This window comes from Muntiacus reevesi, chromosome 4 (genome assembly GCF_963930625.1).
Source record: "Muntiacus reevesi chromosome 4, mMunRee1.1, whole genome shotgun sequence".
NCBI classification, from domain to species: Eukaryota; Metazoa; Chordata; class Mammalia; order Artiodactyla; family Cervidae; genus Muntiacus; species Muntiacus reevesi.
Window position 1 is genome coordinate 77279808 of NC_089252.1, and position 70699 is coordinate 77350506.

Sequence of the window (70699 nt, forward strand, 5' to 3'; positions counted from 1 at the left end):
CGTGTGTGTGTGTATTCTTTTCCATTTTGGTTTATCACAGGGTGTTGGATATAGTTCCCTGAGCTGTATAGTAGAATCTTGTTTGTTATTCTCTATGGTAGTTTGCATCTGATAATTCCAGATTCCCGCTCCCCACCACCCCGGCCACCTTTCCTCTCCTTTGGCAAACACAGGTCTGTTTTCTATGCTGGTGAGTCTGTTCCTGTTTCATAGATATGTTCATTTGTGTTGTATTTTAAATTCCACAATGTAAGTGATGTCATATGGTATTTGTATTTCTCTTTTTGACTTACTTCACTTAGCATGATCATTTCTAGATCCACACAGGTTGATGCAAATGGCATTATTTCGTTCTTTCTGTGCCTGAGTGATAGTTCATCTTCTTTATCCATTCGTCTGTCTGTGGGTATTCAGGTGGTTTCTATGTCTTGGCTATTATAAATAGCGCTGCTGTAAACATAGGAGCAATGCATCTTTTCAACTTATTGTCTGGGTAGGAGGGAAGATTTCTGAGCAGGAACTGTAAGAGCTTCAGAAATAAATCAGGGTGAAGAAGGGTTCCCCCTTGTTTTGATGGGCATCATACAATAGAATGTCCCTCTGGAGGTTTTTAAAGAAATTTCTGTAAAGGTTAAATCAGTGAATATTCACCTTTTCACAGCAATGCATTATTTTAACACAATCAAATAAAAAACAAAGGGAAGACCTTAATAAATGCATATCTATATCTATATTTATGTATCTATTTTTTTATGAGTAAAAGGAACCATTAAAGTCTATACCAAATAGGTTACTTCAAGGGGTGAACTGGGTTTAGGGGACGGTTGAAGTTTTTGTTTCAACCTCCTATTTGGTTTGACTTTTTACAATACCATGTTCTACTTTTTTCTTCTAGCTGTAGACTTACAGGAGAGTTGCAAAGAGTTCTCATACACCCACCACTCAGCCTCCTATGATGTTAGCATGGTACATTTATCAAAACTAAGAATTAATCCTGCAACAAGGCTACTAAGGAGAACACAGGGACTCAGATTTCCCCCGTTTTCCTGCTAGCATCCTTTTTCTGATCCAGGACCCCATCTGGATCACGCACTGCCTCTGGTTCTCAGGCCTCCTTGGTCCCCGGTTGCTGACTGGTCCTCAGCCTCTACTAGTCTGCTGTGACCTTGACCATGTTGGAAAGTGCTGGTCAGGTCCCTCAATTCAGGTTTGATGTTTCCTCATGTTAGACAGATGGTGGTGATGGATGTGGGGAGAGAATGCCACAGAGCTGATCTGCCCTGCTGGGGTACATGATACGGGTGTGTCTGTTCCCGCTGAAGTTCGCCTCGATACGTGCTATCTGCCACTTCTCCGCTGCAAGGTTGCTGTTTCTCCCTTAATAAATAGTAAATAGTTGGAGGGGGGAATTCTCTGAGGTTACTGAATATCCTGTTTCTCCTTCATCTTACCTCACTAGAGTTAATATTTCAGGACCTCTTGTGTCCTCTTGACATGATATATTATTTTTATAAGTTAAACAGTACAGCAAAGTACAGATAATTAAAATTGTTTTTCAACTGCTTTCTATTATGTTAACCCGGTGTTCTATTTGAATGGGAGAGGATGCTGAGACCAGCCATTAGCAGCTCAGCTTTATTAGAGTTACTCAAGCAAACCTGTAACAGGTCTGGATGGAATTTCTTCTTCTTTTTTTTTTTTATAATAGGGCACAGTTCTCTTCTGCTATTGTGCTAGAATATAGAATCAGGAATTTACCTAGTTTATAAATAACTGAAATAGTTTTTTAAAAATGTAAACAGAGAATGACAAGAACTTAATGTTGTTGAAGAGAATCATGAAAACCATGAATCCTGAGTGTTGCCAGTGTTTCTTAATTTGGAGAAAAAAATTACAAATAAATTCCAGGGTATTGTTTTGTCTAATTTTAATGGTTAAAGGTTGAAAAGAGGACTTCATAGAGGAAATAGCATTCAGGTTAATTCATAACCAGTAAAGGGAAATTGTTCTTGTTGCTTGTTTATGCATGCTGTGCTATGCGTCCTTAGCGCTGGAGACACCCCTTACATTGGCAGTCTCTCTGAAGCATTGCCAGAATTCTTTGAGGTAATGAGCTTATCTAGAAAAAATAAATAAAATTTGGTGTCTGTTAATGCCATTTCAGCAGTGCTAGTTTCAAGATCAGCATTTGGGACAAAAATCCAAGGGAAGTTTGTCTTTTAGGATGTTTAAACACTGCCCAGTATGTGAGTGGAAAATTCTGTGAGGGCAGCTTCAGTCTGGCTGTCCAGGTAGCCAGTTGGTGAAAAAGAGTTTGTTAAAACATCAGGTTATCTCTTACCTTTTTGTGTGAAGATTTGAGCCCTAATCCCAGAACATCAAGATTAATTTTTTGCCAAAAGGATTAACCTCGATGAAATTAATGAAAGTCACAGTCAGCCTATTTTTGGACTACCTAGGGAAAGACTTTTTCAAACTTGAATTTCAGTTTATACATTTGTGACTCAATACCTCCAAGGGGCTCATTCTAGGATCCCTGACCGATACCAAAATGCACAGATGCTCAAGTCCCTTATATAAAATGGCATAATATTTGCATATAACATATGCACATCCTCCTGTAACTCATCTTTTTAATCATCTCTAGCTTAGTTACAGTATCTAATACAATGTAAAAGCTATGAGAAGAGTTGCTAGTGTGTGACAAATTCAAGTTTTGCTTTTTGGAACTTTCTAGAATTGAAATTTTTCTTTTGATCTTTGGTTGGTTGAATCTGTGGATGCAAAACTTGTAGATATGAAGGGCCAACTGAACACATGTTTTCTGATATTGTGGCTGAAGAGCACATTTGAAACTCTGTAAGGAATCCCTTTCTCAGCAGCATTCATTCTTTGTCAGATCTCCCAGAGGTATTACTGGAACTCAACCTCGACTTAGTAGCAAAGACAACATATATCCACCTCAAATGACTTTGGGTGGTAAGATAAATATTCTCTCTCATTTTCTGGAAACAAGTCAGCATTTGTTGTACATTATTTCCCCTTTTTTTGTCAACATAAAAAAGTGGCATGCAACAGCCTTGATGTTGAAATGAATCTTGGTGATGTTTTAGCTGCCACTATTGACCTAAGAGAGGAAAGCTGGGGCAAGCAAGCAGATTGGTAGCATGTGAATAAAATTAAGGTTCAATTTACCTTTTAGGGAAAAATAATTTTGATCTAAACTTGCCATAGCCTTGGTTTATTTTTAGTAATAATATATAATCTGTTTAGAGATTTTAAGTAAAGAAAGCAGGTGTTTGGGGGTTTTGGGGGGAGGTATTTAATGGAAAGGTGTGCATGGGTTCGGAATCTGAGATTCCCATAGAGATCTCTGTGGTCTTGCCCTTTTTCTGACATTCTTTGAGAATAAGATTCTTTTTTTGTTTTTGCTTCTTAGCTAAAATTTGTCTCTAAGTCAAAAGGCTTTCCTTTTAATTGGGGGATGTTGTAGAAGTTGCATTAAACTTCAATTTCAGGCCAAGTCTTGAGGGATGGAAACTGCAGAGTGAAAAGCCTCCTATTTCAATGGACATTGCTAGACATGGTCATATCTAGCTGTTCTGGATCCTTAGGATGGGAGATTGAGAGATGACTGTGGTCTTTATTAGCAGGACATCCTTTCTCTCCACTCCCTCTTGCTTCTCTTGCTCCTCTTCCTGTGTTCCCCCTCTTCCTTCACCTCCTCCTTTCCTTCATCTTCATCATCTTCCCTCCCCTCTAGTACCTTTTTCTCATTCATCTTTCTTCCTCTTCCTTTTTTCCTCTTCCTGTTGTAGCAACTGAAATGCACCCAAACTGAAGTGCTTGCAGTTAGCGTCTCACCCTTTTGACAATAAATGGTCCAGGGCATTGACACAGAAGGATTTTCTCAGTTGAATGTGGAGCAGAAAATCTTTCAGAGAAGGAGTGGGGAGAGGAGACGTGTAGGTGGCAGGGATCTGCATGTGTGGGGCGCTTCTTAGGGGAGGCATTTGTAAAGGTGGATCTGCAGGTGCTAGATGCCAGGGAGAATCCAAATTCAGTGTTTTTATGCTTCACATCCAGAAAAGACCTCTAGGAACTGGAAGATGTCTTTCTTGAGAAATGTTTTGGAGTTGGATGGATGCTGATCTTGATGACCTGTCCAGGTTGTCTACTGAGTGCTTTAATTTGCTTTTCTGTGAGGTGGGAGCATTGACCTTGGCTTTTTCCAGCAGGTTAGAGACATTGTGGGTCAGGGGAGGGCAGCCTGGGTCAGAGGCCACAGCGTAGGGAGGAGCCAGGGTGCTTGGGCAATAACCAGCCTCTGCTGTTTTCTGGGTGTGTCATTGTCACTGTGCAAATTGCTTCTGAAGATCTCAGTTTCCTTATCTGTGAAATGGGAAAGTTTGGTTTCTCAAAATGGGATGCATTAACTCAATTCAAAATTGTGCCCCCTCTTTCCCGCATGCTCTCACCCCTGACACTTAGCACTTCTGGCTCTATGTTTTTTAAAAGCAGGACCAACCATAGCATCTGACAAAAAGCAGTTTCTCAGAAATACTGTTTAATGAATGAATGTATGGATGAATGAATGCTTATAATCAGGGCCGCCAAATATGGCTGGGCTTTACACAACTCCAGGGCAAAGGGACACCTCAGTTCATGAAGACTGTGATGGGAAATCGTGACCCAGGAGTTGTGTGACATGGTGGCCTGCTCTCAAGGGACAAGCATTTCATGACCTGAAATTGCCAAGAACAATGTGCGGCTCTTGGAAGATGTGTTTTCCTTCATGCCTCTGCCTAGTGTCATTTTCTAGAAGCTGCAGAGCACCCACGTGGGCTCCCCATCCCTCTCACCTTGCAGAGTCGCTGGTCTTGAGTACTTTCTGGCTGGCAGCAGCCATGGGGCTCCATGACCTGCTAAGAACCTCCAGCTGGACATCCCGATCAGCAGCAGACACTTAGCATTAACAGAAGCAGAAGAACTTATGATGTAATCTGATTCTTCACTTTCTTCTTTTAGAAGCTGTATTTTGGGAGCTAAAGAACCAAAGAACCTCTCACTTTCTAATCTAAGAAAATATCGATGCTTCAGACAGAAAGCAAATTCTTCCTTTGTCAAGTGTATTTAAAAGAGAGCAAAATTTTCTTAGAAGATGCATAATTATTACATTTTTTAACGAGTTCATCTGTGTGCCTTTTATAGTTACTTCATCTGTCCCAGTGGTACTCACAGGGACCCCATCCTTGGGAAACACTTGTTAAGTTGTGGACATGCCTGTAACTTTGGAGGAAGGCGCTTATCACGGAACAGGTTCATACCGCCCCCTGGCGGACATCCCTGCTCAGATCGACCATGAAATTCTTGGACTTCACTGAATTGGAAATCGCCTTTCCAGCCACACTACTGTGGTTCCTGCTCCACCTGACCTTCTTAATTTTCTCTGCCTTTTATGTTGTTTTCTGTTTATTTCTCACAACTTAACCGATGAAGCTATCAGAGGACAGAGAATGAAGGGAGGGTGGTGGACAGAAGTCTGGACCCAGAGTTAAGAGTTTTGGTTGCCGGCACTTCTCCAGCTCAGCAGGTGGCATTGCCAATCTGCGCGACGTCTGCTGTTCTGTAGGTCAGAAGCGCGGGGAGAGGTGATCCCCAAAGCTCCTTGTAGCAGCATAATGCAGTGTGGTGGTGTCTGGTCAGCCTGGCTTCCCATCTGAGCTTAGAACTGGAGTTCAAGTTGCTTCACCTCCATGAGCTTTAGCTTTGTGATCTGTCACCTGGGGATAATGATGATTTGGCCGTCCTGGGCATTATGGTGAGTGTCAGACAGTGTGCAAAGCCCCAGCTCTGGGCCTGGTTAGCTTGTTAGTATGCTCAGTTTGTGGCAATGGATGTTTTCCTTCATGCCATTATGATCTTCCAATGATTTGGTCCTGAAAGGTTGGCTGCTGAAGAGAGCAAGTCAATTTCCTAATGAGAATAGCAATAGTAGCACAGTGCTTATTTAGCATTTGAAAAGATTCTAACAGGATTTATTCATTTCTGTTTTCCGGTGGGTAGTAATTTGTTTCAAGAAACGGAGCCGGAGCCATCCACCATCCACCACATTGATGTCATCACATCCCATCTATGAATGAAGATGCAGTCAGAGACCAGGGTCAGTGATGTAAGAAGTTATATTCATCTGAGCCCTGATCAGGGGAAGGAGATTGGTGGATAATGGTGTTCTCTGCCTTTCACGTCACAGCTAAGACTCTGCTCCCTGTTCCAGAGCAGAGTCAGGCAGTCTGGCCCCTGTGCCCAGCTTCCTCCTCGGGCTGCATTTCTGTTGTCTTTTCTGTTCCACTAACACACATAGTACTTATTATTTATGTGTTGGCCTGAGTACTTCGTAGGAATAAAGTAATTTCATCCTTCTGACCACCATGTGAACTAGTTCCTGTTATACCCCTTTTATGGATGGGGAAAATGAGGCTCAGAAGAGAATTCTGTGCCTTGCCATAGCCACCAGCTAGTAAGAGGCAGGACTGACCCAGCCTGCTCTCTCCCTTCTCCTTGATCCTGCCTCCCTTTCTCACGCCCATGCATGGCTAAGGGTCCCATGGGCTTGGGGGAACCAGTAAGTTTCTCCTTCACAGTTTCTCTTAGTAATATCACCATGGGTCCTGCTATCTCCTGGAGAGTATCCCTCAAGGAGGGACCACGTCAGGGCTCTGATAGCGCTCGGCCCTGGTGTCTGCCATCCGGAAGGCAGAGTGGCGCCAGGGTCGGGCATATCACAGTCAGGGCATGCCTCTTAGGTTCTGTTGGGGGGTGGTTCTCCTTGGGCCTCTGGTGTTTCCCTGTGGCCGGCGCTTCCCCATCTGTCTTGTTTTCTGGACTGTCTTTACCGGGATGTTTGTAGAGCAGACATCCTCGCTAGAAGAGAGAGTCTTCCTCTGGAACAGAGAGCTTACTGCCCACTGTAAAACATTTGGGTTTCCGTAGCTCAGTGTTGTTCTCCTGTGATGCAACCCACTGTGTGTACAGGTGTTCACACGGTTCTCTTTATGTGGTCCTGTGGGGACTGGGGCTTCCCTGGTGGCTCAGATGGTAAAGAATCTGCTTGCAATGTGGGAGACTCAGGTTCGATCCCTGGATCAGGAAGATCCCCTGGAGGAAGAAATGGCAACCCACTCGAGTATTCTTGCCTGGAGAATCCTCATGGACAGAGGAGCCTGATGAATCAAAGTCCATGGGGTCACAAAGAGTCAGACACGGCTGAAGTGACTTGGCATGGCACGACAGGTGGGGACTGGGGCTTAGGAAACTGGGGCAAAAATGCTGCACTGTTGCTGTGAGTGATGAAGTTCTGTGTCTGATGCGGGAGTCTCCTGTCTTCTGGCAGCATCCATGACAATGTCAGGCTCACTAGTGAGTTGATAAGTAGGCTCATCTCAGACCTTTCACGGGTTTTGAGGTATTCTAGGCTATGACTTAGAGGAGGCAAAGGTTCAGAGTTTTTTCTTTTTTTTCATTTATTTTTATTAGTTGGAGGTTAATTACTTTACAATATTGTAGTGGGTTTTGTCATACATTGACATGAATCAGCCATGGATTTACATGTATTCTCCATCCCGATCCCCCCTCCCACCTCCCTCTCTACCCAATCCCTCTGGGTCTTCCCAGTGCACCAGGCCCAAGCACTTGTCTCATGCATCCAACCTGGGCTGGTGATCTGTTTCACTATAGATAATATACATGTTTTAATGCTGTTCTCTCGAAACATCCCACCCTCGCCTTCAGAGTTTTAAAGACAAATCATTCTCAGCTCCTGCCCTTCAAAGGGGTGGAGGGAAAAAGATCCCTGAGAGTATAACACAAGCATTAAAAAGGTGGATGCTTTCTGAGTAGGAAAAGAAAAGACTTTCAGAGGATACAGCCTGTGGGTGTGGCTTAAAGGAGGCAGAGGATCTTGATGGGCTCAGAAGCTGGGCAAGGGAGTTCCGGCCGAGGTGAGTTCAGGGGACCCAGTGTGGCCATCAGGAATGGCTGGATGGCTGGACTGGACAGCTTTCTCTGCCTTTCTGGAGTCACCTTTCTCCATCCTGCTGTCTGCCTGGGAGACCGGCCGGTTCCTTTACCCTGGCCGAGTTGCTGACGGGAGGTACCAGTGGGAGGTCAGGCAGTGAAAGGAGAGTGAGGTCTAGGGTGTGGATCTTCCTGGCACAAAGTCACTGTTCCTTCCTGAGGCTTCTACCCAACTCTGTGCTCATGGCTTCCTCTAAACCCTGTCTGTCCTCACCCTTTCTAACCTCGTGGGCGGTTCCAGCTCCACAGCAACTAGCCAGGTGACCACACTGACCGTGGTCATCCCCATGGGAACACACACTTCTTCCTAACCTGATTCGAGTGAGCCAGTATCCCTCTTGGGACATGACTGATAGAGCGGCTGATGGGGACAAGGATGTTAGGTCCCGTCACGGAGGGAGTGTCATGAGACCTGACCAAGAATGGTCTCCTAGTTTTACCTAATCAACCTCCATTCTTCCTGTAAAGTCCACTCAGGTGACCCCATCCCTGGAAAGACTCCCAGGACCCCTCTACTCCCCCAGTCCATGGCCTTGATCGGCTGCACTTCATCTGCCACCTCCCCTACCACCCTCAGCTGTAGGTGTTCAGTTCTCTGCCTTCTCCCTGGGAAGACAGCATATGGGCATGTGATATCTCTAACTGTCAAAGACCACCTCTGCAGAGGTGCCTGGCACACACACACAGTGGCTCTGACAGGTGTGAGAGAGGAGATGCTCACCCCGCTCTGGGCTGGGAGAAATCAAGGAAGGCTGCCTGGAGGAGGTGGAGCTGGAGCTGGGCAGGGTAGGATGGTGTCTTAACTCAGGCTGCTAGGACAGAATGCCAGAGACCGGGTGGCTTAAACAACCAGCGTTTATTTCTCTCAGTTCTGGAAGCTGGGAAGTCTAAGATCGAGGCACTGGCCCATCTGGTGCCTAGTGAGGCCCTCTTCCTGGCTGTGTCCTCACTAGAAAGAAGAGGTTCTTTGGTGGTTCCTGTTAGGGGACTGATCCCATCAGGGGGCTCCATCTTCATGACCTAATTGCTTTGCAGTCACTATCACATTGGGGTTTCAGATTTCAGCATGTGAATTTGGGGGAAACATGGAGACTGCAAGGTAGGAGGAGTCAGACTTCCTACAGCCTTGAACTAAGGAATTTGGAATTTATCTCAGAGGCACCAGAAAGCCATTGAAAATGTCCCAGTGCAGTTTCTTACTTAAAGAACACCGATGAAAGTCAGGCTGGAGGAAGGAGTGTCAATTTCAAAGTCAGGCAGACCTGAATCCAGCCTTGCCGATTATTCACTCCATGACCTTGCGACAAGTTCCTTCTCTTCTCCAAGCCTCAGTTTCCTTTTCTAGAAAATGGGACTTGTAATAGTTACCCCCTAGGGCTGCCATGAAAGAATGATAGAATGAAAGCAGCATGACCATCACAGTGCTTTGTCTGTGGAAAGTGCTGGAAGGTGATGAAGGTGATGATTCCCACTGCAACCTCCCTGTGTTTTGCTTTGTTTGGGGAACTAGCTTTGACAATCATACGCATTGTCTGCAGTAGTTTTGGCTGTTACGATTGTGGATAACAGAAGGAGAAATCATGCAGCCATAGAACTCTTTTTTTTTTCTGGCCTGAAAGAATTAGCTAGTGGACTATTATTACCATTATCTGGGGGCTTGACCCTGGGACCTGGCAGGGGCTTGTTTTTACAGCCTGAAATAGTCTGGCATTTGCCTTTCCAGCGGGCAGGCTGCCAGGCCAAAGAGTGTGTAACCACCCAGCCTAGAAAAACAAAACTATTTTTACCTTGGGGGGCCCAAGAATGCATCACGCAGTTCGCAGGCCAGCCCCACCCAGCCCGACAGCATGAGCCAGTCGCCAGCGCAGGCTGGCTGGTCTCCTGCAGGCGTCAGTGGGCCCCTTGGGGACCAGTTTCCCTGGCAGGGAGGCAGGTGTCCTAGAAAGTCCCAGAGTGGCCCACCCCCACCTTTTCTCAGCCGGGAACTAGGAGACCAGGATTCTCACTCAGAGAGATTCTGAAGACATCAGGCAAAAGGCAATAGAAATAGATTAGATATCACCTAATCTGATATGAATCAAAGCAGTACTACTGCAGATAGTAATACCTTCCACTTATCGAAGTTCTGCTGGGTCTCAGGCTTTCCAAGCATCATCTCTTATCTTATAATATCATAGGGGTATACTGTGATATCTCTATGGGGTAGAGCCCCCATTTTTCTGATGTGGAAACCAAAGCTCAGGGAAGTTAAATATCACTTGCCCAGGGTTAACCGGAGAGGAAGCGGTGTGACCCCAGGCTGCTGGCTGGGCGGCATGGTGAGTGCCCCTCTCAGCTCCCTGGTTGCCGGCCCTCGCTGCCGGGGGTGAGAATGGGGAGGAGCTGGGGAGCTAGTCCTCGTCCTGGTCTGCCCCTGACCCAGACCTCACGTCAGTGGCTCCTTCGTGCCTTGAAGTTTTTATGGAGAAAATAATGCTTGTGCTCCTGGGCGTGTAGGGCTGTGAGAACACAGAAGATGGAAAGCTGTTGCAAGTGATAGCAGCATGATGATATCAGCCAAGATTGCCCCACACTGAGGGTGTGCAAGCCACCGTGGCTGAATCTCCAGTGAACTGGGGTTGGGGGACCCGGGTCAGAAGCCGACAGGGCTGAATCTTCAGGTTACCCCAGAGAAGTCTAGAGAAGGCTTGTCTTTCTCCCTCCCTCTTCTCTTATTTGCTTCCTCATAACCCTTTTTTCTCTTCCTCTTTCTTTCCTCATTTTCCTTTCCTTCCTCCCCCACCCTTCCCTTCTTTCTGTATCCACTTCCTGGTAGGATGTAGCAGAATGTTCTGTCGGCAGACAGACACCCGGAGTAGATGTAGCAGCATGGTCTGTGGCGTCTGCCTTTGTTCCCCCTTCCCATCCATCTACTTCTTCTCACCCTTCAGTATACAGCTCCAGCCTCCCCTCTTCCAGGCAGCCTTTTCTGACTTCGTTCGCATGGGTTCCCTTCCATCCGGCCTCCTGTCATATCCGCTCTCTGTAACTATGGGCCACCTCCGCGGGAGTGACTTCTTAGTGGTAAGAGACATTTCAAGTGTCCATGCCGTGTCTCTCCAACTGGTTTGAAGTCTCCTTGAGGGTAGGGGCTGAATCTTACGTTTCTTTATGTCACTTTACATTACTCCTCTGCCCTCAAACCTTCAATGATTTCTTACTGTATCAGGGTCAAGTATTCATCTATTTATCCATCCATCTGTCCATCCATCCTTCCATCTACCCGTGCATTGTTCATCCATTCACTCATCTGTCTATCTAACCACCCATCTATTCATTCATCCATCCCTCTATATACCTATCCATCCATCCATCTACCCATCCATTCTTCCATCTACCGTCCCATCTGTCTCCCTGCTCATCCATTTGTTCATCCATTCACCCATCTGTCCATCTACTCAACTACCCACTGTCCACCCACCTATCCATTCATCTATCCATCCATCTACCCACCCAACCATCCATCTACCTATCCATCCATCCACCCATCCATCTACCCACCCATCCATGTACCCATTCATCCATCTACACACCCATCCAGTCATTGACCCATCTGTCCATCCACTCATCCATTTATCTACTCATCTGTCCATCAACCCATTCACCTATCATTCACCCACTCACCCACCCATCTGTCCATGCACCCTTTCAATGAATACTTACTGAGTCCAGGGTTAGAGATATGGAGATCCATTACCCTGTACCAAGGAGTCTTGATAAGGGAGGGAGGAATCACAGTGTTAATTGTATTGGATGTAAGGATGATAAATTTTATGAATAAGAAGGTTATGAGAGTCAGAGAAACCCATACTCTGCCACTTCTCACCTGTAGGACTTGGCCAAGTCAGTTCCTTCCCTGGGCCTCAGTTTCCTCATCTCTACAATGGGGATAGCGGTAGTTCCCACTTCACTAGGTTGCAGCTAGGACTCACTGTGCTGATGCGTGAGAGGTGCCTGGCCCTCACTCTTTTTTTTTGCCACATTAGTTCCTCACAGGCAGGGGCATGTGGGGGTGTGATCACTGTGGAGAAGCACTGGCTGCCTGTTGCTGGTCCAGGGGAGCTGAGAATTTGGGAATTCAAATGATTCGTCATCAAGCAGGCTTTGTGCACTGTGGTCCCAGAGATGCTCTGAATCAGACTTCAACTTGATCAGTCTTTTTTATTTCTCTCCTGCCTCTGATCTGTAAAATACACTTTTAGGGAGAGAGAGGGACATTTCCCCTTTCCCTGAACGAGCCCCAAGTCTCACCTCACAAGCAGAGAAACTAAAGCCCATAGCAGGATAGCAGAACCTGCTGGGGTCACGTTTAAAGTTCAGATCCAGATTTTGGTTCATCTATTAATACTTGCTTTTGCTCTTGCGAGGAGGCGGAGGATGGCAAAATCACCAGGGGCCGGCTCTTTGCATCCCCCGATTCCCCCCATTTTCCGAAGGACACTCCTTGACACCTTGGTCTGCATGCACCATTCCACAGCTCCCGGAACTGCTTCATTTTCCTTGGAAGCTTTGGAATTGTGTCTTCCCAGTGAATGGGGGGAAAATTGAGCAGCAGCCCAGCTACCTGAACAGAGGAACCCTGGATTCTGGACAGGAATGGTGGCAGTGAGTTCCAAGAGGTTTCCCAGGTGCTGTTGGAATAAACGCTAACATTTGTCCTGGGCCAGACCTTTTGTTCCCTTTCCTGTTAGACTTGTTGATGGGAAGTGAGCCTTTGGAGATGAGAAAGGGGGAGGGTGTGTGTTGCCAGAGATGTGAGTTTCTCAATTCTGAGCCTGAATATGAAAGCCTTTTGAGTTGTGATCAAGTTTTGATATTTGTACTTATTCAGGCTTTCTCTCTCTTAAAATTTTATCCTTTTTACCATTGCTGAAATGGGGCACAAATTATTATTATTAAAAAAAAAAAACAAAACCAACAACCTTGTTTTTTGTAATGGCACAGGTGTATGTTTAGTTAGAAAAACAGCCTTTGAAAATTCAGTTTCCCGTGTTCCATGATAGTACGAGGGGAAGGGAAAAAGTGGAGAAATCTGAAAAATCCCCCACTGTCCTGAACTTGAAAAAAAACAAGAGTGTACTTTCAGAATCTCTGTCTGTGTCTGTTTGCCTCTCCCATCTCCACCGTTAATCAGGGATCCAAGTCTTGTGCTTTAGAAACTCTCAAGCATTAAGTTGAACAAATGCTGGATGGTTATGAGGCTGTATCATCAGGCTGCCCAATTTTCTCTGAACAAAGGAACAGCAGTGTTTTCTCTCTGCACCATCAGCTCCAAATGTCAATCAGAAAACTGGCCTGAGGCATGATTTGGGATTCCACGAAGTTTGTGTGCGTAACCAAGTCCAAGTGAATATTTTCAGTGAAATGAAGTAAAGATAGTTTGAACTCTCGGGGCAGGTATGGGAGGTCAGGGAGGCATACTGTTGGCACTGCCTCTGCCACGCCCTCCCTGTAACCTTGGGGAGACCTCTCACTGTGACCTTGGAGAGGTCACCCACTGAAACACTGAGGTGTTCACGTTTCCGCCCTGAGCCCCAGCACCTCACTTCCCTGTCTGAGAAATGGAATAGTTCTGTTTCTAATCAGTTTACTCTGTGGAAATATGTTAATCCAGGCATATGTACAAGGAGTTTTTAAAAATTACATTTTTTTTTTTGTAATTGGAAAAAATAGGAAAGAATTTTAGAGTCCATGAAGAGAATGGTTGAATACATCACAGTACATTCCTACAGTGGAATGCCGGGAAGTGTTAAAGATGGATGAAGTTGAGATGCCAGGGATAATTCTTACAAATGTAATATTAAATAGAAGAAGCCAGACACAAATGAGGTCCAAATCATGAAAGCCCCAGCCATGCTAATGTGATGATATTTGGAGGTGGGACCTTGAGGAGGTGATTAGTATTCAGTGAGGTCATGAGGCTAGAGCTCCTGATGGGGTTAGTGTCCTGGCAAGACGAGACCAGAGAGCTTGCTCTCTTTCTCTACCATGTAAATATGTCTCTACCATGTGAATATCTCTCTACCGTGTGAATATACAGCAGAAAAGGTGGCCGTCTGCGTGTCATGGAAAGAGTCCTCACCAGAGCCCACCATGCTGGCGCCTGCATCTTAGACTCCCAGGTTCTGGAAATGTGGGAAATAGATTTCTGTTGTGTGAGCCTCCGCTAGTTTTACGGCAGCCTGAGATGACTAATGTACCTTCCTGTTGTATGAATTCAAGTGCGTGAAGTTCAGTAACAAGTACACTCAGCTTTGGTGTTACAAGTCAGGGGAGTGGTTACTGAAAAGAGGCACGAGAGGGCTTTGGGATCTGGTCCTGTTCTGTCCTTCATCTGACTGGTGGTCACATGGGTGCCTTTACTTTGTGAAAATTCACTGAGCCTTGTGTTTTAAATTTTTGCATTATTATGGTGTGTGTTATATTTAAGTAAAATTCACAAAAAGAAAAAAACCCGCCGAAATAAAAATGATTATCAATAAGAGCAAAAGGCTCGTGAACAATATTTCAGTCATTTCTCCATTACTGGTATTGAGTCCAGAGTCTGGACTTAACCAGGGGATGTGGGAGGGTCAGGGGAAAGTGAGAGGGGTACAGCTAGAAAAGTTGTGGGGAGCTAGATTGAAAATGTAGACTCTGTTCCATGGGTGATAGGAAGTCACAGATTTGAAATAAGAAGCTAGTGAAGTGTAGCAGAAAGGAGCTTTCAGTCCTTCCCCGTTTTTCCCTTTCTTCCAGCTTGCCTCCCGGGAAGAGGGACTCTGATCAGTATGAGTAAAAGGCAGAGCCTTGGTAGACCCCACAAGCAGGAGGTTTTGCTGTGGGGCACAGCCACTATTAGTGACACAAAGGTTTGTTGGCCTTGTGGCTGTTTTATTTGGATAAGCCTAGAGCCAGTGGAGAAGGAAATGGCAACCCACTCCAGTGTTCTTGCCTGGAAAATCCCATGGATAGAAGAGCCTGGTGGGCTACAGTCCACAGGGTTGCAAAGAATTGGACACGACTGAGCGACTGCACTTACTTAGAGCCAGTGAAGCCCTTTACATCCCAGATCCAGAAGGTCGCCGAGCCTTTCCCAGAGCACCTGAGACCATGGGGTGTCAGGGAGGTAGCGGTGCAGAGGGCGGGGATCAGGGAGAAGAGGCTGAGGTGGGTGGGTGGGGGGAACTCAACTGAAGAAGGGCAGAGTATTTTGCAGCCTCCTCCAGGGCCTGAGCGGCTCAGGATCGTCTGCTCCCTTGGTTCCCCTTCTAGGATCTGGTGGTGGACTGGTCACCTCACCCCTGGGGTCATCGAAGAGCTTGCACATGGTGTAGACCCACGGCCACTGGCTAGTGCTGCAGAGCAGGGGAGAAGGGCCCCGGTCCCAGGATGGAGGGTAGGGGGGGCGGGACGAGGAAGGTGTCCGGAGATGGGGGGAGGAGAGATGGGCAGGGGATGTTGGGGGTGAGGAGAGGCAAAGTTGAGGCCAACTAGAGGTTTCCAGTTTGTGTGGCTGGGGGCGGGTAGGCGTGGGGATGGTGAAGCCATTGGGCCAGAAGAAGCTGAGGAGGGAAGGGCTGGCCTGGGGAGGAAGGTGATTAGATTGGGGTCATGGCTACACGTCCGTCCTTGCTCAGGGTAGTGTCTCCAGCTGACATAAGATAGGAAGCCCAACATCGAGGTGGAGGAGAAGTCATTTCTGCCACTTTGGCTTTGAGGGAGGCACCTTGGTGTGTCTGCTGTTACTTATGGCTCTGGCACCTGCAGAGGTCTCTGCCAGGGTCAGAGCTTATCACTAATGATGAGTGAAAAGTACCTGATTCCTGTGCCCCACTCTGCTCCCAATTCCCCCAGTTCCTATGCCCCATACTACTCCCAGCTCCCTGCCTGGCCCGAAGAAGCCACTTTATGTCTGGGGACCTCAGGGCAAAATGTGAGGGCGTATCTGTCATGGAAGAGATCCTGGGGGCCAGCTTGCCTCTTCCTGCCACGTGACCCTGGGCAAGACCCTTCCCTAACCTTGGCCTCAGTTTCCCCACATGTATGGTGGGGAGGTAGGACCAGAGGATTTCTGAGATGCCAGCAGGTGTTCACCCCCAGCAATGATGACCCCTACCAGCTGCCCTCCTCCCACTGGGGCTGTGGAAGGAGCGACAGGTTGGACCCCGGAGCCTTGATGATGGAAGCCCCCACTGTGGTCACAGGGGCTAGGGCAGGGCTGTCCCTCAGCCTCACAGAGCAAATTGAATTTGTGTTTGAAAATGTAAGTGATCGAATAGAATTTTAAAATTCCAAATTGGTTGTGGAGACAAATGGATGGCATAGGTGTAAGAGAAGAGGAAGGGAGGAAATGGCTGGCGGCAGCAGCCTTAAGCGTTAGGAGACTAGCCTCTAGGACTTCTGCTGGGAACAGATCGCTCTGTCCTCCTTGTGTGCCAGGAGCTGGGGAGGAAAACCTCCCCCAGGTTTTCACCCAGAGGGGCTGGCAGCCAGGCCACAGAAACCGGTTCTAGCTGCTGGGATGGGAAGCATGCAGGCAGCATATCTGCTTGGACCTACCCAAGAGCCCCGGGAGAAATGTGCTTTGCAGCCGTGGGATGGATCTTGAGCTGTCACCCGTCAGTGTTACGACGCTGTGGGGACAGGGCTTTCCTTTTTCCCAGCTCCTGGGGAAGCATCCTTAGCTGAGCATTTACCCCTTAGGGCACGGTGAATTTCCTCCTGCTGTCCTTGTAAAGAGACATTCTGAGACTGGGTTCCTGTTTTTCAAAGTGTGAAAGTCTACAATCTGATACTTAAAAAATTACTAGTAGTCTCATTTCTTTCTTTTCTTTCTTTTGTTCCATAGATGAAAAAAACTCATCTGAATAATATCAGAAGTCCAGAACAATGGGCTGATGAAATCATGGCACGATAATGTTGACTGTGCATTCATTCATCCATCACATATTTATGGAGCACCTGGCCAGGAGCACCACCTACTTGCCAGGCCCTGTTCAGGGTGCTCAGCATGCATCAGGGAATGAAACAGACAAAAATATGCCCTGAGGGGTCTTGTATCCTGACTATAGGGTGATGAGATATTAAATAAAACAGTAAGATAGTTAAAGTGTTGGGTTGTGATAAGTGCAGTGAAGAAAGACAAGAGCAGGAAGTAGGACTGTATAGCTGGAGAGCTGGTGGAGTTGGTGTGGGGGTGTCCAGTTTTAGGGAGTGGGTCAGGGATGGCCTCATTGGGAAGGTGACATTTGAGCAAAGGTCTAAAAGAGGGGGGGAATGAGTTGTGGGGTCTGGAATTCCAGGCAGAGGGCACAGCCATTGCAAAGGTCCTGAGGTAGGAGTGTGCTTGGTGTGGCTTTGGAGTAATGAGGGTACTGGAATGGGGGATAGCGGGGACCAGGGCAAGAGGATAGGAGGAGTGCAGGGTGCTCCTCACTGGCTGTGCAGAGGCTTGACTTTCAGGACCTGTGAGATGGTAGCCAGGGGGTTGTTGAACAGAGGAGGGCCACTGTGGGACGTGCATTTATAGAAGGATCAGTCTGAGGGTTCTGTGGAACACAGGCTCCTGGGGAGTGAGGGGAGCAGCAGGAAGACCAGGGAGATGGTCCTGTGATGACCCAGGGGAAAGAGGGTGGGGGCTCAGACACAGTGGGAGCAAGGGGTCAGACTGTGACGTGACCCAGACAGTGGATGTGATGTGCTGACCTGCACGCAGATATGGGGACAAGAGGGGAGTCGGAGGTCAGGGGCACAGAAGTCAAGGGGTCAGTTTGAGAGTCTGTTACAGCCGAGTGGAGATCCTGGAGAGGAGCCTGGAGCTCAGAGGAAGAGAGCACTTTTGGAGATGGTTAGTGGTCAAGAAGCGGTGTGAAGTCACCCAGGAGTGAGCATGGATGGACACAAGGTGAATCCAGGCCTCTAGGTTTAGAGTTGGGGGTGAGGAGGCCCCATCCCCACCTCGGCGCCCCCAGTAAGTGAGAGTGAGGAGAGGGGTGCAGCCTGCCATCTCCAGGGACCGCAGGGGCTGGGGGCCCTGATGGGGAGGACGTGGTATGGAGCCTGCTTTGGGCCGGTTTCCTGGGAGGAAGCCTGAGGAGGAATCTACAGGCGGGAAGGCAATGGGGTGGGGGTGTCTTGGACCCCGTTCTGTGAGGGAGCAGAGGTGCAGGCCCGCAGGGAGGGAACTTGAGCTGCGGGGCAGTCACAGCAAAGGCCTCAGCGGATTCCGTGGGGAGCCAGGGGGCCCGTCAGAGTTGACCCAAGTTCAGGCAAGGAGACCTTGCGTGGACCGGTCCCTGGACGTGGGCCTCGGAGGGTGAGGCATGCCCTGGGGCTGGGCAGCTCCCTTCTGCCCAGGGCCTTTCCATAAGGGGCCCCCTCTGGGCCTTGAGCAGGGCTGCTCCCGGGCCAGGAAGTGAGTCCGGAGGGAGCTGAGGATGCAGCCCAGTGCCTGCCCACTGAAGCCCCTGACTGGGGGATGTGGCCAGGCCCTTGTAAGACAGTGGCAGGCCAGGGTCTATCACAGGAGTTGGTGAGTTTGGGGTTCCCTGGAGAGTCAGGACTGAGGGAACCCAGCAGCTGTGATGTGACCTGTTTCCAGGTTAAGTTTTCCATTGTGTTCCATAGTTTTTGCAGCTGAATTTTGTTAAGTGAGATAGCCTGGTTCTCTTAAAGGAGGGGCCTTGATAAAGTCAAGGGGACGGGGAGGGATGGGGAGCCGAGACCCAGAGGAGATTAAAGGGAGGAGCCAAGGGCATCCAGCCAGAGTGCCAAGTGGCTGCACACCCTTCATGGACTAGTGCGATGAGGGTGATCCTTGGGAACTTCCAGAAAGACCTGGGAAGGACATCTGTTGAAGTGTGGCTTTTCTATTGTCAAGGAGATAGAGGTTCGGATTATCATCACTCCGGGAGAATAGGGAAGGTTGAAGAGAGACCTTCTGAAGGCCAGAGAATTGCCAGCATCAGAGTTTCACAACTTTGTTCATGACTTTCCTGTTTGGTTGATTTGGGTAGCCAGGTTTATGAGGATGGAGCCATTTTGTAGCCAGGTCAGAAAATCACATCACTCTCTCTTCCCCCAGATTCTTATAATGACACATAGTAATGCACAGGATTGTTGGTGGTCTACATTAGGACTTTGGTACCAACAGGTCTTGTTCAAATCCTGCCTCTGCTATACTTGAGCTTGTGTGGCTTTGGGTAAGTCACTTACCCTCTCTGAAGCCCCTGCTTCTCCATCTGTAAGGAGAACAATATCTACCTTATGGGGCTGCTGAAGGATTTAGGTGGGAAAGCACCTGTGAAAGCATCTCTCTTCATCCTTGGCATTTAGGAGGCTTTGAAAGACCCTAGTTCTTTTTCTGTCACTGCAGTTAGGAGCCCATGATTTGGGCCTGAAGGGATGTGCTGGTTTCCCTGGCTCCCAGGGAGAGGAAGGTGCTTGGGTGCAGTGTTCCAGGAACCTCCCACTTGGGCCAGTTTCTTATTTGTGTCAAGACCATTCTCTTCCACTCCATCCTCAATTCCTGTCATGGGCACCGCTGGTCTCCATGTACCAGCCTGCTGATAAGCCAGGAACAATGTTATCGCAGCTGCCAGGCCCTGTGGGGTAGAATTCCTTTGTTGGGCAGTCTTGGCTCCTGAGGGGGTTTTGTGGGTGGATCCAGGTTTATTTTTATGGGCTGTTGAGGGGGACTGGGGCAGGGCCTGGCTCCTAGTAGATGCTCAGTGAATGTTCACTGAATGGACAAATGAGTTGAGTGGTGAGAGTTCTGTAGATCGGGGGGCAGAACCTCCATCTGGAAAGAGTAAGGTTGAGTTTAGAACCAGTGCTTATGTGCTGCCATATGGCAAGGGGACAGTATGGCACCAGGAGTTAGGAGGCTCCGGCCTGGCTTCTTACTGTGTGATCCTGGGCAAGTTATTTCACCTCCCTGAGCCTTTAGAAAACATTTGTCACGTGGAGCTAGTAACAATTTGTAAGCTGTAAAGTACTGTGTAAACGGAAAACAAATGCTGGCAAGAATGTGGAGACACTGGAACGCTGTGCACTGCTGGTGGGAATGTGCAGTTGCCGTGGAAAATCATATGGCAGTTCCTTAAAGCATCAAGCATAGAATTACTGTGTGATCCAGCAAGTTCACTGCTGGGTATATACCCCCAAAGAATTGACAGTGGGATCTTGAGGAGGTATTTGTCCACCCATGTTCACCAGAGCATGACTCACTATAGCCAGAAGGTGGGAGCAGCCTGAGTGTCCATGATGTAAACATACAAAGGAATACTGTTCAGTCTTAAAAAGGAAGGTAATTCTACCAGATGCTATAATACAGGTGAACCTTGAAGACCCTACAATATAACTGAAATAAGCCAGTCACAAAATGACAGATACTGTATGATTCTACTTATATGAGATCTCTAGAGTAGTCAGATTCATAGAGACCAAAAACTGAATGGTGGTTGCCAGGTACTGTGGGGGACAGGGATTGGGAAGTTATTGCTTAACAAGTACAAAGTTTCTGCTGAGGATGAAGAAAAAATCCACTGTCATCTGTGGATGATAGTCGTGGTTATACAGTGTGGAATGTAGTTAATGCCGCTCAACTGTGCACTTAAAAATGGTTAGGATGGTACATTTTATGTGCACAATTAAAGTTTTTTTAGGTGCTCTATGACCACCACCATCTTCATGAAAGCAGTTCACTTTGACTAGAATTGAGCTTTTCTGCTTGGCTTTGTGTAGTAATGGCTAAATTCTGAATCATTAAAATTCTGGGTGAATTCTTTAGTTTTTATTTTAAAAGATTAAAATTTTATTTTAAAAAGTTTTATTTATGTATTTTTGGTTGTGCCGGGTCTTCGTTGCTGCACGTGGACTTTCTGTAGTTGTGGTAAGCAGGGTTACTCTTCATTGCAGTGTGCAGGCTTCTGACTGCAGTGGCTTCTCTTGTGAGACACAGGCTCTAGGTGTGTGGGCTTCAGTAGTTGTGGCTTAGTTACTCTGTGGCATGTGGAACCTTCCCAGAGCAGGGACTGAACCTGGGTCCCCTGCACTGGCAGGCGGATTCCCATCAGCTGTGCCACCAGGGAAGTCCCTTAGGTGAATTCTTGATGCCGTCTGCTCATCAGCTGGTTTTAGTGGCTCTTTGGGATCAGAAGGGGCGAGGAGACATGAAAGAGATGACTTCTGTATTTGAATGTCCTAGGATGGCTCAGGTTGGAGCTGCCACCAAATGAGATGACTTCTTAGAAAATGCTCTATGAATCTAAAAAGCTTCCTCAGTTCTTACTGTGGAGATTACTGTTACCCCTACAAGATCTGTGCCCTTGAGAGAGGAAAATGAAAATCTGTGGGTCCATAGAATGATCTTACTAAAGAACTTAATCCAGTATTAATCTTCATCTTGACCCCACAAAAATCCCCTCCATAAAAAGGAAAAAAAAACACCTTAGGTAGGGGGTAACCTCATTTTCTGCTGTGGATTTTACCCTGAAATGACTCTTGAAAGAAAGAAGTTAGAATGCTGAGTTGGGCTGATCCTTAAGTCAGTGTTTTGTTTTTAAAAGTGTAGAACACCTGAGTTTGAATCTCCCAGTTGTTTTGTGAAAAGAGACATGATCCATGGTTCCACCAGAGGCATAATTAATCAGCATTTGGGGAGGTGGAAACTGAGAATTTGTAATATTGGTAAGCCCCTTCATAAGTTGATTGAGAAGCAAGAGCCTGCAACCAGACACATTGGCCTTGTTGAGTGGCCACCATTTTGATGGGAGAAAAACCAGCAACAGTCTCCAGGGGTCTGAGGTGTGGTCACAGGGAGAGGCAAGCAGGGGCTGATGCTTGTCCAGAGCTGCCTTATAAGAACTAAGTAGAAGCTGCCTCCTCTGATACAAAATGATCATCAGCCTGGACTGGCTGAGAGGTCTCCCACAAGGAATTCTGATGTCTAAGGAACCAGGGAGTTCCGCAAGTGCTCATTCAACAGTTCACGTGTCATCAGCCTAGGGAGTGGTGCATTTTCTGCCATGACCACACCAATGCGTATATCCCCCGTAGTGCCTGATTCCCGACATTCCAGAACATCTTGTCTGCTCCTCCACTGCAGCCTCTGGGCCTCTGATTTTTAAGTACTGGGTTATGAACTTGTCTCTCACTTAAGACTGGGAGTTCCTCCAGTGCAGGAATTACCTGGTTTTCTTCTCAGGGCTGGGCACACAGTGGGCACTTTCTGAACCATTGAAGGAAGGAGCATCTGGTGAACTTTGTGGTAGCTTAAACATGAGACCTACTTGCCAGAAGTCTCTGTTTCTTGTCCAGCCTGGTCTGATGATTTCTTTCATCTTGGAGGATGCAGCCTCTGATCCTTCTTTGCTAGAGCCCAGGAAAGGTAGAAGTATTGTGAGTAACCAGTGTTTCAGAAGCACAGAGCACTGCCTCTTCCAGATGGAAGCTGTTCAGGGTCCTCATCCTGCCTCCAGGGGGCTTGTTGGTCTGCACACTGGGACCCATTGTTGGCCTCTGCTCCTGGCAGACCGGGCTCTCAGCAGTAGCCAGACCAGCCATGGTGAACCATTTTCCTGAGCCCATGCACACCCTCCGTCCCTACCACTGGGACCCACTAGGAAGTGGCGGAGTAACTGCGGAAAGGGCCTGAAGCCCAGGATGGATCATGCCTCAGCTTTAAAGGGTGATTGAAATCTGCTGAAGTCACCTCTGCTGAAGTCACCCTTTAGTGAACATTAGCATGAGATGCAAAGGTCTTCATATTCTTTGCCCATTCAGAGAAATCTATCAACATTCCTCATTTCCAGGCCTCCTTGTCACCAGTATTCCAGTGACATTCCTTCTAGGGTTCTGACCATCTAGCAGAAGCATTTTGCCCATGAATTGGTAGACTCTTGTTAGTCGTTCGGTCGTGTCTGACTCTTTGCAACCCCATGGACTATAGACTGCTTCTCTGTCCAAGAAATTCTCCAGGCAAGAATACTGCAGAGTGTGTCCAGTTCCTTCTTCAGGGGATCTTCCCAACTAGAGATTGAACTCAGGTCTCCTGCATTGCAGGCAGATTCTTTACCATCTGAGCCATGAGGGAAGCCTGGTAGAGACTCGTACCTGTGGCCATTTCTTCTTTCTGGCCACGTGCACGACCAGGTGCGCTGTTCAAAATTCTCCCCACAGGAGGATTTCCTTTCACTGTCTTCCGGGTATGCACTCTAAGGAGGCTGTAGTGTTGCAGCATCCACTTTTGAATTTTGAACCCAGCTTACACTGACTCTGAAGCTGTAAACTGTTAGTTTCTACTACTGTCCACTTTGGATGGTCATCAAGCTTCTGCTTTAATATTCTTTGGAGAGGCCCAACTCAATGGAAAGATCTGTCACTAGACAGATCTTCTGTCTGGTAAGTTGAAATGGTCCCCCCATTCTGGATTGGCTCTCAGCGTGTCTACTTGTAGCATGAGTGTCCTGAGACTCAGTTCCTCATGACAGCCTTTTAAATACCTGCAGTTATTGGCTGAGCCCTCCCTTTAGGCATTTTGCTCAGCATCATGTTCAGCTGCAGCCATACACCATGGCTTCTGGATTCCCTTCTAAAACCCTGCACTGCCTAACACAATTCCCACAGCCACGACTACTTTGAGTAGTCCCACAGCCACAGCACTCTCACAACTCAGAGAGCAAACTATGAGATCAGACAGACTTTCTTTCCAAGAACAAACAAGATTCTCAGCAGTAAATAGAGTTAACTCTTAAACACTTACGGTCATTCAACAAATGTTTCACGAGTACTTGCCATGTGCAAGATGTGAAGAGTGTGATGATGGATCATATCCATGGACCACTGTGGACAGGTTCAGGAAGAAGAGCTATAGGCAACCCTTTTGTTGATAGCAGCAGCAGTGATACAAGATGAATGTAAAATGTCAGGAACTTAGTTGATGCCTTTCTCAGCCCACCCGAAGCCCCCCTCTGATACCAGTAAGAGGTGGGAACCAGTATTAACTTCGTATACTGGCCTGGATTCTAGAATTAACAATGCTTGTTTCTCCTGACACCTGAATACTACGTGGTGATGGATATTGTTTGGCCTCAGTCACTCAAGCATGCCATTGTAGTTGTAGACAGCATTCCTGTCTTGATGTTTAAGCAAGATTAGAAAGTTCTAGCAGTTGGTTTGTTCATTCTCCATGTATTTTAAGAGAGATTTATTAATCCACTACTGTGTGATCTAACCTAGTGTTCAGCAAGGGACTTTCACCGCCTTTGATCAATGCTCCCTGCTTCCTAAGATACAGGTAATGGTTGTTTGCATTTTTGCAGCCTCAAGATTTCTGGAACCCTTAGTACTCAGCTGTATTTAAAATTCTGTTCTTCTGTTTGCCATTTAATAATTTCCTATGATTGTTTCAAATGCTGAGAAAGGTTTTTGGCAAGCATATATTGTTGCATGAAAAGTACTGAACAACAACAGCAAAATACTCAACCTGTAATGGTGGTTTACATATTATTGTTTTAGTTAAGTCACAAATTGTCTCTCTGTGTCTATCATCTGTCATGTTTAGGTTCAAATACACACACACACATACAGACAAAGACGTAGACACATGCGTATTACATTTAGAGTAGGGTACCCACACCAGGCACATACGGCTATGGCAATCCTGTTACCATGGGGACAGTTCTGCAAGGGCTTAAAATCATTGTTCAATGTACAAAACTATCAAAAAGCTAAATGAATTCTTGAGGGCCTTGGTCTTTCTCATGAATATGCAGTAATGGAATTAACTCTCAAGTTAAAGGAAAGCAGTGCTCCAGTCAACCATAAAAAACCTACTTGTGAGCATTGAGTTATCTAAGCGTATTCAAGAAGCGTTTGCCAAATTATTGCTACTGCGTTCATGACTGTCGCCAGCATTCTGTTGAGGGTGGGCAGTGGATGAGGAGGGTGGATGTGGGGGAGTGAGGCTGAGGGCACTCTGGAAGCATCTCTGTGCCTGGGGTGGCTGTCGAGGCCAGGCCCGTGCGCCTCAGTCAGTGCCTCCCAGGTGGGCACGACAGTCTATTGTGGGCATTGTGACACATCCTGCGGGCACTGCTGGGCTGGGCAGGCAGGGCACAGGGGATGTGCTTTGCCCTACCAAGCCAGGCTGTCCTGGCTAGAGAACCCCAGGTCCAGATGTGAGGGGTCACTGCCAGGGATCCGGGGCAGGTGCCAGCTCCTGAGCTCTCTGCTTCCGGCAGCAGCTGACCAGGTCCGGGTGTTCATTGTTCAGACTCCTCTAGAGGAGAGGGGTATCCTTGCAAGGGTTGGGGTTGCAAGCGTTTCCAGTCCTGATGCAGAAGGCTTAGGAAGAGACCTTTAAAAACCCACAGATGTTTCACAGAGAGCTGGGCCCACGCAGCCTCGGTCAGGAGCTGGCTCTGCCCACGATGTTCCGTGTGGCTTTGGAGCATCACCTCGTAATCCCAGCTCAGCAATTCCCCCGTGAGCCCAGGGGGTTGACACTAGAGTCTTGAGAGATCCCACGTGCTTCTCCTCTGCCCCGTGGGGAGGTAACCTCCTCATGGTTATTGCAGTTTACATTTTTCGATGTCTCCTCCTCCCCCATCCTGCCCACACAGCACTCAGGAACCTGCCTCCTTCAGATGAGCCGTGTGGCACAGGGGTCAAGAGCTCTGACTTAAGAGTCTAGACAGATGAAGATCTGAATTCTTGCTCAGAAAAATGGGCTCCATAGAAGTGCCTGTCTCACAGGACTGTGTGTGGATGCAGGAGATTGGTAGCACAAGCCTGGCAAGTAGAGGGTCTTATGAGGAGGAGCCCCAGTAGCAGCACTTAGACGCGAGCAGCGCTCTGATGGGCTCCGTGCTTCCCCGCAGATGTTTCCCTCTGTTGTATTTAAATCGGGCAACAATGGGCCCGCTGTTCTGGGAGGGGCCAAGGGTGGTCCCTCAGATCCCAGCGGCCTGGGCCCACTGGGAGGGCAGGCACTTCCTTGACTGGACATCTGGACCATGGACAGGGATCTGAGGGACGATGACAGTAAGTACAGCCGGTCAGGGCAGAGGGTGCTGCTTCCAGGGGACGCTGAGTTGAAATCTCTCTGCTGCCCTCAGCACTGTCTTGGTTCTGCGTCTGTGTTGCTAGAGCATCCCTTCCTCCCTCCCTTCCTTCTTCTTGTGTGAAAAGCCCACTTGCACCCTGTGGGCTGTTCTTCCATTAGGTACCCCTGGGCAGTTGAAAAGGATGGCAGAAACCAAGGTGAGACCTTTCTTCCCTAACTCTGTAACGCTATCTGAATCTTAAGATTCTTTATCCTTCCTTTTTCTGATTGACAGTCCGTCCCCACCCCCATTCTCCAGAGCCAAATGCGAGCCTGAGTATCAGGGTTCCCATTTCAGTCACAGTGGCAGCAGTTCTTAGATGAAGTTAATTTTAAAGAAATGTCAGTGAAAGGTTTTTATGTGTGATCTCCCTCTAGCAAGAAGGTGGCTTGTTCATTGCCGCTCATCAAACATAGCCCAGGTAACCCCATCTTGTCATTAGTCGTGGTGTTAGTCGCTCAGTCGTGTCTGACTCTCTGCGACCCCATGGATCAGAGCCCTCCAGGCTGCTTGGTCCATGGGATTCTCCAGCCAGGAACACTGGAGTGGGTAGCCATTCCTTTCTCCAGGGGATCCGATCCTCCTGACCCAGGGATTGAACCTGGGTCCTCCAGCATTGCAGGCAGATTCTTTATCATCTAAACCACCAGGGAAGTCCATCTTGTCCTCCCTGGGACAGAAATACAATGGAATCTGGTAACTATTTAAAGAAATAAAAAAGGAAGTGGTATTTTCAGAAGAGATGTGATGTGTTTTAAGACAGAAATGTTTGATCCTAAATTTGGAACAGGCAACATAGTAGAGTACCGGATTTAAAGTTGGGAGGCTAGGACTCAAGTGCTAGCCCTGCTGTCAGCTGGCTGTGTGATCTTGGGCAAGTCACTTAACCTGTCTGAGCCTCAGTTTCCCAACTGTAGGAGATTGGTCAGGAGTTGTTAATTTGAGGACCATGAAGTCAAGGGCAAAATATTATGTATACGTGCTCTGTGTGTGTTGGGTGGGGGTAGGGTATCCTCAGGTCTCATTTGAATCCCAGAGATGCTTGTGACATTTTCAGAGTTACTGAACGTGGTGACTCTGAAGGTCCTCTGCAAGCCCATCACTTTTTAGGGCCGTTAATGTTGGTTTTTCAGAGCTTCAAGCCTCAGAACTCCAGTGGGATATAAAATGAATGCATGCTCATCTTAGAGAGCTCAGTTTATGTTTTCTTGGAGTCCTTTTTCATACTGAAGTGAGAGAATGTACATAGATAATTTAGCATGTATTTGAGGAGGACCTACTCTGACCTCTTATATGTTGGAATTGTGTATCCATTGTATTATTGTAATAACTTTCTGCTAATAGTTGATTGAAATCTTTCATCTTGGAAACACTGCTCATTAGTTTTCCATTTATATTTGGATTTTGTTGTAGTAGATATGGGCTATGTCAGAGTTGAATTCAAACCCAAGTGCTGCCTAATTGCTGGGTGACTTTACCTAACTCACTAAACCTCTCTGAGCATTATTTCCCCCAAGAAAAAAAATAGAGATGGTGTCATCTTGTATAATTTATAAAAGATTAATTTTAATGTAAAGTGCCCAGAGTAGACATGGAGTAAATGATCAGAAAATGATCAGATTACGTCCCCTAGAACATTAAACTGCTCTTAATGGAAAATACTGTTATTGTGCTCTTTCTCTTTTGGCATCAGGCTTTTTGGTAAGCAAGGTAAGAGGAAGGTGAACTCTTTTTAGTTCCCTTAAAATTCTAAAACCCCTTATTCTGCTGTAGGGTCACTCTATATGCTGGTTTCCAACACAATTGAACTTCAAGCCGGCACTTTGGGTCTCCTGAAAGGTGTGAGATGGTTCAGAAATTTTTTAGAAACTAAGTTGATGAAATCTGAAACTAGGTAAAATTTTTTCCTCATTTCAGAAAGGAAGGCTGCTGTAGGACTTCTATAATTTAAATGTCCTTTCTTAGGTGAAAGATGGTATCCACTTTAGCCAATTGAGTTACCCTTCCTGGTCACTAAAGTTTGGTCTCCTTAGTTTTTGTGTCTATAATGTGGAGCAACTTCAGAGAAAATACATTCCCCCAGTGATATACTTTGGTACCAAAGGAGGCATGGATAGGGACATTCTGGGATGTGGCATCCACATGGAAGTCACTTTTAGCATCACCTCCATCAAATTTCAGTGCTTTGAGAATGATTAATCTGGAGCAGGAGAGTGGACTCCTTTGATCCTCTGACATCAAAGGAATGACATTTTAAAAACAGAAACTTGAGGGGTTATCCATGAATTGTGCCTGTCTCCACAAGAAAAATTCTTTTCTATACAAAAGAAAAACAGCTGGTATCTGGTGAATAGAAACACGACCTGGGTAGCCCTTTGTGAAACTCTCTTGGCAACCACTTGACCTGTGTGCCTGGAGCAGTGGGATGTCCCCCCGAGTGGAAAGGCCGTAGGGCTTGGAGTCAGGCTCTGAGTTCTAAGTAGTGTTTCTGTCTCTGCTGTTAGCTCATTGTCTCAATCACATCTATGAACCCCATCTTGTCCTTCTAAAAAATGGGGTCCTTCTACAAAAGTGGTTGTCATGAGGTGCAAGAGAGACCATGGCACATCCCCAAACTAGGCCCAGCATTGTTAGGGAACAGTGATCCAGCTAGACAACCACCTTGGAACATAGCCCAACATCTAGGGAATGGTGACGTGGCTGGTGGCCCCCATCAGAGCTCCCCATACTGAGCGCCCCACAATGTCCCGTGATGTCCGCATTCTTGTTGTGCCTGATGCGATCTGCCCAGGAAATGACTCGTCAGACCGTGCTTCAGCCTGGAGGTTTTTATTCTTGTCTACAACATAATGGGGAGGTTAATTTAGCTCTGACACGTTGCCAGAGGTCAGAGTGACTGCCAGTTGATGGATGGAGCTCTGAGTTTCCCACCTCTTATTCTTCCCCTCTTCCTGCCTCTTTGTTTGGTTTCTAGCAGGACAGAGCGGCCACGTGGCATTTCCTTGTCTCCTTTGTCCGGGAGAGTATTGATGCCCCATCAGAGTCAAGACTTCCGGATGGGTGGTGACCCTCCCAGGGAATGGGGCTGTGATAACCTTGACTTTCTTCTCATGTTTGACATTTTCACTCTGGTCCCCTGGCTTAAAGGAGCACAAAGAAAGAAGACCCGCCCTCCTCATGTCCAAGGCATTGACCAAACATGTTTTACATGCCAGGCTTGGGGCTGAGAACTATATACACATTGTCTCATAGATGGGCTCTAAGATCACCTGCTGTCTTTCACAGCTGGGGAGGTTGAGTGTTGGGAGGATGGGTGTCTGACAGTGTCATGTATTACCTGGCTCAGATGCTGGCGTATTAGAGCCCAGATTCCTAGCCACTGTGCCTAGGGATTCTGAGTCTAGTCACTTTGGGCTGCAGTCCAACCCTGCCCCTCATCTTTAATTCTTTTGACTGGATTCATAGATACTGGAATGAGTGAGCATGGACCCCACCCCAGAAAGTTTCAAATTCCAGCCGCCACCTTCCTGATCCCCTTCAAACCCAGCCACACAAGTGTGTGGCAGGTCAGGGTGGGCATAATATGGCTCACGAATCAAAGCTCACCCACTGCCAGTTTTGTAAAGTTTAATTGGAACCAAGCCACACTTATTCAATTGTCTATTGTCTATAGCTACTTTCAGGGCACAATGGCTGAGGCAGACTGTACAGCCCATAGTCTGAAATACTTACCACCTGGTTATTTGTAGGACACAGCGACAGGTGTTCAAAGCTTTGGGATGATGTTTTTCTAGTAGTCATGTATGAATGTGAGAGTTGGACCATAAAGAAAGCTGAGCATCAAAGAATTGATGCTTTTGAAATGAGGTGTTGGAGGACTCTTGAGAGTCCCTTGGACTGCAAGGAGATCAAAGCAGTCAATCCTAAAGGAAATCAGTCCTGAATATTCACTGGAAGGACTGATGCTGAAGTTAAAGCTCCAATACTTTGGCCACCTGATGCGAAGAACTGACTCATTGGAAAAGATCCTGATGCTGGGGAAGACTGAAGGCAGGAGGAGAAGGGGATGATAGAGAATGAGATGGTTGGATGCTATCACCAACTCGATGAACATGAGTTTGAGCAAGCTCCAGGAGTTGGTGATGGACAGGGAAGCCTGGTGTGCTGCAGTCCATGGGGTTGCAAAGAGTTGGACATATGTGAGTGGCTGAACTGAACTGAACTGATTGGTAGAAAATGTTTGCTGATTCCTGGGTGCCTGGTGGCTAGAGTCGCTGAGAATGCTAGAAAACTCATTAGAAGCAAAATAATATTGAGAACCAAGGTTCAACAAATAATTCCAGGTGAATTCTCATCCTGGGATTTCAGGACACAGCAACAGGTGTTCAAACGTATGGGATGATATCACTTTACATCATACCCACATCTGTCCCAGGGCTTTCCCCAGGGTCTCAGCAGAATCATTCACTTACAGATACAGGTTTTCTGGCTAAGAAAGGTACTCTACATCTACAAATGTCCTTCTATTTCTGCTTCCTTTGAAAGTTTCCTCCCAGGAGGCAGAACTTTAATAGATCCATGATTACTTCTTACTGTCAGAGGACAAGTACACCCCTAATGAGGGAGGTGGTTGAACCAGGGTTTTTTATTTGTTTTAATTACATCCCCTCTTTCCCTCACTGTTCTTGACCTGAATTCCAAAATTTCAGGCTTCCTCACTACCTGCCATCTGTCTCTACTTCCAGATAACCTAGGCTGTTCTGCTTCTGAACAAGATCTTCTTATTCCTCTTGCCTTTGTTTTTTTTATTAATCTCTAAAGGACAGAACATATTCTTTTTATTTTTGTAGTGATTAAGAGCAACAGGCTTTAAAGAACTGCAAAAGAAAAAAGAGAGAAGGATCCAGGAGATGAGGTGGATCCACTGAAAGCTTGAATCGAGTGGGCTTCAGTGACAAAGCAGAGAATTCCTTTCCACTAACTGCTTATCAGCTCACCCTTTAAAGTCAACTTCCTGTGGTCAATTGACCACTAGAAAGACAGAGCTGAGGGATCCTTGTCCCCCAGCATGGGGGCTTTGGGGGACGGATTTGATGGATGGCCCAGTGGGCTAGAACTGGAGCAAGGAGCCTCTGTCTTTCTCTAACTCTAGCAGTGTGCATCCTCAGGATACTAGAATAACTTCTCTGAGCCTCACACTGCTCAGTCAAGCGGAGATAGACGTCCTGCCTTCTACACCTGCAGGAGGGATGGTGAGGTGAGGCACCATGTGTGGGAGGTGCTTCATGAGTTGTCCTGAGTTTCCAGTTCGCAGACCCAGCATCTGGCTGGCAGACAGCTGCCTTCTCACCAGTTGCTCACATAGCAGAGAGCAATCTTCTTAGGTCTTTGATCCCATCACAGAACTCCATCCTTAAGACCTTATGTCAACCTTATCACCTCCAAAAGGCCCCAGCTCTGTTGAGGGTGTGGGTTTCAACATATGAATTTCGGGAGGATGCAGACATGCAGTCCATTAAAGGGTTAGTGATCTGGCAGGCAGTTGCTCTGGACTACAGGGCCCAAAATAGCTCTGCTCATATTCCTGGTGGCTTGGCAGGGTGCTCAGAGAAGGCGGGATACCACTGGGCTCCTGTCCACGTAGTCTGTGGGTGTTTCCACTTGGCCTCTCCAGTGGAATGGTCTGATTTCTTACCTGGTAGCTCAGGCATCAAGAGGGATGGCTTCAGGAGGCCAGAAGTAGGAGCTGCAGTTCTGTTCTCGGCTCCCTGCGTTCCTTGGTGAAGCAGTCACAAGCCTGCCCAGGCTCGAGGAGCGAACAGGGACCTGTCCTGTGATGATAGGAGCATTGTAGAAGTGTGCCCGCCTGTTACTCAGTGACTGTCCCCTGGGGCCGTGGGAGAGGCTACTGCTTATGAAGCACCTGTCCTGATGACTGGCTCAGAGGAGCTCACAAGCAGGAGCAGCGCTTCCTCAGGTTCCTCTCCTCGTTACTATCACTGCTGCTACTCTCATCACCCCACCGCATCGCTGCCCGCCCTGCAGATGTGTGTGTCCCAAGGGGACCAGCAGGGCCAGAGTGAGGCTGCATTAAACCTCAAGGCTCTTCACCGTGTCCTGGCCCTCACTTGCTCCTCCCCGAGGCTCAGCACTGCCTGCTCTCCCTCAGGTGTGGTAGACCTCAGCTTTGAAGCCGAGAGTCCTCTGGCGCCCCCGGCAGAACTCCTGGAGACGCTGCCCAGCTGTGACTGGGTCCTTCAAGGGGACAGTAAGTGTGCGGTCTGCAGGGTCTTGGGTCTTCCAGCCTCTTCCGGGGTGACGCTGTTGTGGGTGTGTATGTGGAATAGGCTGGCTTGGGAGAACTCCCCTATCCCCTGGGGACCCTGGGAAGCCCCTTGTCACTGTTGGGAGGGAACTGGAGGACAGGGGCATAGGCCCTGTGTCCGTGGACGTTCCATGACCATGTCCATCTCCATCTAAGACCAGGATGATGCTGGTCTTGGAACCCCCCTTCTTCATCTGTTCTTTCTCACATTCGGCTCATTTTTCCTTCTTTCATCCCACAAATGCCTGTGCCTTGAAGCCAGACTGTAGAACCCTGACACCTCCCCTCTTCTCCAGGACACCAGATATTTTTCCCACCTTCAGAGACTCCAGGGAGACCCCAGGAACAAAGATGCTGGTCCTCATTTCTGGAACACAGGTGAGATCTGGTGACCCCTGGGGAGCCATCACATGGGATCATGCATGACAATCCCTTGGTCACCTTTGTCCCCGAGAGCCCTTCTCAGAAATCTCAGGGGCCACAGATTTCAACCTAGACTGTGCCTCAGAGTTCAGTCCCGCTCTATTAGATGCTCCAGGGATGGAACTTGGGAATTTGTACTTGTCCAAACTTTCCGAGCTGTCTGGCTACCATGCCAGGCTTGAAAACTCTAGTCTAGATCAGAGGTTGCAAATGACAGACCCTGGGTCAGATCCAGTCCACTGCCTATTGGTACACGGTCATGCATTTTTTTCCCCCTAGTGTCTGTGGCTGCCTTTACACTGTGACAGAGGAGCTGAGTGGTGACACAGAGGCCATTTGACCCACAAAGCCTAAAACATTTGCGCTCTAGGCCTTTAGCAAAAGTCCGCCGCCCTTGCTCTGCTCCCTGGAGCGGGCCCTCCTTGTGTGGAGGACTCGGGGTGGAGCTCCGGCTGTCCAGCCAGGTGTATGTGGACACAAGGAGCCACGCCTGTTCTAAGTCTAGAGTGGCTATGTCCTGCCTTCAAGGGTGTCCTCCTGGGTCCTGGCCCCACTGCTGCCTGGACCACTTCCCTTCTCGTTGGCCACCGCCCTGTGTGCTCACGGACCCCCTTCCTCCGTGGACTCGGCCGCCCTAGTCCCCACACTCTCCATCTGCTCTGCGCCATCTGTGGGCGCACAGACCTCTCTGTGCCCTGGGCTGGGGGTGCTGGGGACACAGTGTGTATGAATGCAGGGCTTGCATTTGGAGTTGGGTGGCCATGGAGAAGAATATGAAGATGAGAGGGGAAGAAGGAGGAAGGAGCCTCTGCTTATGGCGGTGGTTGGGCAGGAGGGCTTTTGCTGAGGAGGGACAGGTCAGCTGGGCCTCAGGAGAGTCTTCCAGAGAGGAGGCCGAGGAAGGGTCACCTGTCATCTGCCTTCCAACCCCGTGCTGCTTTCCTGCTGCGGGCTCACAGGAGGTCTCCCTGGACACCACTGTCAGAAGGTTCTCGACTGGCGTCTCCTCCTGAGCACTGCTTACAGCCCCAAGAGCAGGAGCCTTGTCTGCCTAACTCTGCCTCTGTCTAGCTGTGTGACATCTTCTCTGGACCTCAGTTTTCCATATCTATAAAATGACATCATTCATCTTTTTTTTGTTTTGTTTTGTTTTTATTTTATTCAAGTTCTAAGATTCTATCAGCCCTTCTCTCCAGCTCCACACTCCAGCTAAAGTACATTTCTGTCCTCTAGACGGTGCCACTTTCCCACCAGCAATCCATTCACACAGTTCCTGATGCTGGAGACACCCTGCCCAGGTGGACGCCCGAGGACTCTACCCCTGCTGGGGACCATGGCGCCCCCCCCAACTCCCTGCCCCCCGCAGTGTCCAGTCCTCAGTTAATATCTGCACAGGGAGGGGGCTGGCTGGCCTGGTGAGCCCGCAGGGTGTCCCCAGACCCACTGCCCCCCTGCTCGGTCCCCATCAGAGTCCCCGTGGTGACAGAAGAGGTGGCCCGGGAAGCCCTCCTCAGCTTCGTGGACTCCAAGTGCTGTTACGGCAGCGCAGCTGCCGGCGACCTCATCATCCTGGAGCTGAAGCAGCAGAACCTGTGTCGGGTGAGGGGCGGCCGGCCGGGGTCTGGAGAGGCCGGGGGAAAGGAATCGTGGGGGGCCGTGTGTGTGTGACTGGTGGTGACGTTGGTTCTGCCACTTCCCGGGTTTGCAGTGAGTGACAATACAAGGAATCATGAGTATCAGTCACCGTGAGGCAGCTTGAATGCCCTGGGCATTATGGAAAGCACATTCCATATATGTCTTATCAAATCCTCATAGCTGCCTTGCACTGTAGATAACCATCATCACCAGTAAGAGGAGGAATTGGATGTTTACAGAAGTGGACTTACTTACCCCCAAACACGAAACTAGAAGTGACCAAGCTGGGATTCAAACTGGATTTGCTGGCTTCGAAGTCTTGTTTTTTAAGACACAACTAATATGTTTGCCAGAGGGATAAAAGGACCATCTCCTGCCCTGATCCCAGCGCCCTCTGCCTCCCCCAAGTTTCGTCTGTGCCAAGACTCGTTTATTCACCATCCCCGGGCCTGAGGCTCCAGGGGGGGCCTGTGTCTGGTCCCAAGACCACAGACGCACCTCTGTCGCCCTCTGCCCTGACAGATCAGGTGTCAGTCCTCACGACCTGTGTCACTGGCGCTGCTTCCCCCAGAGGGCACACAGCCACATGGAAATCGGCCTTGCAGGGATCTGGGGTAAAGGTCTCTGTGTGGCTGTGTGACTTCAGGCAAGTCAGCGACCTCTGAGCACCCCTTTCCTCCCATGGGGAAGGAGGAGCTGGGCGATGTCCAAGATCCCTTCCGTTTTGTGATCCTGTGGATGAGGCTCAAGAAGGAAGGTAGGTCTGGACATCAGGCAGATAACTTCCTCCAAGGGGATACACAGAGTGGCTGATTCCGGCAGCCTCCATCTGTCAAAAGGCGGTTTTTGCTCCAAAACTTACCTGTTAGGCCATTTCTATGTGTAAAGACATGCGGAACTGAAGCTGCCCAGTTGTGCGCCGGTCAGGGGACATTTCCCCGGACTGAGTGAGCCCTGCAGGAGCGTCCCGGGCCATCCATGAGAGGTCACTACTGCCCGCCTGTTCTGAGCAGCCCTTGGGTGCTGTGCATAGCGTGATGAGCCCAGGGGCGGGAAGCCTCATTTTCTGCATAAGGCTCTGTCTTCCTAAGGGCATGAGTGTGAACACGTTGTTTTTCCTTTGCAGTATCGATTGGAGACCTTCAGTGAATCCCGGATAAGTGAATGGACTTTTCAGCCCTTTACCAGTAAGTGAGTTGTCTGATGTTGGTGTAACTGGGAGCATATACAGACGGGGCTGGTGGTGAATGTCAGGACTTGTCTTAGCTACTAACTCTGAGGAAGATGCTCTGCCGCCCCAAGCCTGATTTCCCATAAACGGACAGCGTAGCCTTTCTTCCGGGAGCCTCCCCAGAGCTGAGCTTAGCAAACGCTTCCTTGTCCAAGAAGCGGTTTGCAGGAGATCCTGAAAAAGTCCAGTGTTCGTCTTTGGCCACAGGCTGGTGCTGCCACCTGGGGCCAGGTGGCAAAGGGAGCAAGTGTGCTCGGGCGCCTGCCAGCCTCCCAGGCCGCCCCCGGCACCTCCCCGAGGCTCTAGACCCGCCTTGTTCACTGTGCCACCCCGCCCGCTGCTGGAGCACCCAGAGGCTTAAGGCTGTCTGTCTGGGAAGCTCGGTGCTCTGCCTGCTTTCCATGCTGGCCACTGTGGCCTGTCCTTCCAGGCTCAGCTCACGGGTCCCCTCTTTTAGGAAGCCTTTGAGGATTTCCTCTCCTGCTGCCTCCTGCCCAGCAGACGGAGTTCATCTTCTGAGTTTTCAGAACCTTTCACTCACTCAGCTCTTGTCCAGAGCACTCACAGTGCCATATTCCATTGTATTGTGGTTGTTGCTGAGTCTGTCTCCTTGAACGGAGGAGGATGAGAAAGAAGGAGATGGTGGGAGTGGTGAGGGTAGCAGTTCTAGTCCTTGTTTATTGATCCCTCAGCATGTACTAGCCCTGGGCTAATAAGCATTGATGTGCCTTCTGCCACTCAGTTTTACTACTTTCTGCCATGGTAGGTGGCACCATTATCCCCAGTTTAGAGAGGAGAGAACTGCAGGGCAGAGAGGTAGAGGAGCTGGTGTGGGCTTCCGCAGCCAGGAAGTACAAAGAGGCAGGAGTCAGCCAGGTCTGTTCCACTTCAGAGCTTGGGCTCTTAACCACAGACCCTAAGGGGACCTATATCTACCGGTCCCTTGGCCCCAGCGTTGAGCCTAATATCTGGTACCAGGTGCAGGTCTGGTCTATTTGATGAATAAATGAAAGCTGGTACTCCCAGCTGTCTGCTGGTCTTAAAATGACCCCTTTCTCTGTCAGATCACTCCGTGGATGGGCCACAAAGAGGGACCTCCCCCAGGCTCTGGGACATCAAGGTCCAGGTTCCCCCAATGTTTCAGGAAGACACGAGGAGGTTCCAAGTCCCTCACTCATCATTGGTCAAGGTAACTTGTTTATTGGAGACTTCACCCCTCTCTGAGCTTGTTTTTCTGGCAGCATGGTTTCTTCAAACTTTATCCTTTTAAAAAGGAAACTCAAAGTCCAGGCTGGTGGTTCATTCCTTGCCCATCAAATGCACAGAATTCTAAGGAAACCCAGTCTATGGGATATAGACTCATACAAAATTCCATGCAGAGTAGGGAGCATTCACATAGCAACAGGATGGTATGAAATTGTCACCAGCTTTAAATTGTGGGCATTCATATTCTTAGGCCATCTGAGTGTTTTTATCCTTTTTATTTTGATTTTTTGCCCATCAGTAAATAGCTGAATGAAACAAATATAAAATAAAATTAAAGCATCATGGGATTTTTTTAAAATGGAAGTCATTAGGGGAGCAGAATTCGACATCCGTGCTGTTTCACAGAAATGTAATCAGGACAGGCAGTGAGGGTAGCCTAGTGTGTTGTAAAAACATAGCCAAGATGTTTTACGTTATGTTCTCATCTAATTACCTACCTTGTTTTCACTTTAGAACTTGATTCAAGCGTGTCATTTTACCCTCTGAGTTTTCACAGCGTCATCAGACGAAAACGACTTTGAGAGATCAAGAAAGTGTTTCATTCTGTTCTCCAGGGCGGAAAACCTATTTTGATTCAGTTATTGAATTCCAGTAGCTAGCTCACTGCCTTTTGCAAAAATACCCTGTTTTTTGTTTTTTTAATGGCTTCTGTTCCCAAAGACTCCTTTAGCCACCTGTTAGGCAAAGGATACCGGCTTTTGTCATTTAGCCTGGGAGTTTGAATTAAGACATGGGAGGCAGAGACCAGGTCTCCCTGTCTTAACATCCAGGACAGACTGTCTGGAGCTCCAAGGAGATGGTAATGTGAGCTCCTTGGCGTGGCGTTCAAGGCTGCTTGGAATCCTAGTCATGAGGGAATGGCCGCCTTCCCACTGTGGCCTGAACTGCTGTACATTTATTTGGGATACTGACATCCTGGGGGTGGGGGTGGTGGAATCAGGAACTGCTGGTTCCTGGGAAACTGGATCAAGGCGAGCATTTACTCTCAGGAATGCCACAAATGCCACGGGCGTGGACGCTACAAGTGCAGTGGCTGCCACGGGGCTGGCACGGTGAGTCACACGCGGCTGTTGGTGAGTAGGTGATGTGTGGGGGCAGGGCCCTGTGGGGGTGGAGTGCTGGGCTGGGGCCTGGGGCTCCCTGCACTAACAGTGCGACTCACTCAAGTCATCCTCCCTTTCCGGGGCTCCATCTTCCTGCCTGTAAAATGGGGACGTTGGATTGGGTGGTCTCTACTGACTTTATCTCACTTTGATGCTTCATGACTTTTATTCCCCTCTTTTTCCCTCCTCCACCTACAAACATCTGAGTACTTGCTCAGTGCGGCTGCAGGAGGACAGAGACCTGGGGTGCTCCTTGCAGGGCCCCCCTGTCTGTGGGACAGAATGACAGGTGCCCAGCACTTACGGGGCAGGCGCGGGTGCCGACGAGTGGCACTCAGGGCCTTGGAGGGACAAGACTCGGGCCTTGGGTTAGTTTTCCGGGGCAGCTGTAATCAAGGACCGCAGGCTGGGTGGCTTAAAGCAACAGATTTATTCTCTCAGAGTTCTGGAGGCCAGAAGTCCAAAATCAAGGTGTCGGCAGGGTTAGTTCTGGGAGGCCCTGAGGGAGGCGCCTTCTCATCCTTCCTCCAGACTTCTGGCGGCAGCTGGCAAACCTCGGCTTGGGGCTGCCTCACCCCACCTCTGCCTCCATCGTGCTCTGGCTTCCCTGTGTGTGGGTCTCTGCCTTCCCACAGGGACACGGGTCATTGGATGCAGGGCCCACCCTCCTGCAGAGTGGCCTCACCGTTACTAATTACATCTGCAAAGATGATTGCCAAATAAGGCCACATGCTGATGTTCTGCTCGATGTGAATCTGGGCGTGAGGGGATAACGTGTACTGTTCAGCCCATCGTGGGCCCTTCAGCACTGTCCAGGCCCTTGTGGCCTCAGTGTTCTTTGCAGAGTCCTGCAGGCCACGGGCTGTCCCAGCGCAAAGTCCATGCCCCCGTGTGTTCTCAGGTCTCCCCACCTCCCCATTTGTGCCCCAACCTTTTGGATAAACACTGACCACTTGCCGCTCTAAGCTGAGCATTCTTCTTTTACGTGCCCGCCTTCCACCTGCTGCACGCTCATCGCTCTACCAGCTCTGTGCCCCTGCGGGGCCGGCTGTGGCTGCACCAGCTCATTCTCCTGTGGCCTCACTCCTGCCCTCGCCTCCTCCCCAGGGCCCCCTCCCCGCGGCCTTTGCTCTTCCTTCCCCTCTCCCCTCCTCCCGCATTGTCCCTCAGGCTTTCCCTGGAATGGCTCAGAGCTTACTATAGGGGTGTAACCTGGCCCATCTCTGGGGGCTTTTCTAAGATACTAACACATATATACGGAATTTAGATAGATGGTGGCGATAACCCTATATGCAAAACAGAAAAAGAGACACAGAAATACAGAACAGACTTTTGAACTCTGGGGGAGAACGTGAGGGTGGGATGTTTTGAAAGAACAGCATGTATATTATCTATGGTGAAACGGACCACCAGCCCAGGTGGGATACATGAGTCAGGTGCTCGGGCCTGGTGCACTGGGAGGACCCTGAGGAGTCGGGTGGGGAGGGAGGTGGGAGGGGGGATCGGGATGGGGAATACATGTAACTATATGGCTGATTCATGTCAATGTATGACAAAACCCACTGAAATGTTGTAAAGTGATTGGCCTCCAACTAATAAAATAATATTAAAAAAAAAAAAAAAAAAAAAAAAAAAAGACTGAACTGTTACCCCCAATACCAGAGGGGCCAGCCTGCCCATCTCCCCGCTTCTTCTGGCCATGGCTGCTTGGTCTGGGATGGTCCCTGGGGGTCGTGGGGATCAGAGAAGAGCAGCAGAGGCTAATGTCTCAGAAAAAACAGGGATGTGAGGATGCAGGGTCTCTTACAGACAAGGGGCGGAGGCCCAGGGAGACGGAGTGGGGAAGTGGCTTGGGGAAGGTCACAGTCTGGACTGGAGCCGGGTCTCAGGACACCCTCTGCCTGCTCCCGGGAGGCGGGTGGGGGCTGAGGCTGCGTGTGTCTGCAGGTTCGGTGCTCCTCCTGCAGTGGCGCCAAGCGCAAAGCCAAGTCCGCCAGGCGGTGTCAGATGTGTTCGGGGTCCGGCAGGCGGAGGTAAGACGGGGCTCCGCAGCCAGAGCTGAGGAGCTGAGTGTGCTCTCATGGGTGTTCTTGCTGTCACTGCCTGCCCTCGGGAAGGCAAGTGGGTGCGCGATCCGTCTTGCCACCCCCGTGTCCTCTGAGCTCTGGGCATTGTAGGTGCCTGGCACCCCGAGAATGTTTCTCCAGACCAGATGGAGCCCGTCAGGCAATCTGTGGGTGGGTCGGGGGGAGGGATGAGGCACTTCTGGGAGGAAGGGAGGCAGTGGGTAAAGAGAGGAGACCTCTTCCTGCTCATGTGGAGGGGAAGTGAATATAGAAAAGCACCCAAGGTGAGACTCTTAACTCTGAGGATCCAGGTCTGGGCACACCCTGTTCATAACCCACTGCAGGGACTAAATGGAGGAGGAATCAAGGAAGGTCAGCTGACTGGCTAAATCAACAAAGTGCCTGTTTGCAGGCCTCTGCAGTCAATGGGCTGTTGCCCATTTTGGAAATGATAGCCTTTCATGTATTCGTAAATTTTTAAAAGGGAACAAGAAACCCCGAGGAGTGAAACTCTTCAACGGGTACATTGGTTAATGACACTTTGGGCTCACCAAGGCCCAGGCCATCCTTCTAACAAGCCAGATGGTGAGCTTTGGAGGATCTGCCACCTGTGACTGGTAAAGGAGGTCTTAGATTCAGAAGGAAACTCAGGTTTCTTTCGCTTCAAAAGTAAAACAACTCCAATTCAAACTGGCTTTAGCAAAATAGTAAACTTGTAGGCCCGTGCAGCGGAAAAGTCTAGGAATAGATTTCCAGAATGACTTCAGGTACAGCTGGATCCAGGTGCTAGAGCGATATCACCAGGAATCTGTCTCCATCCCGCACTCTGCTTTCCTTTGTTTTGGCCTCATCCTCAGGCAGGTTATCTCCTGTGGTGGCAGAGGGGGCCGCCGGCAGCTCCAAGCTCGGCCACCTCAGTAGGAAAGCATGACCCTTTCCTGATAGTCCCAGCAAAAGTTCTGGGGTAGATCTCAACACACCCACCTGGCTCATGTGTCTGTGGCGAGAGAGATCGAATGAACTGGTTGGCCAGGCTGAGGTCCCAGGCTGGTCTCAGGAGGGATGGGGCATGCCCTGGAACTGTGTAGGCTCTGGGGAGTGGGGGAGAAGGGTGGTCTCCAGTAGGAGGTTGGAGCACTGCTATGAGAAGCAGGAGGTCTAGATGGTGGGCACGTGGAAGCAGACCTTGCCCACCAGAGCCCACCTCTCGGAGGAAGGATGTTGGGGGAGGGCCCTGGAGCCACTGGGACGCCACGACTGTCTGTTACCATCGGGGCCCCTCTCAGATGCAGCACATGCTCGGGGAGGGGGAACAAGACCTGCGCCACCTGTAAGGGCGAGAAGAAGCTGCTGCACTTCGTCCAGCTGGTCATCGCGTGGTACGTGCGCCTGTCCGTGCCGTGGCCTGGTGGGGTGGTGGCTGGGGTGGGGCATGGCCTGCAGCGGTGTCTGCAGAGGAGGTCCGCTTGGTTGGGGCTTTCACAGCGCAGGCGCCTGCTGGGAGAGAGGAGTCCCAGGTCCCGAGTTCCCACGTCAGGAAAGCTCGCACACATTCAGGGTTTTCCCCGTCAGGCACCTTGCTAGATCAGCACCTGACTGGTTTCCCACCTTACAGGTGAGGCTGCTGAGGCCCAGAGAGGCTAAAGCCTCCCGAGGTCCCACGGGTGACCTGGCAAGCCCTCCCGCCCTGGGCTGCCTGAGCCAAGGCCATGTTCTTCACCCGACCCCCCTCTGTCTCTCATCCTCCTCACTTCCAGGAAGAACAGCCTGTTTGAGTTTGTCTCTGAGCCCCAGCTGGACTGCCCTGGGGAGCTGCTTGCTAAAGCCAGAGGAGAGACCCTCTTTAAGGACGAAAACACAACGGTGAGGAGGCCTTTGCAACTGCCCCAAAGGGAGCTGGGTCCCTCCTCCCCCTGTGAGCCTGGGTCTCCCGGTTCTGCAGGCATTGCCTTCATCCAGAAAGAGACTGGGCAGGAGCAGAGCTTCCCAGGCAGATCGCAAGCTGCTGGGACCCTTCAGGGCTGCTTCTGTTTGAGTTTTACATCATCACCTTCCTTCCTTCCCCTGTTCCTTATCTCCCCCACTTATCCTCCTTCCCCTGCACAAATCTTGAGACCTTCCTCATATACCAGGAACTATGCTAGACCCTGGGGATACTGGAAAACACAATCTCTGCCCTTGGATCTCACAGTTGTTGAGGGAGAAGAAGATGATGGCATTTTCTTCACAGTGTTGAATGGTAGAAAGACAGGAAGGGGCAGAGGTGTTGGGGTGGGGAGTGGTTTTGGGGGTAAATGCACGGTGTGACAACAGGAGTCAAGGTGTCCAGCAGAGGAAGCAGCAGGACAGAGGCCGTAAGGAGCAGCAGAGAGCAGGGGGGCTGGGGGCCAGTGACCTGACCTGAGCAAGGAGCTGAGACCCAGCAGATGCCAGCAGCCAGATTAGGGAGCGTCTGTACACTGGGGGTTGGCAAACTCTGGCCCTCACCCTGTTTTTATAAATAAAGTTTTATTGGAGCACAGCTCATTTGTTTGTGTACTGTCTGTGGCTGCTTTTAGACTTCAAGGGTAGAGGTGAGCAGTTGAGATAGAGACCCTATGGCCTGAGTGGTTACAAAGCCTGAGTGGTTACTCTGATACTTTACAGAAAAGATTTGCTGCCCCCTGCTGTCCACCTGGGAAGGGAATGTGGCTTTTATAGGACATCTGTGGAGAGGTTTATTGGGAGGGTCAGTGTTTCCTTATTTCTCTTTTCTTCTCTTCCTCCCTTTCTCTTTTTACAGTATGTGGCTGTTTCAGATTGGTTGGTAAATATATCTAGTTTGACATCCATCACCATACAGTTAAAAATTTTTTCCCCTTGTGATGAGAACTTTTATGAACTACTCTCGGCAGCTTTCAAATATAAAATCCTGTATTATCATCTGTAGTCAGGGCTCTGTAATTTACATCCCTAAGACTTATTTATAGCTGGAAGTTTGTACTAATTTACCCCCTTCACCCACTCCACCGCCCCCCCCCCCTTACCATCTCTGATAACCATCATTATGCTCTCCATGTCTAGAAGTTTGGTTTTTTGTTTTCATTTTAATTCCACATATAAGTGAGATCATAGGATATTTATATTTCTCTAACTTAGCTCACCTAACATAATGCTCTTTTCCATCCATGTTGTTAAAAATGGCAGGGGTTCGTTCTTTATGGCTGCACTATAGTTCTTAGCCTTCTTTCTTTGCCCCGATCGCCCTGTTTCCTAAAGGCTCACTTCGGGCATCACCGCTCTAGGAAGCCCTGCAGCCACTCTCAATCTGAGTTAGGCAGCAGCAAAGGTCTGCTGGGTGGGGGAGTACTCTGTCAACAACCCTCCTCTTTGGTTGGATCGAGGGTCTCTGGAGGTTTAAAAAGTCCCACCCATCCCACTCGCCCCTGGCCCGGGCCCTCCTCTCTCTGGGCTCATGCTCCCACCAGCCCTCTAAGGCTCCAGGTGCTGAGGCTCTGGGTCAGGCGGTCTGCGTCTCCCCCAGGTGTATCCCATTGTGGACTTCCCCCTGCGGGAGATCTCTCTGGCCTCCAGGCGCGGCATCTCAGAACACAGCGCAGCCCTGGCCTCCCGGGCCCGCGTCCTGCAGCAGGTGAGCGGAGGGGGTCCCGGCTGGTGGGCGGTGAGGTGCCGGCTGGGCTGGGGCTCCAGGGCACTGCCCTGTGGACAGAAAGGAGGGAGTGGGTCCTTCGCTCTGCAAGGGAGGCTCCTTGCCCTGAGTGGCTGGGCGGAAGGATGGGGGCTGGGGGAGGGGAGGAGCACGGAGGTACTGGGGACTGACCTGGGGCCAGAGTGGCCGGAGGGCAGAGAGCAGGGCGGGCCGGACCAAAGGCCACAGGGAGAGGTTTGCGTTAATTTATCCAGAGAGCGATAGGAAGCTTGCAGGGTTTCACGCAGGAATGTGACTCAGTGTGATTTTGATTCTCACCCCCTGGTATTCAGACAGGGGACGGGAAAGCTCGAGATCTAGGGTGGAAGGCAGGGTTGGAACCCAGCGTGCGACCCGACAGGGCACTTGCCAAATCTCCGGCCTCCAAGGGCTGGACCAGCGGCCAGGGCCCGGGCAGTTGTGCGGCTGTCTCCTCCCGGCCACTAGGTGGCGGTGCCGCCCATCGCGCTGCCAGAAGCGGCGTGGTGTGTGGGAAGGGACGCGGGGCGGGTGTAAGAGAAATGCGGCGGCAAGACGAGGGGTCGAGCCGTGAAGCCCCGGCCTGAACTTGGTGAGAAGTCTCTCCGGGGTCCGAGTCTTACACTTTGGGTGCAGATCCTGGTTCTTCCGTATCCCAAAGTGGGCCCACGCCAGCTGCGAACTCCTTGCAGTTCAATTTCTTACCTTGAAAAAGAGATGCTACCGTCACATCAGAGGGTTTTGAAGGGATGAGATCATTTGCTTTAACAGACGGGAACCGCTACTTAAAATGTCAATATTCCTTCCTTTCCTTTAAAAAAAAATTAAATTTTTTTTTTTTTTAATTTGGTTGTGTCAGATCTTAGTTGCATCATGCGGGATCTTTTGTTGTGGCCTGTGGAGAAGGAAATGGCAACCCACTCCAGTACTCTTGCCTGGAGAATTCCATGGACAGGGGAGCCTGGTGGGCTATGGTCCGTGGGATCGCAAAGAGTTGGATACGACTGAGCACACAGCACACACGTGGACTGCCTCGTTGTGGCGATGGGCTTAGTTGCTCTGCCTCATGTGGGATCTTAGCTCCTCAAACAGGGCTCATCAAACAGGCACCCCCCTCCCTGCATTGCAAGGTGGATTCTTAACCACAGGACCACCAGGGAAGTGTCCTTCTATTCCCTTTACAATGGGAATTCCTTCTCTCTGCACATCTACCCTATCTGCAGGAGAGAAAAGGATGCATTTAACTTAACAGTGACCCTCTTGGAGCTGAAATGAACCTCAGCACGATGTGGGGGGCACTGCAAACTCAAAGGCCTGCAGAATGGGTGGTACTGTGAGTGGGAGGACCCCTTATCCAGAAGGCTGGGCATCCCTTCAACTCTGTGGGGCAGAGATTTCAGACCTTCTGAAGTCCACATTTTTATATGAAACCTTCCAGTTTTTCAATATTGAGAACAAAATTCTTAAAAATGCTAAGAACACTGTATGGGCTGCCAGGCTGTTATACCTCTGGTCTACTTCAAACCATGACTTTTCCAATAAATCAGAGGAGGCCCAGAAAGTGGAAGTAATTTAGGCAAGGACACACAGCTTCTTCGTGAAGAGACTTGGAGTAGAACTCAAAATTTTCAACTCTAAGGAATATGTTATTATCCACCTCATTCAAGGCACACAAGTGACTCTCTGAAAACCAGGGAAGGTTTGCAGGGCTATCCGCTGAGGGATTCAGGGTGCTTTTCACAAGGCAACCACTGCAGGGACAGTTCGCTTCCCAGGTCAGGCTCTGCTTCCTGGTTCTGGCATGTGGTCATGGCTCTTGGACCCTCTCTTCTGTCCATGGGCCTCCATGTCCTCATCTGTAAATGGATGTGGCTGGACCTTGCACTAGGTTGGGCTCTGCAGAAGCGGCTCTTGAGACAAGGATCTGTGTGCTTGTCACTTGTTAAGCAAGGCTCCCAGGCAAAATGGGTGAAGCGGTTGGGGAGCCAGAGCAGGATGGTCAGGCAAGGGGGCGATGCAGGTGGTGGTCCTCTGAGTGTCAGCCATACCTCAGTGGCTCTTCACCTGGAGGTGATGCCTGGCCTGCAGCCCCATCCAGAGAGGACCCCAGATTGGTACCTAAGGACCCTTGCTCCTGCAGCCCTGGTATATTCTGGGGACACTGGAGTGAAGACCCCCACATATTGAGCTGTCTGTTCTGGGACTGGGCAAGAGCATTTTAGCAGTTTGTGGATACAGACGGTTCTCCTGGGATGTTTTTACTGCTGAGGCTGGCAATTGGAGTCCTTTTGAACCCTTCATTTGGCGAAGGGGCACTGGCTACCCAAGATCACACAGTATGTGGCGGCAGGCCTCCGTCTACACCCTGCATCTCCTGGGCTTTCTATGATGGCACAGCCCCATCTCAGGTGACACAGGCCATCTGTGTGGTGGTCCTGGAGCAGGGAGGGTGAACTAGGGCCAGGCATGCATTTTTTTTAAAAAAGAGATGTAATGGGGGAACACTTCTATGAATCTTTGCCCCAGATTGTCGTTTGGGTCGGCATCTATAGACCAAGATTCATGCTGATATTTTGCTCAGGGCTAAGACGTTAGCAAATAGAATCCAGTTAGGAGACAGCTGTCACACGTGGGGCCCTAGTGTCTCCTTTCCTAATATCTCCATGGTTGTTTTAATGTAAAAATGTTTACAATAATTTTACCCTCCAATTTTGTCCACCTCACTCTCTCCCTGCCCCCATCTAAAAGTTAATGTCCTGTTAGTTGTCCTGTTTTGGGCTGGAGACTTTCCCTACATCCTGAAACTCCCCTGGAGATGCCTGTGCCCTCACTTGATGAAACTTAGAATCAGGTGATGGTTAAAGATGAGATGTCAGTTTGGGGCAGAGTTTTGGGTGAGTGAAGGAGCCTAGTAGGAGATACATCTAGAAGGCAGGTCTGGGTCAAAATGACAACTCCAGAGCATGAACTTCCTCCTGCAGGTATTAGGGAGCTACTGAGGGTTCCTGAGGGGGTGAGTGACTTGGACAGAACACTGAGGTTTGCTTTTTGGCCGATTGTTTCCTCAGCGCCAGACCCTGGAGCTGATCCCCCTCACAGAAGTTCGTTACTGGTACCAAGGAAAGACTGACGTCTACTACATCTATGGCACTGACCAGCAAGTGTACGTGGTAGATTACCCCGAGAGGTACTGCTGTGGCTGCACCATCCTCTGACCCCACACAGCTGCCCCCAGAGCCCGCCACGCACATGTCCCAAGGAAGACAGCCGAGGCCTCTGAGTTCACTGTGGCTCCTCTGGACAGGCACAAACCCCCGCGTAGCCTTCCAGAGAATTCAGCTCCGCTGTCTAGCCACAAGTCCCTCTAGAGCCCCTTTGGCAGAATCCATCATTGTATTTAACCCTCAAGAATTCATCTACACACGTTCCTTTAGGAGAAGTAACTTAAACCCGGGGCTTTGCCTCTGGCATCTGAACTGAAGTGCTGATCGAGTGTGGGGTTGGTTTTGCTTTTCGCTGGGTCAGTCTCAGTTCTGCTGTGTCTCTGCTAGCGTGGGCCTTTTGTGGAGCTGAGTGATCTTGAATTTTTGAAAGATACACAGAAATTTGCTGCCATGTAATGCCACTTAGGCAAAAGCATACAAAATTTTACTCCTCATTCTGTGGGTCAGAAATTCAGATGCAGCTATTGCGTGATGACCTATCTCTGTTCCATGATGTCTGGGGCCTCACCTGTAAGATTCAAAGGCTGGGGTGGCTCAAGGGCAAGGGCGCTGACATCATCTGAAGGCTGGCTCACCCAGATATCCAGTGATTGATGGCGGCTGTCAGCTGGAACACCTACACCTGGCTTCCCCAAGCAGCGTGAGCTTCCTCACAATGTGGCGGCTCTCAGGGTAAGCACCCCTCATGTGCACCCCAGTTAAAGACAGAGATCCGCTCCAAGACTGGAGAACAAGTCTGCTTGTTGGGTAGGCTAAGGTCTGTAGGCTCAGTTCTACCCTGGTGCCTGTGCGTGGGTAAATTTTAGAGAGTTTTAGAGGATACATGCAGGTTGCTATATCACATGCTGAGTTTACAACCTGCCCACTGAGAATAAGGTGAATTGGATGTCTTGTGTGCCCTGTCCTGTGCAGGGACGCTGGGAGTGGGGAGGGCACACCCTGCACACCGAATGCCCAGTTGGTTGCCTTCCGAGTGCTGGTTCAGGGGCTGGGTGGGCCACTGTGTACCTGGCTATGAGTAATCAGATGCCCCTGTCACTCTTCTAATGCCTGCCGCCACCTGGAAGAGAATTGCTCCCTCCAGGCTTCAGGTGGAGGCGGGAGTCTGGGGCCATTCCCCCAGGGCATTGTACAAATGGAGGGATGGTTTTTGGTTGTTGCTCTCATTGGTGGACCGAGTCCAGGAAAGCTGGGTGTCCAGCAGTGCTCAGGGATGTTCACACAGTGGAGCGTCATTCCACATGTTGCAAGGCTGGCAGATACCCCGCCGACACTCACAGAGAGCTTCTACAAGGTCTCATCAATCATTAATGCAACGCTGATTTTTATTTAGTGTTCACCTCTGTTCTTTGATTTTTATGGTATGTCTTGTTTGAAACGGCCTCTGATCCTCTCCCTTAAGTCCACACTTGTAACTGTTGCCTTCAATGGAGTTCCTCGGGTCATATGTTTGAGCATCACAGATCAAAATACATGTATTAAACCACTGTTTTCTTCTCATTTCTCCTTTATATTTCAGTTTGGGCTTTAAATTGCTTTAAAAATGAAATGTAAGTGGGTTGTGTATAAATGTCATTGTAGGGTGAAAAGGGAACCTTGAGTATGTTAGAGTTGAGGCCATGTGGCTCATATGTGCTATTGGCATGTGAACCAGACCCAATGAGAAAATCTAGCTGGAATAACGTGGGTCATGGGGATACTGTTCTAAATGAGCGCCTGTGAGCCAGCAGCCACAGGGATCCTTGCTTCTGGTGGTTTTGGCAAAATCCCAGATGGTCACTGGGTCCTCTGGCTGTTTGATAACTGGTGTGTATTTTTCCCTGCAGTGTAATCTGTTTTCATGACCTTAGCTGCGGCCAGGATCTGACTTAATTTGTTCTTTCTGCCTGTTACCCTAGGGCTGAGTTGGCTGTCACTGTTCACCCAGACCAGTTAAAGTCACTGGAGGCTAGAGTGCGGAATTTGAGGGCAGCCCTAACCCCTGCACTGGCCACTGCACCCCGTGGCTCTGGTCCCGATTCACTTCAGTTGTAGAAGCACAGCAGATGCAAGTGGCTGGCTTTTTCTTTATGGCCCTGCCAAAGGAGAGCACCAGCCCTGCTCGTTACCAGTCCCTGACCGACGCTGGGCCTCTGCCAGGCGGCCAGAGCCATGCAGCGCTTGGTGAGGGTTTCCCAGACATCTGATATCTCTGCCCTCCGACTGCAGGATGGAAGGAGAGGCTGTCTGCAGGTGGAGGAAAATGAAAAAAATCCATGTGAGAGTCAGCTGGTCTTACAAGATGAGGATGCCTAAGGGCCAAGGTGGCGGTGGCGGTGGTGGGTACAAGCGTGTGTGTGCATGTGCCTGTGCGTATATATGTGTGCATGTGACATGCATGCCTGGGTTTGTGTATGTGTGCATGACTATGTTCATGTGTACATGTGTGTATGCATGGTGTATGCATGTTGTGTGTGCATGCATGATGCATGTGTATTTGTGTGTATTGCTTGTGTGTCTTTGCCAGGCTGGGAGGATCACCCCTTAGAAGGCAGGAGGGACTTTCTCCCCCACCTGCTTTTCCTCTCTCCCTCCTGGTCCCTGTCATTCTTTATAGCTCCCTAACCCCAGCCTTCAACACCTATCAGCTTGTTGTACTTCAGCCAACTTCAGTTTCAAATTCATGGGCATCCCTTGATATAGCCAGCCTTGAGAGAACTGTTTTTTTCAGTCAGGACTGTAGCATTATGTTTCTCAGCAGGAAACACCCATCTAGATTCAGTGGCTGAGATGTTCAGCTTGAACTCCGGTCTCTGCTTACATTTCATAGGCAGGGATTGTGGAAAGAACATATACATTCTGGTTCAAATTCTGGTCCCGCCTGTTACCAGCTTCGTGACACCGGGCAGTTCTAACCTTGCTTTTCTCCTCTGTGAGATGGGGTGGTCCAGCTTGCTTTTCAGGGCAGAGTGGAAACAGACCAATCGTGCACACCTCTGTGTAGGTGGGTGCTCAGTACCCGGAAGGGCCATCTCTTCCTTTGTGGGGGCAGACAGTGCCTGACTGCTTGTCACAGAGCCTCTCCGGGTGACTAGTGAGCAGGAGCTCGTGCACCGAAGTGACTGTGAGTGACATCTGTCCCACCAGCTCCCCTGTTCAGCTCAGCCCCCACACACTGCTCCCGCGGGTCATTTTCCCTCACCCTCAGGTCAGGATGCGTCCCGTGGCATCGCCTCTTCACCGTCTCCCAGGGCGCATGCGCAAGTGCCTGATTTGCCTGGTCTCCGCCTCTGCTGGGTCCTGGGTGTTGCCCATCACCGCATCCCTGAGTGTGGCCTGTATCAGAGAAAACCGCCGAGCGTGACCCACGGGCTAGAAGGAGGTGCCGCACGTTGATTTAACACAGAATATCGGGTTTTTAATTCCAGTCTGGCCTCTACCAGCTGTGTGGCCCTGGACAAGTCCATTTACCTCCCTCTGGGCCTTCAGCTTTATACTCCGGGGAGAAGATTGCATCCCATTTTTCCTTTTCTTATTTTTCCTCTTAAAATTTCACCTTTTCCCCCTCAAATAAAATCTTTGGGACGCAGACACGTACACCAGTCTCACAGGTCAAGAGGGGCTGCTGTGGAAGGCCCAAAGGCCTTCCGTACACGTGCCCCCTCCTCACCTCCTTCCTCCAGCTTCTGGGAACACACGAGCACAGAGCCAGGCCAGCTTCTCACTCCTGTTCTGGGAGGAGGGCTGCACCTCTGACAGGCCACGGGACAGTCCTGGGAGCTTTCTGTGCCTTTGTTTTCCTTCGGAGAATTAAATCTTTGACCTGAGCTTATTTTCTGAATGAGAACTTCTCGTAGTGAAACATGCATAGAGATAAGCGCCATGGGATATTCTGTCTAATGGTTCTCTAAGCAGTTGATATTTTTGCTGTACTTTGGAGCATCCTCAGGACATCCAGATTTGGGGTCCCTTCCCTCTAGCTGGGTCCCCATGCTATAGGAGGACATGGCATTTGCCGTGGGATTTCCATCTCAAAGGAAGATGTGACCTGGACGTGGGCAGCTCATCTTTTAGACCAAAATGAGTCAGTGTCATTTTAGTGACTATTTGTTTTTGTCTCATGATCAGAAAAGCAGGCAGGGCTTTAAGGGGTCTGGAACACAGGATGGGAGCTCTGTCGGGAGACAGGGTAGCGTGGCACAGAGCCACGCCGTGGGGTCTCCATGCTCACAGTCCAGGGTTCAGATCCCACAGCTCTCCTGTACCGGCCCAGAGGCCTCCAACTGTCAGATGGGAACACTGACCCTTCGGATTATGGGGGTGGGGTATCAATGAATAGTGTGCATGTGCATGGCCAATAAGTTCTCAGATGATTTGGGCTATTAGTATGGCAGGATCCAGGGAGAGGCTGAAGTTGGGAGGAAGAGATTAGACCCTTAGCATTGGGGGCAGAGCAGAGGGAGGGTGCTATAAACTGTATGTCTCCTCAGAATTCATACGTTGAAATCCTAACCCTCTAATGTGATGGTGTTTGGAAGTGGGGCCTTTGGGAGGTGTTTAGGTCATGAGGGCAGAGCTGTCATGAATGGGATCAGTGTCCTTTTAAAAGAGACCCCAGGGAGCTCCCTTATCATGTGAAGTTAAAGCCAAAAGGTGACTATCTGCGAACTAAAAAGGAGACCCTCCCTGCACAGCACACCTATGCTGGCACCTTGATCTTGGACTTCTGGTCTTTAGAGCTGTGAGGCATACATTTCTTTGGTTCATCAGTCACCCAGTCTATGATATTCTGTTAGCAGCCCATGCAGACTTAGAAGGGTGTCTAAGCACAGAATCTGAGGCTGTGTGATAACCAGGCAGTGATACTCCAAAAGCCAGTTGGAGTATCTGGACCCGACTCTACCTACCATCACCTAGAAAGTTTGTCCAAATGCAGATTCTCACTCACAGCCCTAGGTATTTGGCGTATTGGTGGCTAAATTTCTGTAGCTTTAACCAGTGCCCAAGATGATTCTTATGAATGGTCAGAACAGGACACTGACATTTGAAGTCAAAAGAATAGCTTTAGAATCAGATTTTTGAGCCTGAAATTTCATTCCTCAGCCCACCGTGGGCTTACTTTCTCTAACCCTGTTTCTTTGTCTGTGAAGTGGGGGAGAATTCCTGCTCTCCCTCCCTGCAGGTTGTTTGAAGGTTCAGATGGAGGAGCCTGGCGGGCTACAGTCCATGGAGTCAACACAAACACAACAACCAACAATAAGACACTGAACAGAAAAGCGCTTTGCAAACTAAAAAAGTGAAAAAAGTGAAGTCGCTCAGTCGTGTCCGACTCTTCGCGACCCCATGGACTGCAGCCCACCAGGCTCCTCCGTCCATAGAATTTTCCAGGCAAGAGTACTGGAGTGGGTTACCATTGCCTTGCAAACTAAAACTGCATACGTATCCCTCCATTTAGCAGTGGCAAGGACAGCCTTCATTGTTTCCAAGCCTTCCTGCTCACTTTGACTCTGCCCACCAGGGGGCAGCAGGTGCACACACATGAAACCTCGGAGGGTTTCTCCTGCACCAGTGAGCGCCTTATCAGAACCCTGTGAGGGTCTCACTCTCAGCAGCCCTTGCACTACTGGGGAACTCGATGTGGCTCCAAAAATTTTCTTCAGAGATGTAGAATATCTCCCATTTTTCGTTGACTCCAGTTAAAACTGACCATGGAAATCAGTAGGGACATTTAGGAAAGCAGACTTGAGATGCCAGGCTTGAAGTTAGGACTGTAGGTCAACACATTAGCTGTTGGATCTAAGGGACCAGGGAAGCAAAGGTGGATCAGGCCCTGACATTGCCTTGAGGACTCTCTGTCTTCAAAATAATGGTGAACATTTCGGAAGTACCACCCATGTGTCAGATGCTGTTCCTGACTCCCGACGTGTCCTCTGATGAGAGTCCTGCAGGGACATCTGAACCCGAACTCCACTTGACAAGGGAGGGACTGAGGCCCACAGAAGGTCAATCCAAGTCCCGTGTTCAGGGGAAAAGCAGGTATTTGGACACATGGACGTGGGCGGTCTGGCTCCAGAGCCCACACTTTGTCTGGTTTGGTGGGGAGGTGGACCTGATCATGACAGCGATAAATGCAACAGGAGACTCATGCCTCTGTTACTCCTTGTCCCCAGGCCTGCCAGTGACGCCTCCTGAGCTGGGCAGTGGGCTCCCGTCTTGGGACGGCAGGTAGTCCAGTCACTCACTGCTCCTCCTCACCTCCCTCCCTGGGTGCTGGACAGCCCTTTAGTGTGACCCTTGCCCTCCTTGGTGGGGCCCTGGGTTCCCGGAAGAAACCAGAGGGAGAGAGACTGTACTTCCTGCCTGCTTTTTTCAGATGCCCCCAGGGACCTGGTAGTAATCCAAGCATCTACCTTGGGAGCTCATGGCCAAACATGCAGGAGACCCAGCCCAGCGTGGGAACTTTGTTACCTTAACAGAGCTGTTCTCTCTTCCCCCCTCAGTCATGTTACAGAGCCCAGTGGGGCTCATCTCATCTGGCCTCGGCAGGTGCTGTGACTCCGCCCAACCCTGTTTTGCCTTTTCACTGATTGCCACCGGGAATAATTATGACAGATCTGTGTTAAGCTTTTACTAAGTTTATTATGTGCTTTTGCATGTGCTCGACCCTAAATCTCAGCAATCTTAGGAAGAAGGGACTTTTTTTCTTTAACATTATTAATTTAATCTTCCAACACTTATTATTGATTATTTAAGGTATTCCTAAACTGTGCTGTGTTGTTTAGCAAAAGCAGTCTCCTTGTTTAAAGTCTTCACTCTAGCTTTATTATTTTTTTGGAGTATAGCTGATTTACAATGTCATGTTAGTTTCAGGCGTACAGCAAAGTGATTCGGTTACACATCTGTCCTTTCTAATGTTCTTTTCCATTATAGGTTATTACAGGATACGCAGCAGAGCTCCCTGTGCTACACAGTAGGCCTGTGCTACATAGTCGTGTGTGTATGTTATTTACATCATAATTCGTCCCTCCCCTGCTTTTTCTCCTTTGGTAAACGTTAAGCTTGTTTTCCACGTCTGCGTCTATTTCTGTTTTATAAGTAAGTTCATTTGTATCATTTTTTAAGATTCCAACTATGAGTGATATCTTGTGATTTTTTTGTGTGTGATGTTTTTTCTGTCTGACTTACTTTCCTTAGTATGCTCATCTCTAGGTCCATCCATGTTGCCGCAAATGGTGTTATTTCCTTCTTTATATGGCTCGGTAATATTCCATATATACACACACCACATCTTCTATATCCTTTCATCTGTCAGTGGACATTTCTGTGTCCTAGCTATTGTAAATAGAGCTGCTATGAACATCAGGGCGCATGTGTCTTTTTAAATTAGAATGTTTGTCTTCTGGATATACGCCTAGGAGTGGGATTGCTGGATCATATGGTAACTCTATTTTTAGTCTTTTGAGGAAGCTCCATACTGTTCTCCATAGTGGCGGCACCAATTTACATTCTTACCAACTGTGTAGGAAGGTTCCCTTTTCTCTATAAGGAGGGACATTTTGTATCCCCGTCTTACAGGTGAGCAGGTTGAGGCACAGAGAATCACTCACCCACAGTCACATAACAGGAAAGTTAGAAGCAGGCTGTCTGTCTTTCAGTCCTGGGTGCACCTGCAGTGTGCCTGTATGCATGGTGTGTTCCTCAGTGTGTGTGACACGGGGCGAGGCCCCGGCCCTCCTGGGGGTGAGCAGAGCAGCTGACAGTTGGCAGATAAAATGAGCTGATTGGCGCGCCTGGATCCAGGGCTTGGGACCTGCTCTGTGGAAACCTCCTGGATCCAGGACTCAGAACGGCTGGTTCCCTTAGCAAAATCTGGGTGCCTTTCCCAGAAAGGGTTGGGGAATCCTGCCAACAACCAGGGCAGGATTTGTGCACCCCTTGGACATGAGGCATTCCCCCAGCCAACCGCTTTCCGCAGAGAGAGTAAGCTTGTGCCTGTTCAATGTCACCCATGAACTTGGTGAAGACCCGAGTGCAGAGTGCCCTCTGAGGATGCAGGGGTTGGGCTGGAGGCTCTCCATCTACACTGGCCTCAGCTCCGTTAGTAGCTAGGAGGAAAATCAGGCTCCTAACTTTCCTTCTTTCCTGCCACTGATGGTCGATCTGCTTCCATGGGGGTGGGGGGTGCTTAGGAAGACAAAGGGCCAGCCTCCTCTAAGTGATACACAGTGTCCTCAGGTGGGGCAGAAAGTGGCCTCCTCACTTAGAGTGACTGCAGACACGCCAGGCTGTGGGGCCAGTGTGGTGTAGTGATGGGCAGGCGGGGGCCAGGGGCTCCAGGGCCGTCACTCCTGGTGGAGACGAGGGCATCTGGACTCTTGCAGGGGAGCAGACCAGAGCTGACCATGCCAATATGAAAACCCTCCTGACTTGAAGCATCTGCTTATTTTTTCCCTTCTTCCAGCTTGGCTCAGAGAAAGCTTTCTCAAAGATGGATCCAGCCTCCTTAGTGTTGCCCTGGGGCAGATTGCTGGAGACGAAGCAAATGATCCGTGAAGGGATGGGGTCTGTATTGACAGACACATGTTTATCCAGATCAATTAGGGGAAATTATTTTTTTTGCAACACTCCCCAAACAAGGCTTTGCCGCTGATAATGAGTTTGAACTGCACAGCGCGAATGACAGAAATGTAAAATGAGACAAGATGATTTGCCAGATTGCCTCTCAGCGAGGGCACTGTACGGTTGGGAAGTCAGGCGCGGATGACCCCTTGGACCAGAGGGCAGGATGCTCCGTAAATTGCTCTGCATAGTGAAGGAGGGAGAGGTGTGAAGTTAGGGTTTGAAGTTGGGGAGGGAGGGACTGGCTTTGAAAACTGACCCTCAGGCAGAGGAAGGGCAGGAGAGAGGGAGAGAAATAGTACTGCTGAGAGGAGAGGGCCCTGAGGATTCAGGTAGTCAGGTGGGGGGCTTTTCCAGGGAAGTTCAGGGTGCTGGGTGATGTGGGCCTTCCCTCCCTGTGAACACATGAGTCCCAGTAAAGATTATTAAGAAATCCCCCAGTGCTTGGTGGGCGGCGTCTCTTCTCTTTACTTCCCTCGCCCTGTGAGGCCATCCTGCGTGGGCTCCTTGCCCTCTGGCTTTTTTGGGTTTGGGCAACAGGGAGCTTTGGGTTCGGCCAGTGGGGTGCCCCCGTTTATGTCTGGGCGAGGCGTCAGGGAGGAGGAGGAGAGCGGTGGTCGTGGGAGGCTGTTTGTTTTCCTGAATCCCCATCACCTTGTGCTGGATGGGGGGGGTTGTGCTGATGGCAGGGAGCACATGATCTCCTGGGGTGTCTCTGTACCCTGCCCACACCTTTGCAAAATGTCCCTCTGTTAAACATTGCCTAAATGATGCTTGTTTTGATCATCGTGGCTGTTTCCTGCCAGATTCTGACCAACCCACCTGGGGTCAGTGCATTTCTCTTGAAAGTCTATAAAGACTTGAGTTTTGCATCGCGTTCACTCTGACGAGCAAAGAGCTGGCTTCGGTTACAGCAGACATGGCAGGAGCCCTCCAGGGGTGTCCTGGCAGCCCTGCTGCCCCTCGCGGCCGCGGTCGCTTGGACATGTGAATCTCAGGAATCCAGAGTGGCTCTGAAACGTTATCGGGGCTGGGACCCCTTCAGCCTTCATGGAATGGCCCTCCTTCCATAGAGGCTGGGAACAGCCAGAGTCGTAAGACACACAGAGTGGGCAATTGAGGTTTACTGGATGGAGTCATTTCATTGGTGTGGAAACAGAGGTGCCAAGTGGTTCAAGCTTACACGTCAAGGAGAAGGCAGCATCGAGGGAGCTGGAGTGAAAAGAGGGCCTGGCCTTAGGATCAGACACCAGAGATGTCAGATGTAAATGCAGAAACACAAAATTGTGAGTACAGGGTTTGTGTGCAACATTATATACATTTTTAAAAGATTCCTGCTGTATACTGAGGCCCTGCAGTGAATCTTTACTAGCCCTGTTTCTCCGGCCAGTCACCCAGGAGGGTGCAAATCTCAATGTAGCTTTGCCTGTGGGGAGTTTGGTAGGGCCTCTCTTCAGGGCCTGTTCTCCCCACCCCCCTGCTCCTAGCCTGGCCCTCCCCCAGATCCTGGCCCCTCCCCCAGGTTCTGCGTCTGTTGGTATTGGTCTTGAAGGTGAACTTGGCGCCTATTGTGTGGTGGGTGAAAGCTGCTTTGGTTCCAAAAGTAATATGTATCCGTTTTCTACTTTCCAGATGTTCCTTCTCTCTGGGTCCAATTCCATGGCTCCCTGGAAAGTGATATGATGACCTTGGGCTTGAGCCCAAAGAACACAGGAGATTTTTGGCAGGTTGAGAGTGGGCTGGTGCCAATCCACTTAGAACAAAAAACACTGTATGTTGTGCTGACGTGTAGGAGCGTGTCTGCACCTGCCTCCTGTGGACTCAGGGGCACCGACAGCCGCCACCAGCAGACCGAGGGGGCAGCCAGTCCCCGTGGAGGAGAGGCAGCAGATGTGCTGTAGAAAAGATTCAGGCGTGGGGATTTGATGGGAGAGCAGGCACACCTTGGCTGTGGAATCAGGATGCCTGGGCTGTAGCGACCACTGATGCAAAATCAGTGATCCCGTAAGAAGCAGATACTGGACCCCTCAGAGTCTCAGCTTCCTCCACACTTCCTCTGAGTGAGTTACTGCTGGAAAGTTTGCTAGAGCCTTTTCCATTGAGTGTACACACACTCGTGTGTTCATGTCTCTGCACACACACGTCCAAAATATATGTTCTCCTGTACAGTCTACTTGCTGGATGGTGGGTAGGTCCCAGCTCATTCATCTTAAATTGTCAACTTCCTCCTGCTGCCCTGATGCTGTAAATGCACTTAGCTATAATAATAGCAGCAGCTTTGGAAACCCAGGAATGCCTTTCCCTCGAACAAAGCCCTCTTCCTGTGGCTGCCATCATGGCCCCGGTATTTTCCATGGCTGGATAGAGTTTATTTTAATATTAATTCCAAATTGTGATTGAGAATGTTGATTTGCAGAGCTTGTGTTTGGACTGACTCAGGGTTCATGCAATGACACTCCATCACTTTCCCCTCTGAGCGCAAGGAACTTGGAGTTGTTAGACATGACCATCTTACAAACATGGAAACTGAGGCTGAGAAAGACGTGTTGGGCCCAACACCACCCAGTGACTGATGGAGCCAGGACTAATGTGTAAATCTCTAGGTTCTAGGCTGGTGCTTTACTTATTTTACCTGTGATTTTATGAAGGTTTTCTGGGAATCCTTCCAACTCAGAAACAGATGGCAGTTGTGGGGAGGGGGTATGCGTAGCCCAGAGCCTCATCTGCTAGGGGCTTTTAAAGCAATTCCAAATTGGATTACAAACAAATGATGTTCACCAGGCAACTTGCCCTATTTGGTCACTATTCTCTCATTCATTTTCCACGCAAACTTGGGATGAGTGCTTACTATATCTCTGGCTCCATGCTTGGCATAAGTGAGCTGTTTAGTGTCTCTCCAATATATTCCCTGCCCTTGCCTTTCTTCTTTTCTTGAAGTACCTAGAATATTTGTATTGTTTTCTATCAATGAGCCCTAATAGGTGCAGGGAGTTTTTATGATTCAGTGGTGAAGCCCATTTGGGAGATTTTAGGCAGGTGAGTCTGGGGCAGAATGAGTGTTACACAGAGCAAGCTGGTGACCGAACAGTAAATAACCTGGTTCCTGTGGGCCTACGAGTGGTCAATAGGAAGCAGGAAGATTGATCAGGTATCAATAGTATTGACGATGAGGAAAGAAATGCTGAAGGTCTAAGCTAGGTCAATGGTTAACTGCATTAAAGGCAGGAAAATTTAGTGATTAAGAGCTTGGTCTCTGATGGCAGACCTGGGTTCGAATCCTGACTCCACCACTGAGTTGGTGTGTAAACATGAGCAAGTCACTTAACCTTTTCCAGTCTGTTTCATTATGTGCAGGATAGGCTGGGTGAGAGTATCTCTGCTTGTCGAGTGTTGGGAGGATTCGCTGATGAATGCCTGGCTCTTAGGGAGCATTCTGTAAATGTCATTTGTCTATTGCTGCTGCTGATGATGGTGAAGACAGTGATGGTGATGCTAATGATGGTGATAGTGGGTGGGGCTAACAGGTGGGGATGATAAGTGGGATTTGACGGTAAAGTTGGGGTGACTTCTGGATTTCTAGGCCTGGTAACTGAGAAAACACTACACACACACACACAAACAGAATATTTTCAGATGGTTCTGTGCTTTTGTAGACTTTGAAAAGTTGACTGTGGTGTATCTTAACCCCACTCAGCTGAGATGGCCTTCCCTGTCTTCTGTGATCTCTTCACACTGTCCCTTGTGAGGGGTGGTCCTGGGACAGATGCAAGAAGAGCCCATGCAGACTTCTTTAGCTCCCTGTTAAATCTGTCTGTGTCATCACACTTTGCAGAACTCCTGAATTGTATCTACTTAATATTTCTTTGCCTTGTGCATGGGAGTCCAGCGTCACTTCCATACACAGGCAGTGGCTGCAGAATTAGACATGATGGAAATCAAAGTCATTCAGTCTTAGCTGGACCTTGTTTCCTGCAAGGACCCTAAACCTGAGGTTTGTTCTTGGTTTGGGGCTTCCTTTGTGGCTCAGCTGGTAAAGAATCCTCTTGCAATGTGGGAGGCCTGGGTTTGATCCCTGGGTTGGGAGGATTCCCTGTAGAAGGGAAAGGCTATCCACTCCAGTATTTTGGCCTGGAGAATTCCATGAACTGTATAGTCCATGGTGTCGCAAAGAGTTGGAGATGACTGAGCAACTTCCACTTTCACTTGGTGAAAAAATAATTGCAGTTTCAGACCAGGAGTTTTAAATCATAGTAACTAGGTCAACATATCTTTATTCATCAAAATAGGAACCATTACACTCAATACATTTCTGCCAATGAGAAATAAGTTTGCTTATTCCTGTGGCATAAAAGTCTGTGCTCCAGGATTCGACAAACTCTTGGAGAACATTTTCTGCCTCCTGCTGGTTGTAGAAGCTTATTTCATGTAAAAGGTTTTCGAGAGGCTTGAAGAAGTGACAGCTGGCAAGAGGTCCGGTGAACATGGAGGATGAGGCAGAAATTTGTAGCCCAGTTCTTTCAACTTTTGAAACGTTGGTTGTGTGACATGCAGTCGGGCATTGTCCTGGAGAATTGGGTCCTTTCTCTTGATCAATGCCAGCTGTAGGCATCGCAGTTTTCAGTGCATCTCATCAATTTGCTGAGCATACTTCTCAGAGGTAATGGTTTTGCCGGGATTCAGAAAGTTGTAGTGGATCAGACAGGCAACAGGCCACCAAACAGTGACCATCACCTTTTTTGGGTGCAAGTTTGGCTTTGGGACATGCCTTGGAGCTTCTTCTTGGTTCAACCACTGAGCTGGTTGTCAGTGATTGTTGTATAAAATCCACTTGTTGTCGCATGTCACAATCCAGTTCGTTGTTGCGTAGAATAAGAGAAAATGACACTTCAAAAGACAATTTTTTTGAATTTTGGTCAGCTTCATTGAGGCATCCACTTATCGAGCTTTTTCACCTTTCCAGTTTGCTTCAAATGCCAAATGACTGTAAGTTGGTTGACGATGAGTTCTTCAGCAGTTTCTCATGTAGTTGTAAGAGAATCAGCTTTGATGATCCTCTCAGCTGGTCACTGTCAACTTCTGATGGCCGGCCACTGTGCTCCTCATCTTCAAGGCTCTCATCTCCTTTGCAAAACTTCTTGAACCACTGTTACACTATGTGTTCATTAGCAGGTCCTAGGCCAAATGCACTGTTGATGTTGCAAGTTGTCTCCACTGCCTTACGACCCATTTTGAACTTGAATAAGAAAATAATTTGAATTTGCTTTTTGTTTAACATCATTTCACTAGTGTAAAATAAACAGCAAGTAATAAGTCATAATCAAAAAAAGTGAGAAATGTGCATTAAAATGATATATAACATAACCACATTTATTTAAGAATGTATTCTGATATCAAACAGCAAAGTTCAACAATGCAAAAACCGCAGTTACTTTTGCCCCAATCTAATAGAAAGATGTTAAAGACTTAATGGCAGCAAAGTGAATGGCAGTAGTTAGTTTCTCCTGCAGTAACCAGTGTGATATAGAGAGAATTGAGAGTAGCACATGGTAAATCTCTTGCTGTATGGGCCTGGATCTTTTCATGCTGGGTCTGTGGACCACCAGAGCCATCCCTGAACTTCCGATGGAACTCACCCCAGACCATGGACAGTCCTGTCCCCAAGTCAGGCTGTCCCGTCAGCACACCACGTGGCTGCATTATTCAGGACCTATGGAAACTGACATTGACAGGTGGATGCAGGTAAAAATTAGCTCAGGATTAATTGGTGTGGCCTGGTGGCTTCCTCAAGCAGGCAGGTGGGAGGCGTCATCACACAAGCCTTCTATTTAGAGAAGGCATCTGAGCAACTGGGTTTGGATGGGCCAGGCTCTGCGGAGGGATTGCTGGAATCTCCAAAGCAGGCTCGAACTGTGACATCATCGGAGCCAGGGCACAATAGCCCAGCTCCTAAATCACGAGGAAGCAATTAAAGGGGTGAGAAACCCCCCACATCTTCTAGGAGCTTCCGCAGAGACAATTCCTTCCCCTGAAGGAGGCTGAAACCAGCATACTGGCTTCCTGGAAAAAAAAAAGTGAGGATGAATAGCTCTTTGGTCGTGTCTTTAATGAGCATGTTTTTTTCAGTCACAGCCCTGCTCAGTAGGAATGTGCTCACATGCCTTCCAGAAAGACTAATAAGCACAAACATAATCATGGACACCAGAATTGACCTTGGTGAAAATATTTGCATCCTTTACAGATTCTCTTTCTAGGCCCTGACATTAGCAGGGATGCTCAAAATGTTGGCAACATCTCCTTCTTAAATCTTAAATTTCAATCATGTACAAGAGTAGAGAGAATGTTAAGTATAATGAGCCCCTGGTATCTAGCGCCCGGACTCAGCAATTACTAACTCAGGGCCGATCTCATTTCATCTCTTATCACCTCCTCTGCCTCTGTTGATCCCACTAGGTTATTTGGAAGGAAACCCTAGAATTGTGTTAATTTCATCCACAGATACCTCCTAATGTATGAGATGGAACTCTATGCAATTGCTCCTGGACGCACGTGTTTCTGTAAAGGTGGTTTGTCTGGGTGAGGCTTCGTGACGTTTGGCAGTGTCTTCATGTTGCTTCTTCTGCCCTTACCTGTCTCCATCTCTTGTCTCAATGTTCCCAAGATTGACAGTCATCCCGAGGTGGAAATTTGAGAAGGAGCTAAATTTGTCTTTGGAAGCCCCAAGCTCTTCAGGGGATTGTCAGCCCTTCAGATCCCACCCACCTCCTTTAGGTACTCAGAGATTTTACATTTCCTATGTATTTAGGAATTTCGATTCCCAACACATTCTGATTCCTTGAAAAAAGGGTCCAGAGGTGAGAGAGCCAGTGGATTGGATGGTGGAAGGGCCTCCTTGGCGCTTCTGGCCTCGTGGACCTGATATTTCTGTCTGAGAGTTGAGCTGAGGCCTTGTCACTGCTCTGCGACACTGGCCAAGCCCCTGAACCTCTCTGGACTCCAGCTGCCTCCACTGCAACTCAAGAGAGTATCTGTTGGCTTGTCAGTCCTTTCCCTTCCCACTGGTAGAATGGATAGCCGTAGCAGGATGCCTACCACGTTGAGAGCGCTCGTTCATCTGCTGGACGAGCTGATCAGAGGCCCAAGACTCGCCAGTCCTGCCCCCTCAAGGTGTCTCCTGTCCCCCTCCTATTGGCGGGGAGCAGCGTCTCCCGTCCCTGACTTTGCTTGGCTGATTGAGAAGAAAACAACTGCGGACAGCAGTGGAGGGAGAAGTGGGCAGGGATGTTAGAAGCCACCTCCCTCGTGTCCTTGAATGGATGTCCCCTTCCTGGGTGCCAGCCCGTGTCCCGGCACTCAGCTCTATTTCGGGCGCTGTTTGGCATGTGTCGCCTTGCAGAGGCCTGAGTCCATGGGGACAAAAGGCCAAAATCTGCCACAAGAATGGTAATTTGAGGAACCTTGGCCCTCTGCCCCTGGGGCTTCGGTGTTCTTGGGACAAGTCACTGATGATATCATGGACTTAGTTACTTTCTGGAGCACGTAGGGTCCTTGTCTCTGGGCTCCAGCCGGTGCGAGGCCCCAGGGAGCCTAATTTAGGAAAAGGCATCAGTGGGATGGCAGCTGTTGAAAGTGCTTGGCTCCTGCCTTTAGGCAGAGAACTTAAGGAAAAGGCCCTTAGAGACACCCCGCTAGAGAGCTAGGTCTCTCCTCCTAAGGTCTCCCGGGAAAGGCTTAACTTGGAGGTGAAAGGGCCCACAGGGGTCATCTTAGCTGGCTGATACCCTTCCCAGCACCCCTAAGAGGTGTTCATTCTGCTGGTACTTGATTACTTCCAATGGTGGGGGGCTCATTCTCTTTGGAGACACCTCAAACGGCTAGACTGCACCTGACTTCTGCACAGCCCAGTCTGCCTTGATGCCACCTCCATCGCCCAGTTTCACCCTGTGGAGCCACATGGAACCTGCTTAAATCCCTCTCCCTTGTGACAGCCCTTAGGTATTGGAAAGCCTCTCAGATATTGGAAAGTCACTCTCCTGTCCCCCTTGAGCTTCTTCTCTAGGCTAAACGTAGCTCTTTCCACCATTGCTTATATGACATGGCTTCCGTCTGTTGTCACCATTTTCCACTGGATGAGTACTAGCTCTTTGTCGTCCTTCTGAAAGTGGAGGGGCCTCGGAGGCACTGCTTGGAGCAGAGAGGAGCCGGGCACTGTGTTTATTCCAACTCTCGCACAGCCACCGTCACAGCCCTGCTTGGCAGACACCCCTGCTCCTGACACAGGGCCCAACCCCACGACTTCCTCACACCCGCCACTATCAAGTGCTGAGTCCCCTCAGGGATTTGGGCAGCTGCGTCTCGGGGCCCAAGTGCAGGGCTCTTGAGCATCTGTCCCATTAAAGTTTCGCCTTGTTGGATTCATGCTGTTGCTCCTGGCTGTCTGGATATTTTTGGGTCTTAATTCTCTTAAAAGTTGGCAGCCCATCTCAGCTCTGTGCTGCCCACACTGTGCTCACCTGTCGCCGAGAAGCATGACCTGTGGGACTGGACACGTGCATCCCTGTCAGGCTCCAGTGAAGCCATCAGTCAGTGCCCTTGTAGGGGGTGGTCATTCAACACCTCACGGGCTCCATCATCTGGCTCCTATTTCTTCATCCACTCACAGGGTGCTTGGGGGAGCTGGATTGTGATCCAGATAGTCTGTGTCTACGCGTGATCCCTGCGGAAGTTGACTTGTCATAGTGTTAAAGCAGGGATGGGGATTGTCCTGAGCCTGATCACCCGTCCTGCTCCTTGTGGTCCTCATCATCTCTGTGGAGGACCGGGTCTCCAGGTGACTCTGGAAACCCGAGGGAGGCGATCCCCAGGCAGCACTGCCTGTGTGGTCCTGGGGGCTGATCAGCAGGTTCTGGAGTCTCTAGGCTGCTGGCTGAGGTCACCGGGAAGGGCTGCATCAGGAGTGACAGATGCAGGAAAGGGGGAGCCTTCTACCTACAGGTCTGGTTACCCATGGAACCTTTTGCAGGGACTGGACTCAGTGGTTTTATAACTAGAGTGACTGTAGGCCTCACATTTCTCTGGTTTGTTTTTCTTATCTTTCCTTCCTTTCCCACTTTCTCTGACTTCCTTTCCTTTTTCTCCTTTCTTTCAGTATCCTCACTGAACTCAACGTTGCCCCAGGTGCCTCTGTCCTCCAGGTTGCAAGCCATTGGGCAAGACACATGTCAATCACCAGCATGTGGTGAGAGGCGGGCCCAGGGTGCACACAGGATGCTGTGGGAACATGGGATTTCCGGGTAATCCCAGTGGCTGAATTTCTCCCCTGTGGTCTTCATAAACCATTGAACTGTCCTTGGAATCATCATACTTTGGTGTGCAAATGACACCTTCCCACATTGACTTCACACTTGAAGGAGACTATAATTCATCTGTTAGACTCTGGGCTTGTTTTTTGGTCTGGAAAATGTGTCCCTGTAATAGGTGAGTTTAAAGTCAGTCCAGGTCATTTTGGGATTCAAGATGTTGCTGAATTTGGCAATAAAGCCTGATAAATTACAGCTCATTGTGATAAACTGGAACCAGGACTGCCACTGATCTGAGAGAGCCAGGAACTCTTAGGATCTTCTAGGAAGAGTACAGATTCTCACATCAGTCTTGGGTTTGTATCATGACTTTTCCTTTCACTGTCTGTGTGATGTTGAGCCTCTTAACTTCTCTGAACCTCAGTTTTCCACATCTGTAAAATGGGGGTATTACTTTGCAGTTATTAATTGTGAGGATTAATTGAGTTAGTGTGGTAACCGGTATATAGCAGACATTGTATTTATAACTTAATTGTTATGCCTCTAATAGCACTATGAACTCTTTCAAACAATCCTACTCTTCTAAAAAGGAAAAAAAAAAAGTTGGAGAACATGAATCATAGATTCCATAGGGTGCTTGAATTACACTTTCAAAATGATTTTCATTTATGTTTCTCATGCATTTAACTGTGAAAACTGGCCTTTGCTGCTAGGTTTTGTTAGGAAGTCTTTTCAGAAGCGAAAATGCAACAGCCTTTCAAAAGAAAACCACAGGCTTTGCCTTTGCTTGGGACGGCTGGGCCCCACAAAGCAGGGGTCTGGGAGCTTATCCTGAAGATGACCGGGTCATGTGGGTCAGGGCCTGTCCTGACCTGTGCTGTGAGGTTGGGTGAAATCAGGGAGCTTCTGGGGTGTTGAGCTGGAAGAGTTTTTGTGTGGCTGGGAGAGGAGGACAGATCAGTGCCATGGGGTGCCACACAGGAGGGTCTCAGGGCTTTGCCATTGACTCCTCCTGGGTTCCTGGGTCAGATTTGGGGTGGAGGACCATCAAGGTGGGGATGATTGCTCCTGCTCCTCTGACCTTACCTCTCTCACCCATTTTCAAGGCCAAGATCTGAATTCCAAGTTCACCATCCCAACCACTGTCCCCACCCCCACCCCTTGTCTCCTCCCAGGGCTCAGCCCAGCCTGGCTGCCAGCTTGCTGCACATTAAGTGGGTTTTTGTCCAAGGGTCATTTCTCTCATGGATTCATCTCCCTCCTTCCCCTTCCTCCTGGGTCCCAGCTGTGAGCCATTTCATTAGGATTTCCCAACTCCGAACTCTGTGACACGGTCAGCCCAGGCCATTCCACACCAGGTCAAGTCAGCAGATTTCATCCTATTTATAGGATGAGGAGGCAGTTCAGACCTGATGCCTTAGACTGCCAGCCTGGCGGCCACAATAGACTATGTTTTCTTTTCTCTTTTTCTCTGTTCTCTGAAGTTTTAAAGGTAATTAGTCTCACAAGTACTATGTGAATATATTCTCACCAGAAAAGAGTTAAAAAAAAATAGAGAAATATAGAAAAAAAAAACAGTGAAACATTTAGGTTACACTTCATTCTATTCTGACCTTTCCCAGTGTGTAAGTTTCCTTCTAGTCTTTCTTCTAGGCATTTATATACTTATCTGTGTAAGTACAAGCAAATATATGTGTGTATATGTAGTACAGAGTTTAGCCTTGCCCCAAAGGATGTCTGGGCTTTGCCCTTGGCTCCTGGAAGGTGATCTTTGTTTGCCTGGATCAGACGGATGTAACAGGGTGATTGAGGGTGGGGCTGGCCACGCCAGAAAGACCAACTGGGTGATGCAGAATGGTGGGGGCTTTGGGTCATGCAGTTACTAGTTGACCTGCAGATTAGCCAACCGTGGGGCAGTCAATCAGTGAATCAATAAATCAGTCAGTCCATTGTGCCTGTGTAATGGCACGACAGTGAACATTCTGAACCCTGAGGCCTGGATGAATGTCTCTTGTTAGAGACACTCTGTGGTGGTGTCCCATGTGAAAGTCAGGGGAGTAAACTGTGACGCCGTGCAAAGTGGGCAGTGGAAACTCCACCTTTGACCTTTCTCATGGACTCCGCCTTATCCACGTCTTCTCTTGGCTGATTGCAGTCTGTATCTTTTCCCTGTGATAAACCATAACTGTAAGTCTAAGAGTTTTCATGAGTTCTGTGGGGTCTTCTAGCAAGCGTGAGGATTTGGGGAACCACCTTGAGTTTGCAGTTGGTGTCAGAAGTGTCAGAAGTGAAGGTGCTCTTGGGAACAGTGCTCTCTAACTTTATAGTTGACTTAAACTCATCTCAGTGTGTGAATTTACATATGTGTGTATATGTGTGTGTGTGTTTCAAATTACATAATTGGGAATTATGTTCATGCTTCTGGGACTTGAATTATTTAATCTTTCATATGCTTGGAGGCCTTCTTTAAGGCTTCTTACTTCATGGGTAAAGTGAAAAGTGAAGTGGCTCAGTTGTGTCCGACTGTTTGCAACCCCATGGACTGTAGCCCACCAGGCTCCTCTGCCCATGGGATTTTCCAGGCAAGAATTCTGGAGGGGGTTGCCATTTCCTTCTCCAGGGGTCTTCCCAACCCAGGGATTGAACCTGGGTCTCCCACACTTCAGGTAGACTCCTTACCATCTGAGCCACCAGGGAAGCCTGCTTCACTTCCTGGGTAAAGTGGGGTTAATAGCAGCACCTCTGTCACAGCAGTGGTTGTGAAAGTTGCTTTGTCGCTCATCGTATCACTGGACTGTTGAGAACAACTCTGATGTAGGCAAGCATTATGATCCCCATTTATGGATGAGAAGACTGAGGCCTGAAGGACTGAGCACCTTGCAACTGAAACAGTTTTTAAAAATAACTTGCAGTTAAGATTGCACACTGGGTTGTGTGAGTGTCATAATTGTGAGTAACTGTCTCTGTGACCAGGAGAGTCAAGCTCCTGCGGGCAGGGGGCTCTTCTTCAACCCCAGGACCTCTGCCCCCATCCCTGGAAGGCAGCCTGCGTCGTCTTTGGCTCTCAGCTCTTTTCTTTTCCAGTCTAGTTGCTCAAGTCCTTAGGACTCTGAAAGCAGATTCCTTTGGGCTCTTGGTAATGGAGTGTTTCAAAATTGAACCTAAATGAAAAATAAAAACCTTAATTAGGTTCTTTTGTAGCTTTATCTGCAAACAAATAAATGGCTGCCTCTGGAGGGTTTTCTTCATTTTTCTAGGCACGACTCATTGTCAGATACATGCATCCTCCAGGATATAGTAGAAAACTAAATGAGACTTTAATCTCTGCTGAGAGGAGTAGAAAAACCCAAGTTTAATGCAGGGATGGCCACAGACCAGCCAGTGAGTGACTCAGGATGCTTTTCTACATGACCTGAGCGTGGACTTTGAAAGGGTAACTGGGCTCTGAACTGCCAAAATAAGGTCGTGAATGAAACTGGAACTTACTTTCAATGTGAACTTCAGTTTGTGAGGCATCCAGAGACGCTCCCCTCTCTGTGGAGGGGGCCTTGTGAGCATGCAGGGCCCAGCGCCCAGGGCCTTTGCAGAGATAGCAACCCTTCCTCTCTCTGCCGCAACTGCTGCTGACATAAAGGTGTCTCCACCCCCACGCCCCACCTCCGGAACTCGGGATCAGTTTTTCCTCCTTGGAATCACAGCTCGACCTGGCACAGACATGGTGATTGATCATCCTCCCAGGCTCTTGTTCGGAGGACCACAGGATCACTGGGATTTGGAGAATTAGCAGGAATCTTATGCTCGGAGCAAAACAGTTTATTTGCCCACTCATCCGGCTTCTTTAAATTGGGTACCTATTGTGTCCCACTCAAAGTACTAGGAACTGGGAGTATTGCCTGGAATAGAATAGATGTGGGCCTCCCAGGAAGCTTGAGTACTCTTTTATTGTGACTCCGGGTGTCACAGCTGACAGTCTTAGATGGTATGCTCAGCAAGGACTTAGAGGAGGAAGGGATCAGTTTTTCCCATTCTCCAGGTGAGGAAACAGAGGTTGGAGAAGGTCCAGTGGCAATCACAAACCAGTGTTGAAATTGGGTCTTTAAAGCCACAGTATTTCCTTGACCCTGAACATCTAAACCAATAAGCAGTGCAAACTTTGGGAAAGGTACTTAATGTTTCAAAACCTCAGTTTCCCCTGTGATATGACGGGGCTGAGAAAATCAGATCTGCAGAGTTGCTGAGATGATTGAGTTAGATGAGATAGATGGGTGCTAATAGATAGATGTCTATCTGTAGAAAGAGAGGAAAGAGATAGCAATATGCTTATGGCCCTTGATATACTGCTGAGAACATAAGAATAACTACCTTTATAATAATAATACTAGCTAATAGTTATCAAGTGCTTCCCAAGTTCCAATCAAATTCTAATATTTTCTCTCATTTTACAGTTGAGAAAAACCGTAAGAAAATGAGGTAACTTGCCTAAAGTGACATGGTTTATAAGGTGAAAGCAAATATTTAAGGTTTACAATACATACAGATATATTATATATATCCCCTTCACCTCTTATTTCTCCAGTGGAAAGAAAGGCAATTATTTTGGAACCATCAGAGGAAAGGCTACAACTTTTCTGCAAATAGTTTATAATATACACTGATTTTCCAGTGCTATGTGTAGGCTCCTGAAGGAAGACCAAGGCCTATTTTCTGATCTGTTCAGTGAGGATTGCTATAATTCTCTCAAGGTGGTTTTGAATATTAAGTGAAAATGCCTTGCACCAGATATGCCAAACTCCCAGGACCACGACATTTTGTGTTTTAAATGGGTAACGATGACACTTGACACAGAGAGAAATTCTTCTGAGTCTGCAGTCCAAATGATGGAATCTTACTGGGGTGAAAGGACACCCAGCTGGCCACCCTGGGGGAGTTCAAGTAACTATTGAAATTAAATAAACTATTTCACCCTGGGCTATTGATGACCCACTGTTCAAATGGAACATCTAACTTTTAACTTCATTTTAAAAAGACTTGTTCAGAAACTGTTTTCTCTTTGTAATGTTGCTTTTAACAACCTCTCTCTTGTCTTAAGGGCTTCCTTGAAAGGTCAGTTGGTAAAGAATTCACCTGCAATGCAGGAGACCCTGGTTCGATTCCTAGGTCTGGAAGATCTGCTGGAGAAGGGATAGGCTACCCACTCCAGTATTCTTGGGCTTTCTTTGTGACTCAGCTGGTAAAGAATCCACCTGCAATGCGGGAGACCTGGGTTCGATCCCTGGGTTGAGCAGGTCCCCTGGAGAAGGGAAAAGCTACCCACTCCAGTATTCTGGCCTGGAGAATTCCGTGGACTGTATAGTCTGCAGGGTTGCAAAGAGTTGGACATGACTGAATGACTTTCACTTTTCACTCTTGTCTTAAAATAATGGTGTCACTTGGTGTCAGTGTATTGAGGTACAAAGGGGAAAAAATAGAAAATTAAAATTTTTCTTCAGGAAACAAACAAAATAGAAATGCTGTCTACTACTCTATCAATTTTCAGATGTGAAAGAAACATAGGGTAATAATTTCTTCCTATAGACTTTTTATAGAAGTATTCTTTTTTATTATGGTAAACCATGCATAACAAAATTACCATTTTAGTCATATAATCCAGTGACGTTAAGT

At 48.9% G+C, this 70699-nt stretch overlaps 1 protein-coding gene across 2 annotated transcripts; it reads left to right on the forward strand.

Moving 5' to 3' along the window:
* The first annotated feature begins 26084 nt into the window (after window positions 1–26084).
* On the forward strand, window positions 26085–48910 carry SSUH2 (ssu-2 homolog). 2 transcript variants are annotated; one of them, XM_065933249.1, is made up of 14 exons: window positions 26085–26142; window positions 32374–32472; window positions 32826–32906; window positions 33903–33940; window positions 34186–34250; window positions 34422–34551; window positions 35714–35774; window positions 36883–37007; window positions 38074–38136; window positions 40135–40220; window positions 41540–41632; window positions 42011–42116; window positions 43777–43884; window positions 46989–48910. In XM_065933249.1, the coding sequence occupies exons 1-14, from the start codon at window positions 26115–26117 to the stop codon at window positions 47133–47135; spliced, it is 1230 nt and encodes a 409-aa protein (XP_065789321.1). In that variant the 5' UTR covers window positions 26085–26114; the 3' UTR covers window positions 47136–48910. The 2 variants fall into 2 exon arrangements, with proteins under 2 accessions (XP_065789321.1, XP_065789322.1); XM_065933250.1 differs by lacking the exons at window positions 33903–33940; window positions 34186–34250 and having other exon boundaries at window positions 32826–32907; window positions 46989–48909.
* Window positions 48911–70699: the final 21789 nt, after the last annotated feature.

Bases quoted from the DNA above. Each gene is read 5' to 3' on its own strand.
- SSUH2 (XM_065933249.1), top strand. From the start codon at position 26,115: ATGGACAGGGATCTGAGGGACGATGACA. The intron at 34,251-34,421 runs GTGGACGCCCGA...GGTCCCCATCAG, and splicing joins GCTGGAGACACCCTGCCCAG to AGTCCCCGTGGTGACAGAAG. The intron at 34,552-35,713 runs GTGAGGGGCGGC...TTTCCTTTGCAG, and splicing joins AGCAGCAGAACCTGTGTCGG to TATCGATTGGAGACCTTCAG.